At 40.2% G+C, this 72,089-nt stretch overlaps 1 protein-coding gene across 1 annotated transcript; it reads left to right on the top strand.

Annotated features, from left to right (window-relative positions):
- Positions 1 to 47,102: 47,102 nt before the first annotated feature.
- LOC119804938 (wee1-like protein kinase 2) lies at positions 47,103 to 48,705 on the top strand. The gene is given in 4 exon segments (XM_038316716.1): positions 47,103 to 47,168; positions 47,170 to 47,207; positions 47,209 to 47,728; positions 47,731 to 48,705. Coding segments are annotated over 4 exon segments (1,599 nt in total).
- Positions 48,706 to 72,089: the final 23,384 nt, after the last annotated feature.

Raw genomic sequence — 72,089 nt, 5'->3', positions numbered from 1 at the left:
CTGAAAAGCCAGAGTTGAGAGCAAGGCTTCCTGGCTCTGGCTCCAGTAATCAGTGCAACCATCACCCGTTCGCACCCTTAGAAATTCAAGAATGCTTGCTAAAATGTGCAGTTTCTATTGTGCTTTGTGGTGGATGGAACTGAAAGTTGGAATTACCCTGGTAAAAAGCAATTTGTACTATGTAATAGACCCCTTTAAACATTTATACCTTGTGACTATAATTTCACTTTTATGACTCTTCCCTGAAACTATTACCAGAGGTACAAATGATTACTAGAGATTTATGCAAAAAAATGCTTATTATTGTAATATTAGAACAGTGAAATGCTGTCTAACCTGCCCCTCTGCAGGGAACTGGCCTCGTCAGTACAGCAGAAGTCCAGTTAGGTCAGCACAGAGACTTTCACGTTGTGCATTCTCACCCTCTGAGTGAAATAACGAAGACACGTGGACCCTGAAGCAATAAAAGCTTTAACTTAAGCCCACAGCTTGAGAGCTATACAAAATCTATACAGAGGACTCTTGGAAGATGACTCAGTGGTTATGAGCACTTGCTCTACTTACAGAGATCCTGGGTTCAGTTCTCACACCTGCGTGGCGGCTAACAGCTGTAATCCCAGGGCCAGGGACTTCAGTGTCCTCTTCTGGCCTCCACGAGCATCAGACATGCATGTGGAACACATATGTATACTCAGGTAGAACGCTCATACAGAGCAAATAAAAATAAATCTTTAAAAAGCTGGACAGATACATCAGGAAGGTTTATTAAAAAGGAAGTAGATTTTCAGATAGGGAGAATTAATCAGATATCGAGAGTGAAAAGGTTGAATTAGCAATAAAGCTTGAGATTCTAAGAGAAATTACTGCTACCACATAGTGCAGCACTAGTGATGGAGGGGCAGTGTTTGTGAACGCAGAGAGCCCCCGCTCTAATTTTTGTACAGGTCACTGCAGCAGTAACTCATCTGTGATAGTTGATACTGATTGCTGATTTAACTGATGTAGAATCACCTAGGAGACAATGTCTGTGAGAAAATTTCCAGGTTAGTTAAGTTTCTGGGAAGAGCCACACTAAATGTGCGTAGTACCATCCCACAGGTTGGGGTCCTGGACTGAATAAAAAGGAGAAAGCAAGTCGAGCACCGGCACTCATCTCTGCTTCTGGACTGTGGATTTAATGTGAGCAGCTGCTTCGAGCTCTTGTTGCCATGATTGCCCCTACCATGCTGCCCTGTACCCTCAAACTGCGAGCCATAATACTCTTAGGTTGCTTTCGTCGGGTGTTTTGTCATAAGGAGGAGAAATGTAACTAATTCACAGCCCAGCACAGAATGTATCAAGTATGAGCATGTTGCTGGGTAACAGAAGGAGGTAAGGACTGGTCACACTGACTGTCTTAGAATTTTCCCTTCTGCGCATAGAGGCTGACTGAGTCAGAGATCCTTCTCAAAGAGGGCTAACAAGGCTGGACTCGAACTCAGAGATACAGAAACCAACAGAGTACTGCAGGTCAAACTGACATCACAAGGGACTAGAATTTGTAAATGGATCTTACAATTTATGTAACACAGATATTCATATTATACATATTTTTTCTCCATTTCTTTTTTTCTTTTTAAAATTTATTTATTAAAAATTTCCACCTCTTCCCCTCTTCCCATTTCCCTCCCACTCCTCCCACTCCTTCTCCTCCTCCCTCTCCAGTCCTAAGAGCAGTCAGGATTTCCTGCCTTGCAGGAATTTCAAGGTCCTCCCCCCTCCATCCAGGTCTCGGAAAGTGAGCATCCAAACAGACTAGGATCCCACAAGGCCAGTACATGCAGTAGAATTGGGGAGAGCTTGGGGGAATGGGATAATTCATATTATTCATATTTTCATCACTACACACAGACTACAGGACCTGGGATTTAGGGTTTATATCGCCCTCCTTCTTCTCCTCTTCCTACCCTCCTCCTTTTTTCTTCCTCTCCCTCCTTTCTCTCTTTCTTTTTTCTATCTTCAGGGTCTTTCTGTGTGACCCAGACTGGCTTGAATTTATGATCCTCCTGTCATAGGCTTCCAAGTGCTGGGTCACACGGGTGTGTCGTCAGGCCTGGCTCCAGGTTTTAGCTCATACAGCACATTTTGCCCACTCTTTTCTGATCTACTTAATCTTCTGAAACAAACTCCTCCCAACATTCCACCCAGCAGCTCCACAATTCACAGCTCTGGCTCTCTTCTTGGTCTGCAGGACTGCTGGTCATCTTTTGTACATCCTTCTTCTGCCCTTGGCTGCTTGTTAGACTACTCCCTTGGGTGAGGTGTGAGTTCCACCATGCACATCCAGTTTTGTACTTCCTATGGACACATACAAAAAAGATGTCATAGCAATAAAATAAATAATGTATAGAAGGAGTTGTTAGTGGGGTGGATATAGTCTTAAGCAGGGATATAAGATTTTAAAATTCTGCATATAAACATCGTGCTTTTCATAATCGAATGCATTGGTAACATCAAAAGAAGAATAAAAATGACATATGCTAAAACCTTAAAGTAGGTAGTAGGGGTTATGCATGACTTATTTCATTTTTACTTAACTTTTCTATTTTCTATGAAGTTGAAAGCATTATTTCACACTTACAAAAGAGAGCACTAAAATATGCTCCTTTTCTCCCTCCTGGGGCTAACAAGTGTAAAAAGCATGCTGTGCACACATCTATTAAATTTGGGTTGAAAAATAGATGGAATTGGCTTAAATGTTGCTAACGCCATCCATCTGGTTTAGCCGCATTGAATAAAAATCAGTAGGTTTCTTACTTTATCCTTAGCTTAGATTGCCAGTGCTATTATACAACCTCAGAAAGAGAAAATGAGCTACTCTGTATCTGCAAAACTGAGACGATGCTATCCAGATACAGGCGTCCAAAGGGGATACTTGTATAAAACGTGGCAAGGAAATGTTAGAGAAAATGATGTTCTGTTCTTCAGGAGCTCTCAAAAATAGCACATCAACACTAAACAGTATCCCCCTCCAGTTGTAAAAGTACCTTCAGTTCTCATTTATGATATCTGAACCTTGAGTCAAACATTGATCAGTAAGCCAAATGTGATCAAGAGGGTTTTTTTTTTAGATTTTAATATAAGCAAGAATATCCATTTATACTTTAAAGTCAGAATTTATACTATAAGCTTTTCTTTTTATTAAGATGGCAGGAATTTCTTTTGTACTCATATTTCTGCTCTCATTTTCCCTTTAGTCTGGGATCCATCAATCTCGATGTATGAAGTTTTTCATTGTTTCTCTGCATGAAGATAAAAAGATATATCCAGTTTTTCTTCCATCATTACTGGCATGATGATTTTAACTGCATCTGCTTCCTCATTTCTGCCTACACATAGTAGTCACTGGACACTGTAGATACTTGTTGACAATGTAAGAACTGGCCTCAGTGTACCTTACTGCTTGTCTCTTTAAAAAAAAGAAGCAGCGCAGGGGGTACCGAAAATAGCATTGCTGCAGGTGCTCCCAGAGAGCGGGAGATTCATCTGGCAAGAAGACGCTGTTGGAGTTACCAGAACCTGACCCAGACAATGTGCTGCCATGAAAACTACTACATGCAGACTATGGACAAAAGAAAAGTTTAGAATAGACAAAAGCATATGCAACTCAATCTATAGCCACTATTGCTTTATTGAAAAAAAAATGAATTGGCTTAGAATGGACTCAAGTTGCTGGACATCCATGCCTCTTAGCTTTGGGAAATGAAATAGTCCATCATTCCTCACGTGAATGTTCATGAAGAGAAAGCGGCTTGAAAACAGATTGATAGTTTGACAACAAATAAAACTATATCAAGGCCTTACAAAAGAATATAGAGCACACCATACGTTGTATCCCCAAACCTACCGGCTGCACTGCTGTAGATGACATGGGCCATGAAGTGAAGCACGGAAATAACAAGCACACAGTTAAGAAAAAATCCTCCTTCTTAGACACCACCAGAGCCTCCCATGTCAAGTCAGGTTAGAATATTCCTAATAAGACTCAGGAACCGGTCAGATCCTCAGAAGTTCCTAAGGACTACAGATAGTTCCACAAATCTGGGAAGTCAAACATAGTCCAGCCAGGGAGGTTCCCTTAAATCGTAGGCACAGTGCAAAGAGTAGAGGTAGTGGAAGTCAAGAAGACAGTGCATGCAGTTGTCCGGGCTGCCACCTGCACCATCCACTATTGGACCAGTTGCTGCTAGCCCAACTCCACTTCTACCCCCTCCACCACCTTCAGTGGATTATGAATATGAAGAAGTTTTAGTCGTTCAGTATCATGATCCATGTATACGTAGGTGGGGAGCCTGTGAAAACCCTTAAGAATTATACCGAGAAAGTTGTTACAATACACGACTATAAAAGAGTCATAGACGAGCATTTAAGGAGCATAGTAGTAATTTATGCTATAAAGAATGATGGGGCTGGAGTGATGGCTCAGTGGTTAAGAGCACTAGCTGTTCTTCCAGAGGTCCTGGGTTCAATTCCCAGCAACCACATGGTGGCTCACAACCATCTGTAATGAGGTCTGGTGCCCTCGTCTGGCATGCGGGCATACGTGGAGGCAGAATGGTGTATACATAATAAAGAAATCTTTTTAAAAAGGAATGACCATAGCTAATATGAAGGGGTCTGCAAAAGAACGGCTGCTACATCTATTATGCACTGCGTTGATTAATTTTTCTTTGTTTTCCTTTAAAGTTCATTCTTACTATTAGTTGTACCATGGAACTGTTGTAGCTAATGGACTAAATGGGCCAATGTCTTCGGGACATGCTGTTTTATTGGTATATTTGAATGTCTGCTTATAAGCATGAATCTTTGAGACAGCTTGTGATTTGCTAAACAGCAGTTTTTACAAGAAGCTGTACAAAACTGATTATGCTTGTGCACCTACACAGGGATGGCTTTATAACCATCCGAAATATTCTGGGGGTGGAGTGTATTATAGTGAACAAATCATGACTCAGATTGTACATTAGTACTAATGAATGTCAGACTAATGTTGAAATCAATAAGAAAACATAAATCTTGGCACTGGTCATACTTCTTAGAGTCTCATTAAAAATATATTTGTGGATAGGCATGATGGCACATGCCTGTAATCTCAGTGCTTGAGAGGCAGAAGCAGGAGAAACAGAGTTCAAGCCCAGCTTCGGCTGCATAGTGAGTTCAAAATCAGCCTTTACTACATGATACTCTATCTCTAAACAAATAAATATCAAAATCTACTACCAAAATGGTGTTTAAGCATACATAAAAATGTATGCATTGAAGGCCTGGGAAGCTGCTGTGGCTCTGTTGGTATTAACTGCAGAAACATGAGTAGCTGAGTTTGAATCCTCACCCCCACCTTGAAAAGCCAGGTGCAACAGCACGTACCTCCGATCCTAGCACTGGAGAGCACTGGAGAGGCAGAAATAACAGGATTACTGGGACTTGCTGACCAACAAGCCTAGCCTCACTGCTAAGTTCTGAGTACAGTAGCAGACCCTGTATCACAAAATAAGGTGCGTGCCTTCAGTACTGGATGTCCCTAACAAGACAGCAATGCCCGCTGGTCAGTAAAGGGAGTGGAGATTCACCACTCTGGAAACCATTTCAGGGAACAGCATCTGCTTTATCACACGAGAGCAAGCACTTGTATAGTGGAAGCCTATTGACTGGGATTGCTTAGCACACTGCTTCAGATTGGACAGTGAGCGCTCATACCACTAAAGTCTAGGAGATGTGGAGAGTGCAGACTTGTCAGCCGGCCAGCTGTCAGCTGCTCACGCTAATTCAGAATTCAGTGCGCTGACTCCAGGAGTGTGGGGTGCCATGCTTCTTATGTAGAAGCACAGTGTGCCAAGTATGCTGGTCGCCAGGTCATGTTTGCATCTTCTCCGACAGGTGAGTGAAGACACCCGGACTCTAGCTCTCTCTGGCCTGTAGGTACACACACACACATACTCATGCATGTACAAACAAACACGCACACACACAAATACACACATATACATGCATGCATGCACAAAAAATGTGCTTTCAAATACACTGAAATATTCCAAGATGATTCTAATTTACACAGCACTTATCTAGAGTACTCATACCTGCTTGAGTCTCTAAAGTCTCCACATAAAATAAAACACAGGGTTATCCACAATACTGTCATTTGTATCTAAATTTTTAACGAGTGAATTTTTATGGTAATTTTTCCACTTATAAAGATATAAGTGCACCACAGAGCTTTGTCCTTTCCTTCAAGTGATTTATTTAAAAGACACATACACACACAAAACATTCACTGCAGATTCATGGTTCTATTTGCTCTATGTATTAACTTGAAAAAACATTTTAACCTGGTTTCAATCTGTCCCAACAATATGACAATTTTTTTTCAGATTTAAAAACTGAGATGGTTATTTACAAGTCAATCTACTGAATTTCTGTTTTGAAATACCTTTTGAAGCAAAAATTAAACATGCCAAATGAAAGTCATCTTTCTGTAGGTGAATTTTTTTTCAAGGAACAAGGGCTGGAGAGATGGCTGAGTGGTGGAGTATGCTCATTCCTGCAGAGAGCCTAGCTTCGGCTTCTAACATCGACTCTGTGGCTAATAACAATCAGCAGCTCCAATTCCAGGGGCTCTGATGTCCTTTCTGACCTCCTAGCATATTTGGCATGCATATGGTACACATATACACATGCAGTCAAAACACTCATGTGCATAAAATAAAATAAATATTTTAAAAGCTCTCAAGAAATTGCATAATAGCCCTCCAGTTTATGTTGGATTGTTGTACATTGGTTCAGTGAAAGGTAATTATGCATTATCTATTATATATTGTAACATGGGTACAATCTATCGGTAAGTAAGCACCATTTAATCCATTACCTAGTAGTAGCAATAGACGACTTTAAAATAACCGAGGCAGAAGATAAGCCTGTCTCAACTGAAGGGAGGGTTAGAGGATTTGGTCTCATTCTTGTGTATAATTCTACACTGCTTTTAATCCCAGCACTCGGGAGGCAGAGGCTGGGGGATCTCTGTGAGTTCGAGACCAGCCTGGTCTACAAGAGCTAGTTCCAGGACAGGCTCCAAAGCTACAGAGAAACCCTGTCTCGAAAAACCAAAAAAAAAAAAAAAAATTCTACACTGCTTAAGATATTAAAGTAGAGCATACAAATGTGGAGTTCTATATAGTGAGGATTTGTTTGTATTTGTATTTTTATAGTTGTGTGCTGGATATAAAAACTTTCAATAGTGCATTGAATGGAGAAACTAGTGTAAAACGTGTTTCTGAAAATTAAAGATAATTGTTGCCACCAAACCAATATGAATGTTCTATATTCATTTTTATCTTTGGTTATTTCAAAGCACTATGATCAGCTTGATAACTTCTGCTTTTATTTTTAATTTTTTGAGACAAGGGCTCTAACTTAGGCTGGCTTCACATTCTCTGTATAATGGAGTCTGATCCTCCTAAGTACCGGGCTTGCAGGCCTGCTTAATGTGGTGCCATGGATCAAGCCCAGGGTCTCCTAGATGCTAGGCCAGTTCTCTACCAACTAAGCTACAGTCTTAACACCTGTTTTTCTTTTTTGAAATGGAATACTTATCTAATTGTTCTGCTTTGTAATTTATTTATTTTATGTATATGAATACTTGTCTGTGTGCATATATGCGCACCATGTATATTCCTGGTGTCTACAGAGGTCAGAAATGGCCATCAGATTCCCTGAAACTGGAGTTCTGGCTGGTCATGGGTGCTGGGAGACAAATCCGGGTACTCTGAAAAAGCAGTAAGCGCTGTTAACTATCAGCCATCTCCCCAGCCCTCTCTTAAATCATATAGAATCAGTTATCTAAATTTAACCTATGGCCTCATAATACTCTATTCTCCTTTTCTCCCGTAAGAATTGGATGCCGTAAAATACAACCAATGTGGATTTAAGTAAATATGTTGACATTTTCTGACCTTCACTCCTATAATGAAACAAAACAAACCATTTGAATTAAATCTTTTAAATGCATTTATTTATTTATCTATCTATTTATTTGGGGAGGTGCACAGGACAGCACACATGTGGAAGTTAAAGAACAACTTGTGGGCGACAATTCTCTCTAGCGTATAAATGCTAGGGATCAAACTCCGGTCCCCAGGTTTGGCAGCAAGTGATTTAACCAACTGAGCCATCTAACTGGTCCAAATCATTTGAATTTTAATGTTGATTATTGCTTGTGTAGTAACTTTGTGTGCAGGTATTAACAATGTAACTAATACCTCATATGACCATCAGGATATTTGAGAATTTATATACAACTATGATGTCAATTTCAGGTGACTTATTTCCATTATTTAAATTTCTAGAAAACTTTGCCAATAAAAAGTTTTCAGCTAAAAGGAAAAAAAAAGAAAATATAAGAATAACAGGATTTTATAATCAGTATCTCCAGGACTACAGTGCCATTTCCTCTCCTCAAATTTTTATATCTTTTCATTTCTCCATCCCCAATCAGTTTCACTTGTCATAGTTTGTTTCACTGATTGAGAAAAGCAATTTTTTGAGATGGGGTTTTATGTATCCCAGGACGGTCTTGAACTTTCTATGTAGCCAAGAAAGAGCTCTACTTCTTTTGTGCTGGGAATACAGATATGTGACACCACACCCAGTTTCGGCAGTGCTGGGGAATCAAACCAGGGCTTTGTGCATGCCAGACAGGTGATATACCAACTGAGCTTCATTCCAAGCCCCCAAGAAGAGTAATTTAAGAAAAAAATCTCCACCAGATGTTAATGCTAAACTGTAAGCAGATTCGTATCTCTACTGTCTCAAAGCAACACCAGAACAAAATAGTTTCAGGTTAAAATGGTAACCAGCTGCTGCAAACTGAGGATGAGTTTGGGCCTTCAAACCTGTAAGGGTAGGAGGAAAGTCACTCTAGAGGACTCCAGCAAAAGCCACCCCTCAACATTTATAGCTACACGACCACACTCTGCTTTGTAAATTGTTGGGACTTATGCCCTCATGCCCTTCCCATTTATATGCTGACTCATATCTAATTCAAGTTCAGGTACTGAAGTTCTAACTCCCTATAGCTCAGAATAGAGCCATATTTAGAAATAAGATCTTCATGGAGATGATTAAATTAAAATGAAGACTTTAAGGGGGACGTTAATCCATCTAGAAGAAACACTACAAATGGTAACCCTCTGCAAGTCAAGAAGAGACCTTGGAGAAAACCAATCTTGCTGGCACACAGATCTTTGATCTCCAACCTCTGGAACTGACAGACATTTTTTCTGTTGAGGAATATTTCTTTAAGTATGCAAAGATGTGTTGCATTTGTTTAATCATGTAAAGATGTGTTGCATATATTTAATTACGTAAAAATGTATTGCTGCTTTACCTTGCCTGCCGAAGGCTCCTGATTAACTAATGAAAAGCTGAACAGCCAACAGCAAGGGAGAAGGAATAGGTGGGACTTCCAGGCAGGGAGAGTTAAAGTAGAAGGAGGAATTTAGACTGGGGGAGGAGAAAAAGAAAAAGAGATGCCAGGAAGACACCTGGGGCTAAAACGACAGACAGACATGGCAGAAGCAGGGAAACAGGATCTACAGAATCAAAAAAAGGCAAATAGCCCCAAGGTAAAACATAGATGAGGAGAAATATGTTAGATTAACTTATAAGAGCTAGTAAGACAAGCATAAGCTAAAGGCTGAGCATTCATAATTAATAAGAATTTTCCATGTCTTTATTGGGGAGCTGGTTGGTGGCCCAAAGATACATTTTTCTACTGCTTAGGCCTTTCAGCCTGTAGCATTTTGCCATAACACACATTTGTGTGTAACCACAAGACATGAATTTACTTTCTGTCTCTCTGGGAATAGGAAGATTAGGACCCCCATATTAACACCCTTCACTCTTTCTATTTCTGAAACCCTCATGCTTTCTTACTAGTGGGTTGTAAAGTCAGTTGAGGTAATGGATCTTGACCAGAATAGTAGACTAAAATAGCGGTGAATGAAATGAAACAGAATACAAAGAAGAGGATACAGGAAATTAAAAACCATCACTCTTCTGAAATCTTTATTTCCATTATATATGTATATGAACTATGCACATAGATATATGTGTATTGCCTCAAGTTATAAACTGAATTTCATGCTCTTGGGAAAGTAAATGGAAAGCCGGTGACCTGACTGGACTTCAAATTTGGTCTCTGGCCCACTCCCAAATTATTCTGATTTTGGTCCATGAAAGGTTCACCATGCGCTTAACTCCTCCTGAGTGTTCTGCTTCTTTGCCCAAAAGAAAAGAAAAAAATAAAACCTACAGGTTTCACAAACAAAATATAATTGTTCCCAGAATAGATACTATTAAATATGCTTCAAGCAAATAACCTGGTTCATCTTGACCTTCTTTGGGCTGGTGTAAAAGTATTCATTTTCACAGGAAAAAAAAAATTTAAAACTATGTCCGAAAACAAACATGCAAAATTATATCTAAAATTCAACTAGCAATCCAAAATTTAACTAATTTTTTCCTTTTCTAGTACGTCATTAATTGTAAATGTTTTGAATCAAGAAACAAATGCTGTAGAGTTGTGCTGTCCAATATGGTAGCTACTAATTAATTACATGTGGCTACTTCAACTTTGTTAAAGTTAAAAATTCCATTCCATAGTCTCACGAGGTACATGACACTGATAATTACATGTTTTGTACCGTAGAATGTTTTTTATGATTGTACAAAGTTCTATTGGCTAGCATTGGTTGTGAAAATACTGAACAGTAAGTTCCTTTGGAGGAAATGGGTTTCAGTATGTGGTGCATGTAGGTTGCAGCTGTATCTACTTACTTCAAGAAGAGAAAGTAAAGTTGGCATGTCATGAAAGAGGGGTCCTACAGCAATAGGCATAGCAGGTATATAATATGTAATACAATAGTAATTATAAACATTTTTATTGAGCTCACTGTTGTACTGTGCTGAGTACTTTACAGATGCTCTATGTTTACAACCTAATGGAGGATTAATCATTTTTACAGATAGAAAATTTGAGGGCTAAGGACTAAGGAACTTCCTTAGGAACTGATGAAAGAAGTGGCAGCACATGGATTTGAGGCCAGTTTCTAAGTCTCATTTTCCTTCGTCTATAATAATGCTTATCAACTATGGATTCAGAAGATAAAGGGGAGTCAGGAGGTGATTCTTCACCATCATCTGGACTGATTGGAAACCCAAGAAGACTCTTTATTCCCAGGAGACCTTTACTAAAGGTCTTTTAAGCCAACTCCTCAATGTTCTCCCCTACTATATCCTCTATCTTTCCCAGTGTACAATTCTCAGAAAACCATAGATCTGAGGCCAGAGAGATGTCATGCAAAGGCTGTCTGCACAGTTATAGTGAAAGTCTCTAAGAGAGATGTAAACAGGATAGTGGGGAATTATCAAAATCTCTCTGGGCGATTTTCACATGTATCCGCTATTGAAATTTATTGAAGATTTATTTTATTGTGTTTTTTACATATAAGTGTGTATAAGCTACATTTATTTATATTGAATATTTATATTGTATTTATATTGCACACTATATTGTATATTGTTTATTTATGTCTGTGCATAAGCCACATGAGTGTAGTGCCCACTGGGGCCAGAAGAGGGTGTTGGAATATTTTGAACAAGAGTTATAGATGAATGTGGCTCATTGAACATAGGTGCTGGGAACCAAACTCTGTTTCTTTCAAAGAGCAGCAAGTGCTCTTAACCACTCAGCTATCTCTCCAGTACTATATATTCTATTTTACAATTTATGTCATAAAAAATTGGGCAGTAAATTTGGAAGCTAATTACATATTAGTTGTGTGAAAATAAGTGTTTTGATTGTAATTCTCAACTGTATCACTAAACAACCAATTTTAAACAAAAGCACTTGTTGTGGGACAATGGTTTGTACCCTGTCAATTGTATTTTAATAAAACACTGATTGGCCAGCAACCAGACAGGAAGTAGAGGCTGGTCAATGAGAATATGAGAATTCTGGGAAGAAGAAAGTCCTAATTCGCAGTCGTGACCCAGCCACAGAAGAAGCAAGATGTGACTGCCTTGCTGAATAAGGTACCGAGCCACGTGGCTAACTCAGACAAGAATTATGTGCTAATATAAGTTATGAGTTAAAAAGAAGCCTGAGCTACTCAGACAATCAGTTTATGATTAATGTAGACTTCTGTGTGATTCTTCGGGACTTAATGACTGCGGGAACCAGGCAGGACAAAAAACCTCAGACAACAAGCATATATATTCCACACTTTCTTTATCCATTCTTCCATTGAGGGACATCTAGGTTGTTTCAAGGTTCTGGCTATTACAAATAATGATGCTATGAACATAGTTGAACAAATGCTTTGTAGTATGATAGGGCATCTCTTGGGTATATTCCCAGGAGTGGTATTGCTGGATCCTGGGGTAGGTTGATCCCAAATTTTCTGAGAAACTGCCACACTGATTTCCAACAGATGGGCACAGGAGACCACTTCATATGTATAACCCCAATAGCACAGACAATAAGGGCAACATTGAATAAATGGCCAGAAAATGGAAGGATCTCCCTTGCTCTTGGTTTGGGAGGATCAACATAGTAAAAATGGCAATACTACCAAAGGCAATCTATAGATTTAATGCAATCCCCTTAAAGATCCCATCAAAATTCTTCACAGATCTTGAGAGGACAATAATCAACTTTATATGGAAGAACAAGAAACCCAGGATAGCCAAAACAATCTTATACAATAAAGGAACTTCTGGAGGCATTACCATCCCTGACTTCAAACTCTATTACAGAGCTACAGTATTGAAAACAGCTTGGTATTGGCATAAAAATAGAGAAGTCGACCAATGGAATCGAATAGAAGACCCAGATCTTAACCCACAAACCTATGAACACCTGATTTTTGATAAAGGAGCTAAAAGCACACAATGGAAGAAAGAAAGCATCTTCAACAAATGGTGCTGGCATAACTGGATGTCAACCTGTAGAAGAATGAAAGTAGATCCGTGTCTATCACCATGCACAAAACTCAAGTCCAAATGGATTAAAGACTTCAATATCAATCTGAACACACTGAACCTGTTAGAGGAGAAAGTGGGAAGTACTCTACAACATTTGGGCACAGGAGACCGCTTCCTACGTATAGCCCCAGCAGCACAGACATTAAGGGCAACATTGAATAAATGGGACCTCCTGAGGCTGAGCAGCTTCTGTAAAGCAAAGGACACTGTCACTAAGACAAAAAGGCAGCCTACTGACTGGGAAAAGATCTTCACCAAACCTGCAACAGACAAAGGTCTGATCTCCAAAATATATAAAGAACTCAAGAGACTAGACTTTAAAATGTTAATTAACCCAATCAAAAAATGGGGCACTGAACTGAACAGAGAATTCTCAACAGAAGAAGTTCGAATGGCCAAAAGACACTTAAGGGCATGCTCAACCTCCTTAGCAATCAGGGAAATGCAAATCAAAACAACATTGAGATACCATCTTACACCTGTCAGATTGGCTAAAATCAAAAACACCAATGATAGCCTTTGCTGGAGAGGATGTGGAGTAAGGGGTACACTCATCCATTGCTGGTGGGAATGCAAACTTGTGCAACCGCTTTGGAATGCAGTGTGGAGGTTTCTCAGGAAATTTGGGATCAACCTACCCCAGCATCCAGCAATCCCACTGTTGGGAATTTACCCAAGAGATGCTCAATCATATTACAAAAGCATTTGTTCAACTATGTTTATAGCAGGATTATTTGTAATAGCCAGAACCTGAAAACAACCTAGATGCCCTTCAGTGGAAGAATGGATGAAGAAAGTGTGGAATATATACATATTAGAGTACTACTCAGCGGTAAAAAACAATGCCATCTTGAATTTTGCATGCAAATGGATGCAAATAGAAAACACCATCCTGAGTGAGGTAACCCAGGCCCAAAAAGATGAACATGGGATGTACTCACTTATAATTGGTTTCTAGCCATAAATAAAGGACATCGAGCCTATAATTCGTAAAAAAAAAATCCTAGAGAAGATATATAAGAAGGTGAATCCAAAGAAAAACATATAGTTATCCTCCTGGATATTGGAAGTAGACAAGATTGCCGGACAATAAATGAGAACTTGGGGGCGGGGTGGGATGGGGGGATGGGGGATGGGGAGAGAAAAGTGTGAAGTGGAGGATGGGAAGAGCTTGGGAGAATAGGATGGTTGGGATATAGGAAGGGTAGATATGGGAACAAGGAATTATATATCTTAATTAAGGGAGCCATTCTAGGGTTGGCAGAGACTTGACTCTAGAGGGGTTCCCAGGTGTCCAGAAAGATGCCCCCAGCTAGTTCCTTGGGCAGATGAGGAGAGGGTACCAGAAATGTCCAGATCCTATTGCCATACTCATGAATATCTTGCATATCACTATAGAACCTTCACCTGGCATTGGATGGAGAAAATGACAGAACCCCACATAGAAGCACCGGATTGAGCTCCCAAGGTCCTGATGAGGAGCAAAAGGAGGGAGATCATGAGCAAGGAAGTCAGGACCGTGAGGAGTGCGTTTACCCATTGAGACGGTAGGACAGATCTAACGGGAGACCACCAAGTCCAGTTGGAATGGGACTGATGGAACAGGGGACCAAGCTGGACTCTCTGAATGTGGCTGGTGGTGGAGGAGGACTGAGAAACCAAGGACAACAGCGATGAGCATGAACTCTACAGCATGGACTGTGAGCCTTGTCAGTTTGGTTGCTCACCTTCCTGGACTTAGGGGGAGCTGGGAGGACCCTGGACTTAACATAGTGAAGGGAACCCTGATGTCTCTTTGGCTTGGAGAGGGGCGGAGTGGGGGTATGGGTGGAAGGGAGGGGAGGGAGGGGGAGGAGGAGGGAAGGAGATGGAAATTTTTAATAAAAAATGAGAAAGAAAAAAAAACATTGAATAAATGGGACCTCCTAAAACTGAGAAGCTTCTGTAAATCAAAGGACACTATCAATAAGACAAAAAGGCAACCTACTGATTGGGAGAAGATCTTCACCAACCCTGCAACAGACAAAGGTCTGATCTCCAAAATATATAAAGAACTCAAGAAACTAGACTTTAAAATGCTAATTAACCCAATTAAAAAATGGGGTACTGATCTGAACAGAGAATTCTCAACTGAAGAAGTTCAAATGGCCAAAAGACACTTAAGGTCATGCTCAACCTCCTTAGTGATCAGGGAAATGCAAATCAAAACAACTTTGAGATACCATCTTACATCTGTCAGAATGGCTAAAATCAAAAACACCAATGATAGCCTTTGCTGGAGAAGATGCAAACTGGTGGGAATGCAAACTTGTGCAACCACTTTGGAAATAAATCAACTCCTGTCCTACCTATAAAAGACATCTAAAACAAAAATATGCCAAAAGATAAAATTTAAGGAAGACTTAAAAATATATCAATCAAATCCTAGTGCCTGAGTTTGATCCGTGGAACACACATGGTAGACAAAGAGAACTGACCTCTACAGGGGCATGCTATGATATGCACTCCCCTCCCATGCATGCACACACACACATACACACACACACAAATAAATGTAATAAAACTACATCAGTCAAAGTTGGTAAAGGAAAGCATTGCTGACAGAATTTTTGGACACAGAATTTGAAGCCAAAACTCTTTCTAAAAAGAATATTTATCTAACACTGGCATGGGATGGGAGTACTTCACAAGCTTCAAACAATGTAAATCATTTGGGGGAATTTTTATTTTTGAGGAAAGGTCTCATGTATCCTAGCTGGTATCAAAATAGTTGTATTAGTTAGGTTGACCTTGAACTCTTCTTGATCTTCCTGCCTCTACCTTCTAAGTGGTAAAATTATAGATGTATGTAAAACTTTAAAAAGAATTTGAATAGATGAAAGATACATGAACCAATTGACTAAGTAAACTAAGGACTTTGAACTAATGTAATACAAGATCAATATCTTTAATATATTTTATTTTTGTTTGTACAAATCTCTGAGAAAACACTAATACAAAGATAGATAATTCAGAATTCAGGAAACTGGGTCAATGCAACTCAAAGAAATTCAGCAAATAAGGAATGAGATAACTATTTTTCCCTTGCATTAACTGTTTTTTGAAATACCACTGAGAGCATTGGTGGAAAGCCAAGAGCAGTGGCACATGCTTGTCAGTACTTGGAAGGTTGAGGAAAAAACAAATGCTGTGAGTTCAAAGCCAGCCTAGTCTAGTGAGTCCAAGACCAACCTGGATTTATTATGTACCTCTCTCACCCCAACCCCAAAAGCACAGTGGAATGGAGGAAATGAATATGAGCAAAACAGGTTAGTTGCATGTATGAAAGTGGCACACACAAACCCATTATACTCTACAACTAATGAAGATTAATAAGAATAAAGATTAAAAAGCATGCTAGTAGACTATAATAAATTAGCATAATCTTATTAAAAGATAATTCTGGCACTAGGCCTCTAGAGCTTTTAAAATGTTCACTGTTTTAGAAATGCTAACTACACTTCTGGGAATCAAGCCCGCAGAAAGAATCAGAGCTGTCAAACAAAGGTCCATTATTATAGAGCAGTAGTTCTCAACCTATACATTGTGATGCCTATGGCAAACCTCTATCTCCAAAAATATTTACATTACCTTTCATCACAGTATCAAAATTATAATTATGAAGCATCAACAAAAATAATTTTATGGTTAGGGATCATAAGAACATGAGGAAATGTATTAAAGGGTTACAACATTAGAAAGGTTGAGAACCACTGCTATAGAGGGAATTTGGAGAGAACTGGAATAGGAAATTGTAAGCAGAGATTGCTCATTTGTTTCCTGGCCACCAAGACCCAAATAATCACATAGAAACTATATTAATTGCAACACTGTTTGGCCAATGGCTCAAGCATATTTCTAGCTAGCTCTTATGTCTTAAATTAACCCATTTCTATTAATCTGTAAATAGCCACAACACCATGGTGTTACCTCATTTTTCTACATGTCTTGTTTACTCAGCGGTTGGCTGGCATCTTTCTCCTTTGGTAACTACATGGCATCTCTCTGACTACTCTATATAGCCCTTCTAGTCTAGAAGATATATTCTGCCCTGTCATACACCAAAGAAGCTTTATTCATTAACCAATAAAAGCAACACATATACAGAAGGACATCCCATATCATCTCTTCTTTACTGCCTAATTTAAAAAAGGTTTTAACTTTAACATAGTAAAATTACATATAACAAAACAGGTATCAAGCAAGAATTACAGTTACAATATTTAGTCCATTTACATTTGGGAAATTAAGGAAAATACTCTATCATCTATCTTATCTTTGTGAGTCTAAAGTTTTATATCTAATTTATCTCTTATTATAACTAAAGAAAACTATAACTATCTGTCTTCAACTCTTCAAAGACCTCAGAAGGATACAACAGTACCCAAGTAAACAGGAAGTGCATTGTAAGCAACTTCCAAAGTTCTAGAATTGACAGAGACATCTGGCTGTTTAAACAGTCATCCAAAGTTCTTTTGTAAGGTTGGGGCATCAATTCTCAGCCTATAGGCCCATAATATCTGGCAGATTTTTCCATGAAGCAGAAAATTTGAAGATCTGTTCTGCCTTGTAATGGTAAAGTTCATCAGTTGCTTTCTTCTGTGTCCTGTAGAATGTTTAGCAGTTTCTTCTGTGAAGCAGGAATACTGAAGAATCATCCCATCTTTGGGAAATTTCAGCAGTCACTTTTCTGTGACTCCTACATGTCCATTTCATACAGCATACCATCAAGCAGTCCAGGAAGAGCAGTTTTTGTCCAAATTGCTAGCCTTGTCACATTGAAGGCAAATTCCATAACGAGTTTCTTCAATGCCCATCAACCTCTCTGAAGTAATTGGTGCTGTCAGAAGCAGACATGCCCCGCTGTCGAGAAAAGTCTAAGTTCTTAAAACCTTTAAATGTCATATTTGGTAGGTTTTTGAAGTATTGGAGATTATATATCTAACTAAAATATATCTCTGTATATCTAGAAAACATAACTAATATGACTACAAGTTTGACTATTATAAATGGCTATTAATCTGTAATGTTTAACTATAAATTACATTTTGAAATGAGCTGCACAAACACAATTCTTTAAACAAGAGCAGAAATATATATACACAGTGTAATGAATCAATCTTAAATTTGTTTCAATAGACCAATATCTATGCCAATGCAAAGTATTCATCTTTATATCATATTTCCCTTATTTTTTTAGAAATTGACTGTGACTATTAAACATTTATAATCAACCCCTTTTTAAAATAAAAATAGTCATTTTGAGAATTTAGGTATTGTTCTTTGGATGAAGTATTTTTAGGGTTCATGAAGACCTTTTGGGGAGGGTTCTTGTTCCATTAAACCACATTAGCCTAGAAGGAATCCATAGAATCTCTTTTCTTAAGTAACAGATCCTTAGACTCAAATCTTGAAGTTCAAGATACCTTTAAAAAACAACGTTCACCCATTGAGATGGTGGGACAGATCTAACGGGAGACCACCAAGTCCAGTTGGAATGGGACTGATGGAACAGGGGACCAAACCAGACTCTCTGAATGTGGCTGACGGTGGAGGAGGACTGAGAAACCAAAGACAACGGCGATGAGCTTGAACTCTACAGCATGGACGGGCTCACTGTAAGCCTTGTCAGTTTGGTTGCTCACCTTCCTGGACTTAGGGGGAGTTGGGAGGACCTTGAACTTAACATAGTGAAGGGAACCCTGATGGCTCTTTGGCTTGGAGAGGGAGGGAGTGGGGGTATGGGTGGAAGGGAGGGGAGGGAAGGGGAAGGAGAAGGGGAGGAGATGGAAATTTTTAATAAAAAAATGAGAAAAAATATATATGTTGGTTTATCTTGGTAGCCCCGAGAATCAATATCTCTCTGCAGTCAGAAAATTAAAAAAATAATAGTATACATAATCCAGACGCTGTGTATTTTCCATCTTTACATGAAGTTTTACTCTATTACTTTTTAATATCTAATTATCTTTACTCATTTAATCTATGACTTTCTGTACTCTTTCTTCTCTCTATACGACCATGTACATTTATCCAACACTGTGACCCATTCAGAGGTCTTTTTTGTCTGAATCTGCCTTTATTGCATATCTGTAATCATTTTCTCACCAGGAGCACCATTGTTTTTTAATGCTAAACAGGAGTGGCTAGGACCAACTCCACAGCCCTGCCTGTTGTCTCTGCCCCATTGAACATGGTAGAGGTATGTTCACTGCCCTTTTGAGCCATGTTTACCACCCCAGCTCCAGAGACGCAGAAGGTCTGTGTCACCATAAAGCAGCTTGTAACATTCTGCTCACAAACCCCATTTAAATGTAGAATCTCCTGAAAGAACTAGAGTTTGTGCTGCCAACATGAACCAGGAAGCCACCTCTTAAAGAAACCATGAAGTTTTTGCTGCTTATGCTGAGTCAGGAAGTTTTTTTCTTAAAGAAGTCACACCTCTGCTTGCCTCTAGCAAACAGAGCCTATCTGAAATAAAATGTGACTACCAAGAAACTGTGCTTGGCTTCCATTTTTGTGGGTCAAGAAGCCCTCTTTTGACCTTGGACTTCCCATAGTGTAGGGAACCCTGACTGCTCTTTAGCCTGGAGAGGGAGGGAGTGGGGGTGTGGGTGGAGGGGAGGGGAAGGAGGTGAGAGGAGGGGAGGAGATGGAAATTTTTAAGAAAAAGAAAAAAAAAAGATTCCCAACCAATAGAATGGTTTTCCATTCTACTGAGTTTTTTTTTTTTTTTTTACTATTACCAGGATATTTGTATGGATTTTAAGTATATTTATTATTATTTTATTAAATTAGTTATTTTCAACAAGGAAAAAAAGAAGCCCTCTTTTCTAAAAGCTTTTTTAGGTCTTATGTAGATACATGCCCCACATTGGTCACCAGTTTGTTGGTATACAAAAGAGTTCCACAATAGCAAGGAATGGAGTACAATAAAGGTTTATTGGGGGATAAACTCACAGAAAGGGTAGTGATCTATAGTCCTCTGTGTGCACTGGGAACTGGAACAAAATCCAGCAGCCAAGAGGCCCATACACACTTTTCATCTACATTTATAGCACATGAAACAATGCCCAAAGTGGGCCAGTATCTTAAAGTCTATTGGTTGAAGGAGTTCCCATTGCATAAAATGATGTTGGAAATTTTTAAAAAATCACAGCATATCCATAAATCTGAATATTATGTATCATTAAAATTATATTTGAGAGGTTGTTATTAAAAATAAAGAAATTATATATGACATTATATTAAGTTATAAAACAAAACATTTTGCCAAATTCTATAAACTAAATAGTTATAGAATCTTTGAGTGATAGGGTTATCAGGTTTGTTGTTATCTCTTTTGTGTTTCCTGCTCCTGAATAATTTTCTACTCTGCTTTTTGTCTATCTTCTACATTGGGCACAAGTTACTCTTGTAATCAGAAAGACTTCTTTGCCATGCCAGCGCAGCCTGGATGCAGAGACTGGTGGGGGGTGCTGGGATTGAGACAAGGAGGCTTCTTTTCAGGTGGAATAACAACAACCTTTATTTGCCCTGAGCCTTTTATACTTCTACTGCTTCTGTGGAAACCCGCCGGCCAGAAAGAACACAAACATTCTTGTCAATTACAGACCACAAGGAAGTTCTGCTGTTGGTGGGGGGAGTGAGGGCAGCTAGATCACAACAACTTCCCCTGTTTTATTTTATAAAATAAATGATGCCTATCTTGTTACTTTGGGTAGAATACCTTGCCTGTCGTGGGGAATAGCCCTCTAATATTCCTTGTCTTAGGTAGCATCCTGCCCCCAAAGTATTGCCCATCCATGGCTACCCAGACACATAGCCCTAAACCAAGTATCCTCAGGACTGACAGTGTCAATGAGCCAGACCAGTGCTGCAGCCATCTAGCATGCACTAACTGGGTGGCAAAATTAACAAAAGCAGTATTCCAAACCCCTCCATATGATGGTTGAGTTCCCTAACAGTAGCAGAAGCATGCAATACAGTGCCATGAGTAACATACATAACATGATAAAAGCTGGAACATGTTAGCCGTTGAAAAGTCCAAAGATAGTCCACTTGCTCCTGAACCAGAACCACTTGTTGGTTCAAGATCAATATGTCAAATTGAATATGTCCATTAAGATCATTTTGAATGTCCAAAGAATTGCTGACTCTTTCAGCCAGCTGGTTGACAGTCTCAGCCATATGTACAGTCTGGGAGAGAGCTACTCTAGCAGTAGTATCTGTGGTGGCAAAGCTCTGCTCCAGCTACCTTCTGGCCCCAGGCGCACTTTCTCTGGGTTCAAACTGCTGGGAACCATTGAAGGGCCCCCACTTTAACAATCTTTTGGGGAATTTGGGCATCATCAACCTGTCTGGCTAATTCCTGATGAGTGGGGATGCTGCATTCTTGGGGGATATTTTACATAAACATTTCAGGGGGTCTTGGTGATTCAAACCACATAAATTTGCAATGAATCCACAGGTTTTCATCCTCTGTGGAGACAAAAGCAGAACCTCTTTTCCAAAGCATCAAATCCTTAGGCCCATATTTTAAAGTCAAAATACCTTTCTTAGCAGTTCCCAGAATCAATTGTCTTTCTCCAGTCCATAACACATAAGACAACACAACCAACACAATAACATACATCTGTACATATTCTATCTTTTTGAGGCCCTCAATTCACCCTTCTGCTTCCTCTTTATTACTTCCCTACTGGCCAATCTTTCAGAGGGCATCATCCCTCAGAGCATCTCTGGGGATGAAGAAACATATACTCCTTTTAATCTTACTTGGCCTGTTCCCAGTCTGGAACATTTAAACTCCCTCCTGCACAAAATCTTCAGCTGTCATCCTTGTTACTTCTGTGCCTTGTTGCTTTAAGAGTTTCAGTTACTTTTTGAGGCCTTTCAATTCACCCTCCCGCCTCTTCTTTATACTTGCTAGTCTTTTGGAGGGTGTCCCTCAGAGTATCTCAAGGGATGAAAAAAAAGCACATTACTTTCCCCGATATGCTCCTCGATTTAGCCGGCAGATGGAGCAACCCCGTTCATGAATTCCCCACTTGCCAGATCTCGGTGGGACCTCCACTTTGTCATGCTGCTGGAGCAGCCTGTATGCTGAGACTGGCGGGGGGTGCCAGGATTGAGACAAGGAGGCTTCTTTTCAGGTGGAAGAACAGCAACCTTTTATACCTCTACTGTTTCTGTGAAAACCCACTGACCAGAAAGAACACAAACATTCTTGTCAATTAAAGACCACAAGGAAGTTCCGCTATCCATCTGGGGGGTGAGGGCAGCTAGATCACAACACTTCTTGAATGGAAATATGTCACTGCATTATCTTTAAGCCTTTGTCTAAGGTCTTACTTAAACAGGATTTGTGACTGTACAAAGTACTCTGGTAATGTTGGGGAAGAGCTAACTTGTTGAAAAGATTTAGTAGAGAAGAAGGCTTGTGAGGGCCTGGCCTCCTGGGATAACTGGCCTACCTATGATATCACCAGGCTTTGATGACCAGAGAAAGGGTGTCCTGTCCTGTGGTCACATGTAGGTCACCCACATCAAGGTGAGGGAAACGTTACTTCCCTTCTAAGGTGACACATAGTTGGAGAAAAGTGAATGCTCCAAATTATTAGAGTGTGGTTAAAGAGTAACACTTCAGTAAACTAGTTTCTGTGATGTCTTCCCCATCATTTCTTTCTTCTCCCTTCCTCATCTTCTTCCTCCCCCTCCTACTTGGCTTCCTCCCTTCTCCCCCACCTTTCCTGGTTCTCTCCCTTCTTCCTTACTTAAATTTAGTTTTAAAACAATATTTACAATTATTTTTTGTGTGTAAGCATGTGTACATACCATGGGTCACATATGGAGGTAAGAAGACAACTTGCAAGAGTCAATTCTCTCCTTCCAACTTGTGAGTTCCAGAATATGATCTCAGGTCATCAGGCTTGACAGCAAGCCTTGCTCAGCCTTGACTCACTGAGGTATCTCATTGGCTCCCTTCATTTTTTTGAATCAGGGTCTCATACCTATAAAATAACTCAGAATCCAACCCCAGCCTCAGCCCTACCCTAGTGCTGGGATTACAGGTGTACACCACAATGCCCAGTAACAATGATTTTTTTCTTACTTTATGCATTAATAAAGATTAGAAGTAGGGACTCTTCACATTGCAAGCCCTCAGAGATACACACATTCACACACACACACACACACACACACACACACACACACACGATTAAAAATAAAATCTAAGCAAGAATACACAGTGATATTAAAAACAATAGTAATGACAGAGCTAAAGATTTAGCTTAAGGATAGACAGCAAGTTTAGCATGCGTGAGGTCCTGGGTCTGTTACTGGCCACAATCGCAAACATATACATGTATTAGATCATGCCACTTCAAAACTGGATTTGGGGTATGGGGGGATTTTACAAGCTGCTTGTCCTGAAAAACTGGTTAGAAACTAAAGACCCAGGACACCACTTAGCAGAATAGCACCCTGGGGCAGAGAGATGAGGTAGCTTGTGGCCATAGGCTACTACTGACAGGATTCTGGTTACTCTCAGCTCCAAGTTTTGTCTTCAACCCACATTAGTGGCTCCAAGGGCTCATAGGGGGCCTTTGTCTCAGTCACACCTGTAATCCATACCTGTCACTCACACCGACACCCTTGGTAAAGAAGCCACCTTACACAACTAAGAAAAGGATGACATCAATATACTGTCCAAGGCACCAAGACAAGATGGAGACCCAATGCCTCAAGAAAGAACAATGTGCCTTTAAAACTTTTAATAGAAGCCCAAAACTAGAGAACGCAAGTAAGTTTTTCATCTCAATCAGGTGTATTCTACAACGGCTATGAATTATTTTGTCATTCTGACTTTACCAAGTACCCAACCACCCCCTCCTAAGTCTTTTGGTCCTGTGAAGCAAATCTCTGTTGTCAAGTCATTGTTGTTTTGTGAGAGAAGGATTTTTCTTGTGTAGTCACAATGCTTATTTTCATAATTAACAAAAAATTACAAATATATCTATTGTTCAGTCCACATTTAAATTTCTAGAGAACTGGGAAAATTTAGGGCTACAATCCCAGTGGTGGGGTGCTTTTGATTTCATCAGAGAAGACTGATTTGGAATAAACTAAAGAAATGTTACTGGAGTTTTAGAGGTCAAAGCAGCCTGTGGCAGCCCTAAGATCCTAGGCTTGATTTTTGTCTTCAATATGCCAATCTGAGTGACAAGCAATAGGGAAAAGCAGAGATTTAGTCACTATGGTTATGTCAAAAGGAGGAACAAGTCAAAGTGTTCCTTGACTCCCCAAGTCTGTCTGTGGTACTAAAATGAGGTTTAGTTTTATAGAAGGCAAAGGGATTGCATATTTGAATCGTCCTGGTCAGTGTGTTGTCCCAACTCTTATTAAAGTAGCATTGTCTCTGCTCCAGTCCTGCAGAGTGCTCCGAGAAACTGTCAACACTGTGTGAAGTCTCTGCCAGGGAGGTGAGGACTACAGCCTTTCCTGTTCCCCAGCACAAGGTTCCTAGGGACCGTTTCTTTCTTTGGAGCCTATTGTTTATATAGCTTGATGGCATAAGACTCTCTCTTTCAAATATCTTTTCTCATGCCATGATGGTTATGGAAAAAGAGATTGTCCTCAGACCCTCAGAGAACATCCAGGTGGCCCAGGCTATAATAGAATCCTATTAAGCTACAAAGGCAAAATTTCCCCCTTATACTTTGATCAGTCCAATAAAAAAAGAAAAGGAAATCTTATTCTGGTTTATTCTGTGCTTCTAATCAGGATGTTGGCTGTACTGGAAGGACATTTTCTGCCCACCGCAAAGGGCTCACGTTGGTCTTCCTGTTAGACAATCTGAATAAAAGACTCCTCATCCATTCTAAAGAGGAACATTATCACAGTGTCCACTTGTTGTCCTTCGTATCAAAGGCTCCGGAAAAACAATGATGAGGTTTTGTAGATTTGTACACGGGCCAGGAATTGTCCATTAACTTTGTAAATGATCTGGTCACAGTCTGTTGAATTTGGAAGAACTGCCAAGGATGAAACAGCTTTTCCTGCTCAACTGGAACTAAGGGAAAGTGGTTTGGGACATAGAGTGACAAGTCCGGGAACGATAAAAAAAAAAAAAAAACTCCACTATTCCAACAGATTGCTTAGAAAAGCCTTTGCTTTCATCTGGTCAAGCATTTCCTTGCTAGAAAATGGGACTTTCTAGTTATAACTTCCATTTTCCAACTTCCACTATAGCCTAGACATTATCCTTGGAACAAGCTACCTCTTAGTTCATTTAATACTGAGAACTCTATGGAGTAAGTATGATTATTGGTATCACTTTCATAAAAGAAGAAATTAAATTTTTTGGTTTTTTCATGTGTTTTAAAGTTTATTTTTTATTTTTTGGTAATATTTTCTTCATTATTTATTTCTTTTTAAATTTTTTATATTTTTTTCATTCAAAAAAATTACACTTCCTCCCCTCCTCCCATTCCCCTCCAGCTCTCCCACTCACCCTCCTCTCTCCCCCTCCCTACTTGAGAGAGGGCAGGAAACCCTGCCCTGTGGGAAGTCAAAGGCCCTCCCTCCTCCAGCCAGGCCTAGGAAACTTTGCATCCAAATAGACGAAGGTCCCAAAAAGCCAGTACCTGTAGTAGAAACAAGTCCCACTGCCATTATCATTGGCTTCTCAGTCAGCCCCCATTGTCAGCCACATTCAGAGAGTTCAGTTTGATCGCATGCTCATTCAGTCCCCGTCCAGATGGATTTGGTGAGCTCCCATTAGATCAGCTCCACCATCTCAGTGGGTAGACCAACCCCTCGCAGTCTAGACTTCCTTGCTCATCGTATCCCTCCTTCTGCTCTTCAACTGGACTTTGGGAGCTCAGTCCGTTGCTCTGATGAGGGTCTCTGTCTCTATCTCCATCTATCGCCGTACAGATATTCATCATTATGGCTATAGGATTGAGCCATTTCAGGCTCCCTCTCCTCAGCTGCCCAAGGCACTAGCTGGGGACAGCCCCATGGACACCTGGGATCCCCTCTAGACCCAAGTCTCTTGCCAACCCTAAAATGGCTCCCTTAATGTAAATATCTTCTTCCCTGCTCTTATATCCGCCCTTCCTACATCTCCACCCTCCCACTCCCCCAAGCTCTCTCCAGTCTTTCCTTTCTCCCTTCTCTCTCCCCCTCTCCCCTTCCCCCACTCCCACCCTACCCCCACTTCCATGCTCCCAACTTTGGCCCCACAATCTTGTTTGCTTCCAATTTCCAGGAGGAACTATACATGTTTTTTCTTTGGTTTTACCCTGTTATTTGGCTTCTCTAGGCTTGCGAACTATAGGCTTAATGTCCTTTGCTTATGGTTAGAGTCCACTAATGAGTTAGTACATACCATATTCATCTTCTTGGATCTGGGTTATCTCACTCAGGATAGTGTTTTCTATTTCCATCCATTTGCATGCAAAATTCAAAATGTCATTGTTTTTTTTTACCACTGAGTAGTACTCTGTGTATATATTCCACACTTTCTTTATCCATTCTTTCATTGAGGGGCATCTAGGTTGTTTCCAGGTTCTCACTATTACAAATAATGCTGCTATGAACATAGTTGAACAAATGTTTTTGTAGTATGATTGGGCATCTCTTGGGTATATTCCCAAGAGTGGTATTGCTGGGTCTTGAGGTAGATTGATCCCGAATTTCCTGAGAAACCGCCACACTGATTTCAAAAGTGGTTGCACAAGTTTGCATTCCCACCAGCAATAGATGAGTGTACCCCTTACTCCACATCCCTCCAGCATTGACTATCATTGGTGTTCTTGATTTTAGCCATTCTGACAGGTGTAAGATGGTATCTCAAAGTTGTTTTGATTTGCATTTCCCTGATCGCTAAGGAGGTTGAACATGACCTTAAGTGTCTTTTGGCCATTTGAAATTCGTCTGATGAGAATTCTCTTTCCAGTTCAGTATGCCAGTTTTTAATTGGGTTAGTTAGAATTTTCATGTCCAGTTTCTTGAGTTCTTTATATATTTTGGAGATCAGACCTGTTGGAGATCTGTTGCGGGTTTAGTGAAGATCTTCTCCCATTCAGTAGGATGCCTTTTTGTCTTAATGACACTGTCCTTGATTTTATAGAAGCTTCTCAGATTCAGGAGGTCCCATTTATTCACTGTTGCTCTTGTTGTCTGTGCTAATGGGATTATACATAGGAGGTGGTCTCCTGTGCTCATGTGTTGCAGTCTACTTCCCACATTCTCTTCTATCAGGTTCAGTGTGTTCAGATTGATATTGAGGTCTTTAATCCATTTGGACATGAGTTTTGTGCATGGTGATAGATACGGATCTATTTTCATTCTTCTACAGGTTAACATCCAGTTATGCCAGCACCATTTGTTGAAGATGCTTTCTTTCTTCCATTGTATACCTTTAGCTCCCTTGTCAAAAATCAGGTGTTCATTGGTTTGTTGGTTAATCTCTGAGTCTTTGATTCTATTCCATTGGTCAACATCTCTGTTTTTATGCCAGTACCAAGCTGTTTTCAGTACTGTAGCTCTGTAATAGAGTTTGAAGTCGGGATGGTAATGCCTCCGGAAATCCTTTATTGTATAGGATTGTATTGGCTATCCTGGTTATTTTGTTTTTCCATATAAAGTTGATTATTGTTCTCTCAAGGTCTATGAAGAATTTTGTTGGGATTTTGATAGGGATTGCGTTGAATTTATAGATTGCCTTTGGTAGAACTGCCATTTTTCTATGTTGATCCTCCCAATCTAAGAGCATGGGAGATCCTTCCATTTTCTGGTGTCCTCTTCAATTTCTTTCTTCAAAGTCTTAAAGTTCTTGTCAAACATATCTTTCACTTCCTTGGTTAGTGTAACCCCAAGATACTTTATGCTATTTGTGGCTATCATGAAAGGTGAAGTTTCTCTGAGTTCCCTCTCTGCTTTGCTATCCTTTGTGTATAGAAGGGCTACTGATTGTTTTGAGTTGATCTTGTATCCTGCCACATCACTGAAGGTATTTATCAGCTGTAGGAGTTCTTTGGAAGAGTTTTTGGGGTCACTGATGTACACAACCATATCTTCTGCAAATAACAAAAGTTTGACTTTTTCCCTTCTAATTCGAATCCCCTTGATCTCCTTATGTTGTCTTATTGCTATTGCTAGAACTTCAAGCACTATGTTGAAGAGATATGGTGAGAGAGGACAGCCTTGTCTTATTCCTGATTTTAGTGGAATGGCTTTGAGTTTCTCTCCATTTAACTTGATATTAGCTGTTAGTTTGCTGTATATTGCTTTTATTATATTTAGATATGATCCTTGTATCCCTAACCTCTCCAAGACCTTTATCATAAAGGGTGTTGAATTTTGTCAAATGCTTTTTCAGCATCTAATGAAATGATCATATGCTTTTTTCTTTCAGTTTATTTATATGATGGATTACATTGATAGATTTTCATATGTTGAACCAGCCCTGCATCTCTGGGATGAAGCTTACTTGATCGTAATGGATTATTTTTTTGATGTGTTCTTGAATTCGGTTTGCCAGTATTTTATTGAGAATTTTTGCATCGATGTTCATGAGTGAGATTCTGTAATTCTCTATCTTGGTTGAGTCTTTGTGTGGTTTTGGTATCAGGGTAACTGTAGCTTTATAAAAAGAGTTTGGCAATGACTCTTCTGTTTCTATTATGTGAAACACCTTAAGGAGTATAGGTATTAGCTCTTCTTGGAATATCTGGTCAAATTCTGCATTAAAACCATCGGGTCCTGGGCTTTTTTTGGTTGGGAAGTTTTTTATGACAGCTTCTATTTCCTCATGACTTATAGGTCTATTTAAATTGTTCACCTGGTCTTGATTTAATTTTGGTATATTGTATTTATCTAAAAATAAGTCCATTTCTTTTACATTTTCCAACTTTGTGGCATATAGGCCTTTGTAGAAAGACCTAATGATTCTCTGAATTTCCTTGGTGTCTGTTGTTATGTCTCCCTTTTCATTTCTGATCTTGTTAATTTGCGTGTTCTCTCTCTGCCTTTTGATTAGTTTGGATAAGGGCTTGTCAATCTTGTTGATTTTTCTCAAAGAACCAGCTCTTTGTTTCATTGATTCTTTGGATTGTTTTCTGTGTTTCTATTTTGTTGATTTCAGCCCTCAATTTGATTATTTCCAGTCTTCTACTCCTCCTGGGTGAGTCTGCTTCTTTTTTTCTAGAGCTTTCAGGTGTGCTTTTAAGTATCTAATGTGAGCTTTCTCCATTCTTTTAATGTGGGCATTTAGTGCTATGAACTTTCCTCTTAGCACTGCTTAATGAAAATAGATCCATATCTATCACCATGCACAAAACTCAAGTCCAAATGGATTAAAGACCTCAATATCAATCTGAACACACTGAACATGATAGAAGAGAAAGTGGGAAGTACTCTACAACATATGGGCACAGGAGACTGCTTCCTATGTATAACCCCAGCAGCACAGACATTAAGGGCAACATTGAATAAATGGGACCTCCTGAAACTGAGAAGCTTCTGTAAAGCAAAGGACACTGTCACTAAGACAAAAAGGCAGCCTACTGACTGGGAGAAGATCTTCACCAAACCCGCAACAGACAAAGGTCTGATCTCCAAAATATATAAAGAACTCAAGAAACTAGACTTTAAAATGTTAATTAACCCAATCAAAAAATGGGGCACTGAACTGAAAAGAGAATTCTCAACAGAAGAAGTTCAAATGACCAAAAGACACTTAAGGTCATGCTCAATCTCCTTAGCAATCAGGGAAATGCAAATCAAAACAACTTTGAGATACCATCTTACACCTGTCAGAATGGCTAAAATCAAAAACACCAATGATAGCCTATGCTGGAGAGGATGTGGAGTAATGGGAACACTCATCTATTGCTGGTGGGAATGCAAACTTGTGCAACCACTTTTGAAATCAGTGTGGCGGTTTCTCAGGAAATTGGGAATCAATATACCTCAGGATCCAGCAATACCACTCTTGGGAATATACTCAAGAGATGCCCAATCATTCTGCAAAATCATTTGTTCAACTATGTTCATAACAGCATTATTTGTAATAGCCAGAACCTGGAAACAACCTGAATGCCCCTCAATGAAGGAATGGATAAAGAAAGTGTGGAATATATACACATTAGAGTACTACTCAGCAGTAAAAATAATGACATTTTTAATTTGCATGCAAATGGATGGAAATAGAAAACACTATCCTGAGTGAGGTAACCCAGACCCCAAAAGATGAACATGGGATGTACTCACTCATAATTGGTTTCTAGCCATATAAAGGACATTGAGCCTATAATTCATGATCCTAAAGAAGCTAAATAAGAAGGTGAACCCAAAGAAAAACGTATAGTTATCCTCCTGGATATTGGAAGTAGACAAGATTGCCAGGCAAAAATTGGGAACTTGGGGGTGGGGTGAGGTGGGGGTAAGGGGAAATGGGGAGAGAAAAGTGTGAAGGGGAGGAGGGGGAGAGCTCGGGGGAATGGGATGGTTGGGATAAAGGAAGGGTGGATATGGGAGCAGGGAAGTATATATCTTAATTAAGGTAGCCATTTTAGGGTTGGCAAGAGACTTGACTCTAGAGGAATTCCCAGGTGTCCAGGGAGATGTCCCCAGCTAGTTCCTTGGGCAGCTGAGGAGAGGGAGCCTGAAATGGCCCGATCCTATAGCCATAATGATGAATATCTTGCATATCACCATAGAACCTTCATCTGGCGATGGATGGAGACAGAGACAGAGCCCCACATTGGAGCACTGGACTGAGCTCCCAAGGTCCAAATGAGGAACAGAAGGAGGGAAACATGAGCAAGGAAGTCAGGACCACAAGGGGTGCACCCACCCACTCAGATGGTGGGGCTGATCTAATGGGAGCTCACCAAGGCCAGCTGGACTGGGACTGAAAAAACATGGGATAAAACCAGACTCCATGAATATGGCGGTCAATGAGGGCTGCTAAGAATCCAAGGACAATGGCACTGTTTTTTGATGCTACTGCATGTACTGGCTTTGAAGGGGCCTAATCTGTTTGGATGCTCACCTTCCTAGACCTGGATGGAGGGGGGAGGACCTTGGACATCCCACAGGGCAGGGAACCCTTACTGCTCTTTGGACTGGAGAGGGAGGGGAAAGGGAGCAAGGGGAGGGGGAGGGAAATAGGAGGCAGAAATTTTAAATAATAATAATAATAATAATAATAATAATAAAGAATAAATTAAAATGCACAGAAGGTAAGGCATAACTCAGTAGTAATACAGCAGGGGCAGGAATTGCCAGAAGTAGGAGCTGAGCTCCTAGCACCTGTGGAACTTGCCCGTCTTTCCAAGTGAAACCAGGCGTTCCACAATGCTGAGCATCACCTGATGTCCATCAGCAGTTCTGAACAATATTTCAAGGCAGTTCTGAACAATCAAAGTCAGAATGTGTAACAGTGCTATGGAAAGCTATATTAGAAGCTAAGTTTCTAATAGCAAAAATTCATTATGAGCTTATCTTTATTTAAAAGGTTGATATTTAACTCAGCAGGGATTTTCTTCTTTTTTGGTGGGAAGAAGGAGCTTATAAACAACAGAAATATATGTCTTATCTTTCTAGGGCACTGATCATGTCATCAGTGTACTTGTGTGGATTGTGCGTTGCCCCCTTTAGCATTGCTCCAGATCGAGTGCCTTACTTGTCATACTCTAGTCTTGTGGATAACTGAGTTAACAAGCTCATGCACCAGCACTGAGGTTTTCACATATGAGATAATGAAGAAGCAGATTCAGAGAAGTACGAAGCTATACTTGAAGCCACATATCGCAGTGGTGTTAATTCTTGGGGCATAGACTTCATACTTTGTCATTCTCCAAACATATGGTGCTAGAAACAAACATATGCTTTAGCTAAGAAAAAGAAATGGCACAGATAAATGAAGCAGGGAAGCCGAAGGTGGGAGCCAGTGGTGTAGGGGTTATTCCAACCAATGACTTTTCAGCTGCCTAGGTAAGATAATGATGATAATGATAATGGTTAAAGGGTGTGACTGAACTGCCACTATTTTAAATTAGTGTATTTAATTTATTGAACAGACATTTATGAAGTAGCTACCTTGGAGTTTTTACCTTTTATCTTACTTTTTATTATTTATTTTAAATTTAATTATTTCTTTTATTTTTGAGACTATACTATAATTTCATCATTTCCCCCTTCCCTTTCTCCCTCAAAACCCTCCCATATATTCCTTCTTTCTCTCTTTCAAATTCATGACCTCTGTTTTTCTTGCTACATGCATATATATATGTACAAGTATATGTATTCCTGAATACATAAATATAACCTACTGAGTCTGTATAATGTTACTTGTAGGTATATGTTTTTTTAGGGCTATTTGGTATTAGGTAATTAATTGGTGTGTTCTGGGGAAGATCATTTCTCCTACTCTCAGTATTCCTTAGTTGTCTGTAGTTCTTTGAGTAGGGTTAAGGGTGCCTGTAGTTCTTTATGTAGGGTTGAAGTCTTGTGGGCTTTTCCCTGTCCATGTTAATATATATATATATATATATATATATATATATATATATATATATAGTTGTTGTCATTGTGGATATAATGTTGTTTAGGCAATCGTGTTGCTGAAACATTAAGGGCGTGGCTTCTGACATTAGAGATGTATGTATCTCCGTCATGTGGGTATGTGCATGAGAGTGAAGATCCCCTGGAGCTAGAGATACAGTTGTTTGTGAGCTGCCTGACAAGCATGCTAGAAAATGAGCTCTGGTCCTCTGCAAAAGCAATACCTGCTCTCAACCACTGAACCATCTCTCCAGTCCCCTCTTTTTATAGAACTGTTAATGATCTGTAAAATGACCTTCAAGACATTGGTAATCAATTATGTATTACATTAGCTATTGGATAAAGCAACTGAAATGACCATGTATGTTATTTAAAAGAAGGCATAGTTGCTATTTTCAATAAATAGTGGAAAAGACAAAGTAATACACATTAGGGCTGGAGAGATGGCTCAGTGGTTAAGAGCATTGCCTGCGCTTCCAAAGGTCCTGAGTTCAATTCCCAGCAACCACATGGTGGCTCACAACCATCTGTAATGAGGTCTGGTGCCCTCTCCTGGCCTTCAGACATACACACAGACAGAATATTGTATACATAATAAATAAATAAATATTAAAAAAAGTAATACACATTAAATCGACCAACTTCAAAGTTGTAAGAGAGACAGTATTTCTTGGAAATTCTTTGTGTTCGTCTGACTCATCGGAAACTGGTTCTATTATTTTAAGAATGTTGATAATTATGTTACATTCACTTATGCAAAACTCTGAAAACCATTCAGAGAACATATCCTGCTAACAATGACTTGTTCATAAAGCTGGTGGTCACTATACACATAAATGTATTAGTGCTATGCTCTGCATGCCATAACCCTCGCATTCAGATGCTGAAATTCTAACTCCCAAGGTTATGGTATTTGGAAGTGGAGCCTTTGAGAAGTGATTGGGTCCTGATCACAGAGTCATGGTTGAGAATATGCCCTTATAAGAGAGCGCCCCAGTGAGACCTCACCCCATTTGAGGAATCAGAGAGATGGCATCGTCTATAAACCAGGGGGCAGATCCCACGAGATGCTGCATCTTTCAGCACATTGACCTTGGATTTCCAAGCCTTTTTAATGATGAGAAATAAATTTTGTTATAATCTACTCAGTCCGTGGTGCCTTGCTATAGTAACCTAAAAAGGCTAAGACAATCAAGTTGTATATTATGTGTTAAAAATAGAGAGATGCAGAGTCAGGACCTTACTTTCAGGTAGGTGGGTGTTGAAGAAGGCATTCAAATAGCTGCTTGGAAAGATCAGAGTAAGTTTCTCATGGAGACCAGTATTGTTTGGAAAGCTCACTAGATAGCCCTTTCCTATTCAAGAGTTGAATTACTAATAAACTATGACCAGAAAGTTGGCAATTAGAGACCAAAATATTATTGTTATCAGAGACTGAGGCTTATATTTGTCCACAAGTGGGATGCCCAATGATGAACTCTTCAATTAGATTAAATAGCCCTTTCAGCATCCATAGGCCAGGGAAGAGTTTGCCCACTGTGGGGGAAGAGCTTGCCTCTGTAGCAGTGGAAGGGGATGGTGACTCTGGGGGAAATTTGTATTCAGAAATGATAGATTAGACAATGCATGGTTGTATAATATCTATGTTGTAGGAACTGTGATATAAATGTATGTGCACATATAAATGGTCTTTAACTCCTGGATGTAGATGTTCAACATCCAAAATACCTACTCAGAAATCCCAGAGTTTGTTTCTATATCTACTACAGTGGATTGGTTCCAGGACCCTCTGTCAATACCAAAATATGCAGACATGAATCCCTTTACATAAAATGGTATATTATTTTCATAGCATCTATACACATACTCCCAAAGTCTTTAAATATTTAAATGCCTTGCAAATGCTCAGGAAAAAGCTATGATACTGTTTTGTTTAGAGAATAACGACAAGAGAAAGTATCCACAAATGTTCAGGACAGATGCGATTTTTTTTTCCTAGCAGTCACTTGTTTGATTATTTCTAACCAAGGTACATAGTTCTAGTCACTTGGAAGGTTTTACATTGAATGATTAAAATGGCCAAAATTTTCTTTAATGTTTGACTAAAGACAACTTATTAAGATATTTCCTCTTGTAACATATATGACTCAGGATGTTGACAATTTGGGAATTTTTTAGATTGCAGTAACTGGTTATTAACTTCTTAGATGCAATTTAAAAATATTTTGAGCCAGTATAGTTGAATTTGCAGATTTAGAACCTGTGAGTACAGAAATCCATCTGTATACTATGGCTGGAAAGATTTTTACCAGACCACTCACCTCTGCACAAATGAGCTATACAAATCTGGCAATCTGAGCAGTCTAACACATTTGAATCAGGGTCCTAGGTCTAGATTCTCACTGGTCCCAGGGCTGCCATATCATGAAGAACAGTGCTGGATATTAACCATAAAATTGGCCAATCCAGCCACCAGAATTTTATCCATTTCGGATCACATTGACTTTGGAGTGAAGTTTTCTTGTAAGGAACTTGTTAAAATACACAAGAACAGAAAGTGAAATTACCACAAGTACAAGTCAAGAACATGTTTCATGACTGTGTTTATGTCTACTTGCAGATAGATACACGCTTAGTAGGAGTTAGTCTGCAACTGGCTTTTTATCCTAATAGAACACGTAGGTAAGTTTGGGGAATAGTAATATACTTATTTCTTCCTATGTTTCAGTGGTAGAGGTTACCAAGTGGATGTAAACATCCTATCCACCGAGGAACAGGCACAATGACTTGGGTCAGCTTATAACCTCCTTTCTAAACTCAGGAGTCAGGAAAGTTATTCTTCCCTGACCACAGTGGTGGAGATATCAGGTGTGTCACACCTACAGGTGTCCATTTCTGTGGACAGGAAAACAAAGAGCATGGAATAAGAGTCCCTTCCTTGTATGGCAGCGGTGGTGCACACTTTTAATCCCAGCACTCAGGAGGCAGAGACAGGTGTATCTCTGTGAGTTCAAGGCCAGCCTGGTCTACAGAGTGAGTTCCAGGATAAGTTCCAAAGCTATAAAGAAACCTTGTCTCAAAAAACAGAGAGAGAGAGAGAGAGAGAGAGAGAGAGAGAGAGAGAGAGAGAGTCCTTTGCTAACTATGTGCAAGCAGGTCTTCCAGAAAAGAGGAACTGCATACGTGAAATCATTGATACCTGATAAACATGTCCAGGAAATTATAAACCATCCAATATTCCTGAAATACAAAGGGAAACAGGAGAAATAGAGGGATAAGGGCAGCAAAGATCTATCATAGAGCCATACGATGTAAGAACTATGGAGAAATACTAAACAGAATGTAAGCTACGAATTCTTATATCCTAAATATCTCCTTGTTGACAGAACGGAAGAGGGCAGTGGGAATGGAGGCAGAGGACCAAGAAAGGAGGGGAATAGAGCCTCTGCCAATGATGACAAAGTACTTTAAATTAAAATAGAGGTGAAGATGGGGAAAGGATGAATAATAATTTAAGAGAACTAGGGGGCTGGATATATGGCTGAATTAGTAAAGCGCTTGTTGCACAAGTGTGAGGACCTGAGTTCAGATTCCCAGCACCCATGTATATCCGTAACCCCAGTACTAGAGCATGACAAGCAAATCCCTGGAGCCTGCTGGCTAGCAAATCTATACAATCAATGACTTCTGGGCTCAATGAGAGACAGCGTTTCAAAAACTAAAGTAGAAAATAGTAAATAAAGGTATGAGACATGACATCATTTCCATGTTCAAGTACACAAGTAGGCACATGCCAGAGAAAAGCATTCAATCTACAAATATTTAGTGAGCCATTAGTATATAATAAAGAAATTAAGCTTACTCACTGTAAATGGTATGTTGTATTTCCAAAGGTGATTGGCACAAACAAATTTCCAAATCCTTCTTTCTGTGCTATATACATAGGGCTTAGGAACCAGGAGGGTTATAATATGTTAATTGGTTGAGTAGATGATCAACTTTCATTTGAGTAGTGCTTCGAACGTGGTAGTCCCTCAGTAAATACCTGCTGAAATAACGATGAAATAAATGTAGAAGAAGTCTAATAACCCCGTGTATTATTCATTCTTTATAGTAAGTTATCCCCCAAATTGGCATCATAAAGCAGTGCAGAGTCCTTAGTGAGTGGAGAACCAGGAACAGTTTAGTTGGGTGGTTCTGGCCCAGGGTACCTTGTGAGGCTGACATCAAGGTGTTAGCTGAAATTCCAGGTGTCTGAGAGCATGGGCAGTTTGAGAATCCCCTTTCCAAGCTTATTCAGACACTGTTGGCTGGACTCCTCAGTGGGAGCCTCTTTCTAGGGCTGTTTACAGCTGGCAGCTGGCTGGCCCAATACTGATAGAAGGATTATGGTAAGAAGTGTGAGGACGCTCTTCTTTGTTTTGCATAGAGTCCCTGTATCTCAGGGAGTTCTTGAACTACTACATAGCCAAGGCTGGTCTTGAAAGAATTCTACTTCCTCCATCGCCTAAGAGTTGGGATTAAAAATCTGGGAGAAGCGGAGGGAGGGAAAACTGTGATCAGAATATATTCTATGAAAAAAAATTTCTCAATTAAAAGAAAGTATGTTTTCCACACCTGACTCTGTGTATTTTGAAGCAAAAGACTGTTCCTCAACTAGAATGAACTTAGGTTTGTTTTTCTCAACTGTATCTCCACCACCCAAGAAAATAACAAGATACCAGGTCTGGTTTGGGAAAAAAAGAAGCAATAGGTTCATATAGCCCATTTTATTTAAACCTTTGTTCTGAGCAAAGTCTAACTATAATCTGGAGATTTTCCCTTGAAAGTGGTCAATGTTTTCCAAGATTTGCTTCAGAGAGGGAAGGAAAGGAGGCATTTTCTTGGTTTTAAACATTTTCTCTTTCACTTAAAAAATTTAAGTAAGAAAATTCAAATGTTATGCCTACCATTAAATTTGCTAAATAGTGATTTGTTCCAACTGCTGAGCTTCGACGACCATTTGATGAGTCAGATATGTGTCTATTTTCAAACTTTAATTTGTAAAGCCTCAGAATAAGCGATTAGACAATCATAGATGTCCACAAGGAAAAATAGAGATAACAAGGTCAGCTTTTACAAGGCATTTGAAATCAAACGATCCCAGTAGGGAAATTAAAATTGTCCACTTCTGTATCAAATATGATGCAAAAGAAATTTCCAAAACTTACACTGTGGGTGTGAGCATTTTTACATAGCTTTTCTCCCCAAATGCTTCTTTAGGGCAGCTGCCAAGCCTGGCCCAGATGTTTTGCATCAGTCTTCCCTCATGGCATCTTTGCCTCAGCTGGCTAGCCTTCTGGGTCTGCTCTAGCTGAGTTTTTCTAAACGCCATACGTCCAAGACCAAAGGCATATCTTAGTCCTTCGAATTTTATCCCACCTTGGCAAGCTCTGGCTGGCTGGTAACCGTAGCTGTAAAAATCGCTTTTAAAGAATTTTGTGTAATGATCAGATTACCATTTGTCCTTTGAAGTCTTTCTTACATTGGCGCTTTGGATCTCACTCAACAAACCTCAGATTCATTTTGTGTTCAACTGCTGGGCTGTGTGACCAAGTGGGCTATTAAATTTTTGCTTTGAGGCTAGGTTAGTGGAAAGGAGAAAGCTTATCCCACCCATACATCTTTGGAGAAAGATACTTCTATCAGGCAGCCCTTTCTTCCTTACCCAGCAATTATCTCTACTGAGTATTTAAATAATGAGGCATGATGGCACAAACCAGGGTGTCTAAAATCCTAATGCGCACATGAATTCCCAGAACATTTCCTTTGATGAGACGGATTCTGCACTTTTAATGAGTTTCCACATGATGTTGGCCTGCAAGGTCCTTAAAGTTGATTTACTATGACAGAAACACAGTTATTCTTTTCAAGTGAGCTTTTCTAGGTTTCAGACACAATAGCTTCTCAACTCACAGTCTTCTTTTTGTCTGTCTGCCCGTCTCAGGAAAATTCTCAAATTTCTCTTTGAATAAATCAGTTTAAATCAAGTAAATAGCATCTGAGGCACTTTAGATCGATGAGCCCATTGCTCGCTTTTAATGACTTATAGTAGGTAGTGGAAATTGGATGGGCATTTTTAGCAGCTGCCTTTTCTCTTTAAAATGTCAGCACATTAGCTGTGGTTTATTTACTTGATTTGAAATGACCAGCACTGCTCAGGAAACACTCTCTGAGCTACTAGAAGATAATTAATCACACTGAATTAGTGATTGGTTTGTAAAAGGCTTCGTAATGCCTGGACATTCTCAAGGACGTTCATCATTGATTTGATAAATTTCTCGTTGTTATTTGTCTCCGTCTCGTTGAATTCATGTCTTGCTGGTTCCAAAACTCTCCCCAAATTCCCTGGCCCACATCGAAATTGCAAGTAGCAACATGGAAGTACCATGGTTTTGAACGATTGTTTCACCATCTTTGAGAAGCAAACTGGTGAAGAGAGCCTGGGAGTGGGGCATCAGCAGGCAGAAGGCTAGCTAACATCAGGCTAGAATCATCTCCTTTTTATTGGAGAGCTCTGCTCACCAATCTAGAGGACTGGTCATAGCAGAACACCCTCTATGCTGTTCTTTGTCGGATCTTCTTGCCACTTGATAATGTGGGGTTTCAGAGAGGGGAGATCAAGAGACCCGTACGAATCTTCTCCCTTTCCCCCCTCTTCCTCCCTCCCTCCCTCCCTCCCTCCCTCCCCCCCTCTCTCTGTCCCCTCTCTCTCTCATGCACATGCATGCATGCGTGTGTGTGTGTGCAGATGCATGCACACGTGTGCATGCATGTGTGCTCACACCACGTGCTTGCTATCAAGGGAGAGCATATGTGCGTTTGTGTATGGAAATCAGAGGACAACTTCACATGCCATCTACTTTGATTTTTGTGATGGAGTCTCTTGTTGGCCTGCAACTTGCTGATTAGACTAGGCTGGCTGGTCCCTGAAACCCTGGGATCCACCGTCTTTGCTTCCCCATCCCTGTGTTTACATGCATTCCACCATGCCCAGCTTTTGAACATGGGTTCTGGGGGTTAAATTCCATTTCTCATGCTTACACGGCAAGCACTTTACCAACCAAGCCACAGCCCCAGCCCTTGAATGTCTCTTGGGTTGAGTGCACTTGCCAGGATTTTTTCAGAGTCAATCCCCACAAGAGAACTAATGCAATTTCACAATGTCTGCCTATGCTGCTCTAGTGTCAGTATGCCTTGACAGTGCTAAGGTCTTGGCTCTTTCTCTGTTACTCTAATAAGTTAGGAAGATGTATAGGTGACTGTGGGTTATAATTTCATGGCTGACAATTTCTATTATTTTTATGAGAAAGAAGTTACTACTACCTTATGGAGTTTGAGTGTTCATCCTTTCCAGTGACCATATTGAACCTCAGCCTTCACTATGGTGGCATTATAGGCTAAGCCTTTGAAGAAATGACAAAGTCAAGAGCATGTTAACTTCCTTAATGGATTCATTCCCTAGAACAGAGGTTTTGAAGAATTTGAGTGTTTTGATTTTGTGTCCTTTTCCCGTGTAAGATCATATTTGTCCTCTTTGGAGGATGCAGCAACAAGCGGCCATCTTGGAAACACAGAGAGACCAGGCCCATATTAGACCCCGAACTTTCTGGCATGCATCTTGATCTTGGATTCTTAGCGTCAAGAACTGTGAAAAAACATATCCACTATTTGTACATAACTCAGTATGGATTCTTGTTATAGTAGCACAAATGGTTCAAGACCACACATTTTAGCCATGTTGCCCTGGACTGAGAAGTCCCAGGCACTACTCTATGCCTGGAACAGCTTAATTACTAGCTATTTGATCGTAAGGCAACTTCCGTCACTTTCTCTCAGTGTCCTCATCTGAAAAAAAGTGTGTGTGAATTTTTGTGTGTGTGTGTGCGCGCACGTGTGTATCTGTGTGCATGCGTGTGTGTGTTTGGTTTGTTTGGGGGTTTGTGCATGCACGTGTGTGTGTGTGTGTGTGTATCTGTGTGCATGCGTGTGTGTGTTTGGTTTGTTTGGGGGTTTGTGTGTGTGTGTGTGTGCGTGCACATGAGTGTGTGTGTGTATCTGTGTGCATGTGTGTGGGGGTTTGGTTTGGTTTGTTTGGGGTTTGTGTGTGTGTGTGTGTGTGTGTTTGTTTCTAAAGAGAGAGAATGGGTATGCATGAGTTGGGAGCTGGGGAGGATCTGGGAGGAGTTAGGGAAAGGGGAAAGAATGATCAGAATATATTGCATGAATTTTTTCAAAAAAATACTACTGACAGCACAAAAGCAAACAACAAATAGGATCATAAATGCTATCTCCCCTATAGGGAATCCCTTACTTGGCATACAGGAAGTGGTAAAGAAAATTTCTCATTATTTTAACACCACCCACAACAAGTGCTAAATGTTCAGTGTGGACCACTTCAATGCAATCTCCTACTGGAGTAGCTAATTTCAATTGTCAGCTGGATTTAGAATCACTTAGGAGATGCACTCATGAGCTCGTCTGTGAGGGTGTCTCCAGAGAGCCTTCACTGAGTGTAGTGAGGAGCTGCAGGCTGCTTCCTGCCACCTGGCTCCTGGCCGCCCAGCTAGCTTTACCCGAAATAATTACACACAAACTGTATTCATTTAAACACTGCATGGCCCATTAGTTCCAGCCTCTTATTGTCTAATTCTCACATCTTGATTAACCCATTTCTAATAATCTATGTAGCACCACGAAGTGGTGTCTTACCGGGAAAAAATCAGCATGTCTGACCTGGTGGCTGGTTTCATGGTGACTGTCTCACTGAGGAGAGGCATGACATCTGCCTGAGCCATCTGCCTCACTTCCTTCTTCCCAGCATTCTGTTCTGTCTACTCCACCCACCTAAATCCTGCCCTATCAAAAAGCCAAGGCAGTTTCTTTATTGACCAATGAGAGTCCTCCATCAACTGAGGAGGAAAGACCCCCCCAACTGTGGGTGCTACCGTCCCATGGGCTAGGGTGATGAGTGGTATTCACCTCCCTCTGCTTCCTAACTGTCGCTACTGCTCCAGCTCCTGCACCACGATGGACCATGCCCTCAAGCTGTGAGCCACAGTACACCCCTCATCCTGTCAAGTCACTTTTGTCAAACATTTGTCACAGCAATGACAAAAGGAGCTATTATACCTACTACCAGGGTTTGCCTATGCCATTCAAAACAGCTGGTCAATTACCTGCATTTAGTCAAACACATGGTTTAGTGCCGTGACAAGGAGGCCACATCTGCCTGTGATACCAGAGGACTGCAGATGGAATTGCCCCACCTACCCCCCTATGTATGTTCTGGTGAGAGCATCTACAAGGAAGACACTTCAAAAATTGTATCCCAATACCTGAACTGGAAAAAAAGAATATATAAGAATATGAAAGAATCATAATTCCTGAAACATGAATATACTACAATCCTGACTTTTATGCAGTTTGGGTTTTCTCAAAACCGTATATCATACAAGTCAATATTCAAGCATGTATCAGACCTGCTGCTCTGAATTAGCGCACTAACACTCCAGAGATGATAGAGGATAAATTCTGCCCTAAAGATTTGCAAGTCCATATTGGTGGATCAAATAGCCACAATTCATTCACTAGGAAGACAGAGGGGTTCCAGTACAGACTTGGAATCATGGGGGTTCGACCAACAGGAAATGTCAACTGATCCATCTCTATTTGTAAAGAACTCTGCTTTGATTCTACAATAGTGGAGGAAGTGTGCAAGCGTTCATGCATGTGAACAAGTGTACAGATTTGCTCTCTAGTCGAGTCTAAACCAAATATTTTTCCTTTTCTTATTTATTCTTTCAGCAAGTAATGAGAACATATTATGCATACCAGGGATTAAGCCCTGTTTACGAGTCAAAATTGGCATTACTCAAGTCGGAGTCCTTCATGCAGTAACTACCCTTCATGAAAGTGAATTATATCAAGGTAAAAAAAATCATTCTACAATTAGAGAAAATATCCACGTCAGCCAATTTTAAATGGCTGCTTTAGTTTTATAAACACATTGAGAGACGGGTGGAGAAATGCAAAGCTTAAGTATGCACCAGTGGCTTTTGTATTGGTTTTCTACATTTCTCCCAGCTTTCAATGCCACCCTTCCATTTAATACATTTATTGCAAGAGATAGTGCTCTTTATTATTCTATACACATAAATGTATGAGAATGAACTTCCAAGGTGCATGGCTCTTAGAAATGGTTTTCTGTATCTTTCTCGGGAGAAGTAGAATTTGACATCTGTCGTGGGTGTTACTTCAGTGGAACTCATGTTGTTATTACAGTAAGTATTAAGAGCTACCAAAAAATGAAATCAAAATACAATTAGATTTTCACACACTCAAATGCTGCCATTAGAATCTGTTTGTGAACTAGACAGTGGTGGCATGTGCCTTTAATTCCAGCACTCGGGAGGCAGAAGCAGGTAGATCTCTGAGTTTGAGGCCAGTCTGGTCTACAGAACAAGTTGTGCTACAGAGAAACCTTGTCTCAAAAAAAAAATCTGTTTGTGAACCAAGAAATAAATGTTGGCTTCAACCCCAGGGCTTTCCCGTGAGCTCCCTGGAAACTGGAAGATGAGGTAAGGGAAATAGTTCAGAAAAATTTGAAATTGAAACAAATGACATTTCAGCCCTGTTAGTCAAGAAAGAACTTGCTATTTTTGCGAACAAATCTGCTTTTCCCTTGAAATGATTTTGGAGATAATCTTATTTTTTCTTGCTACTTAAAGAAATTTACTTGTCATTAAAAATAAGAACGAAAACATTCTAAGTCTCAGCCCCCAAATGCCTCAATGCATAGACGGTGTCATTACCTTTCCTGCTGTCCCGCATATTGCCTTCAACTGTCACAGTGTCGAAAATTCTCTCTGTGGACTTTTTTTCTAGACTTTTCCCTCACCGAGCAACAGTTGCCACCATTTAAAAATAGCCCAACCTTGTTAATTGGATAAAGAGTGAGACAATGGCAAGGATTTTTTTTCAATTGTCCTGGTTGTGTTCCTAATTTGAGAAACAGATGTCTCCTCCACACCTTTCTATATCTGCGTGTTTAGTTATTTAAGTCAGAAGTTTTCAACTTCTTCCATAATTGAACACAGGATAACATGGATCTTAACTGTAATTAACAGGAAATGAAGTACAGTGGGCAAAGGAGGAGGCCATCTCTTTATTGGCTCCTGGAGGTTGGTTCCTATCTCTATTTCAAGGGTCAAAAACCATCCTTAAAAAAAACCTTATACAGAGACCATTTATTGAAGACAGAGCACTTTTTATTATCCCCTGCACCTAAAAATATCAAAATTCCCTAAAGCACTAAATGAAAAAGGAAAAATAATTCTAATTTAGATGGTTAAGCTACCTTCATTCTGGACAGTTCATGCACCTAAAAACACCATAAAAATGCCATTTATCAAGTCAGTAATGGTGGCACATGCCTGTGCTTCCAGCACTTGAGATGTAGAAGCAGGAGGATTAAGAACTAAATAAAGTTCAGTCTTGGCTATATAGTGAGTTTGAGATCAACCTAGACCACATGAGACCCTGTCTCCAAAGGCTAGGCAGTCAACCAACCAACCAGACAAGTCCAGGCCACTTATCAAATCTCTACATCAGGAAAAAGAAAACGTACCAAATTTACTAAAAATTTCAATGTTGTAGTACCTGGGTTGTATATTTTAAATATTTTATTTTTTAAAAGTCCATCAGTAATAGTAAGAAGAATAGGCTTCTGGTTGTATTTATCAGTGAGTGATAGATATTTCATAATCTTCCATTATGGAAGCTTCACGTTTTCCATAACTAAAATTTGAAAGCAAAGATGTATAGAATGTCTGTCTGTGTTTGATGTACGAAAAGCTCGATGTGAGTAAAAAGTGGAGCTTCTAAGGTATCTATTTAACATATCAAAGTGGATACTGGCTGCTAGGTTCTCCCTACATCCCTCAGTCCCTAACTGTTACTGGGTCCTCCTGGCTGTCACACCCCACCCTCTAACCTGAACTCTCCAGCTCAGGGACTGGGCTGCCCTTCCCTGTATACGACAACCATTTTTGGTTACTTACTTTTTCTGTGTCTTTGGATCTCCTAGCTGTTGCACCTGGTTCCTCTTTCTCCCCGTCTCCCATTCCTTCCTCCTCTTCCCACAAGGCCCAGCTTCGTCTAGTCAGAACCACTCAGGACTCTCTCAGATGTCCCTGCCTCTGGCTATACTCTCCCATATATCTACAATAAACTTTTTCCTCCACTATATAAAAATGAGTTTATTAGATCCTAGAGATTCTGACTTAGCAAGTCTGAAATCTGCCTAGGAATCTGCATTTTCTTGTCCTAGGTTATTCTGGTGTGGGTGGGGCTAGAGACCATTTCTGGAGAAGTGGCTCTAGAGTTTAATGAGATATGTAACCGTGTGATCTAACTACTGTCTAGTTCCTCTCCAGTCACACCGCTGCCACTATGTCTTTTTCAACTAAGATCAAAGGAATGACTTGATAGCTTGATAGCTTCAAATACATTCAAAATTATCCTCGGTTGTGACAGTTGTTGTTGTTCAAATCCTTTCATCTTTTCATGAAAACCTGCCTTCAATTAATGACTGTGCAAGACCGTGTTTCCTTTGACGAGAACATTCTTTTAAGATAGTGTGGGGCTACCTATTCATCCAGCTTTGAAATCCAAAGTAAACTGCAGGAACATACCTTCCATCTTGGGGCTTTGGAGGAAGGCACACAGGAGGATCCTGGGGACCCACTAGGCTGCCAGCCTAGCCAGTTGGTGAGTTCCAGGGATACCCTGTCTCAAAAAACTCAAGTGGAGAAATGATTAAAGAAGACAGATGATGGTAACCTCTGACCTCTGGTCTCTCTGTATATGCTCACACACACGTGCACCCCCTACACACTAACAAGCACACAAATAGGCATGCACACAGAGAGAATTCAAAGGTTTCATGCCTACCATCATTATAGATCAGAATGGTGACGAGATCATTTGGGATGAATAGTCAGGCACATTATCTATACATCACTAAGAGTTGCTGGAGAGACAAAGGAAAGGGTTGGACATGGATAAATATCGAGCTATTTGGGCAATCATTGTATACTATAGTCTGCTTTGATGAACACCACTACCCATTGCTGCTGCTTATCTTTCAAAATACGTTTAGATGTGTGTGTATAGGCAAGATTTGAGACACCTTCTAGTGAATTATAGACTGCCTTTGAGTAGTTTGTTTCTTTCATCACCAGCACTTTGAAGCTCAAAGAAGAAAGGAGGGTGCTGTGCCAGAGAATGCTTTTGCTTCCAGGGCATGAGCACTGGACCATCTCTACAAAGGAGGCTGGACCAACTCTCATAAATGAGGTACAAGGAAGAACTACTATGGAATCTCTTTCCTTCCTTCTTTCTTCCCCCTCCTCTCTTCTTTGTTAGGGTCTCACAGAAAAGAAGGGAAGTGTGGCATAATATATTACATGCTAATAATTATTCCTTGAGTTCTTACAGCCATGTCATTAGTGGATATATTATTCTTCTCTGTCATACCGGCTTTGAGATTAACCACATAAATTCAGAGCTGAGATTCTACAGTGAAAATGTCTGTCAAACCCTTCTATATTCTTGTCATCTAATATGAGAAGAACATGCCTTGGTAGCTGCTGATTCTAACGTGAGACAGAAGTCCCACATGCCTTAATATGATGTGAACGAAACCTATGGCAGAGAAGTCATAGACAATTCATCAACTTATGAGTAATAAAATCAATGCTTGGGAAAGCCACTAAGATTTAGGGGATTTCTTGTTATGCAGCAGCTTCATAACATTAGCTGACTAATACATGAGGGTAGCTGCCCCTTACTCAGGGCTCACTTCTTGCCAATACCATTTATACTAGCTCCTTTATGCTACAATATTTCCTTCTGTAAAAGATCTTAATATTGTCATTTTCATGAAGTATCATCTCTGAGAGGGTAAAAACCAGAGCTAGTAAGTGGCTGGGCCAAAAATTCAAATTTATAAATGCTCGTGTTCACATATGGCAATTATTCCATGGCTTTTGCCTAACTTCCTGCACTTTACATTCAAGATTACAGCAGCAGCAAGCCCATATAAAAACAACCTCACTATTTTCTAGAGGCATTTACAGTCCAGTTACTCATTGGGGCACTTAGTCCTATTTAGATCTACTCTAGATTGAGTCATAGCCTGTCCATGAGATTTGCAAGGGTAAAGTCCTCATTTTGGAAAGTGTTGTACTTTAGAAACCACAGAAAACCTTAAAATAGTCTGTAATGGTTTGTCGTTATAGGTATAAGAGAAAATGTACCAGATAAACATAAGTTGAGTAGGCGCTGTAAGGCTCTTCATTGAGATGACTGACAGAGGGGTTGACCAGAGACTGAATAAGGAACTAAACTTCGCCATCTGTGAAGAAGATTTTTGAGAATGGAGGTCAGATGACAGCACAAGGCATCGGAGAGGTCCCAGAGCCCAGCGTCTGTGAGGGATGAGGATGAGGAGATGGAGGATCCCAAGTCTCCCCCCAGAGATGAACGTTATCCTTCTCAGAAGAGAGACACGGAAAGTTCAGGTCCCATCCTTTGGGTTCCAGTTTCAGCCCTTCCCAAATGTTCAGAGACGCCAAGACCATCCAGGAAGAGCAAGCTGCCAGTTGCTGACAACCTCTCCCTGCTCAAAACTTCACTGAATTCGCCCGAGATGATTTCGAAAGGAAAACTCTCTGCCCACAGCTCTAAACGTCTGAGACTCACACCTTCTCCCTTCATGGATGAGAAGGCCTCTTTGTCTCTGGCTAATATCAACCCATTCACTCCAGAGTCCTATAGAAAATTGGTCCTTCAATCAAATGACAAGAAGAAAACCAGAGGCTACCATGAAGAAACTGGAGAAGGGGAAAACAAATCAGAACTGGGGCTGCCTACTAAGAGAAGGATTCTACGAGAAACTCATATGGCTTCCCGCTATGAAAAGGAATAAAAAAATTGGAGGTAGAAAAAATTGGGGTTGGGGAATTTGGTACAGTCTACAAGTGCATTAAGAGGCTGGATGGATGTCTTTATGCAATAAAGCGTTCTTCAAAACCATTCTCAGGATTATCAAATGGTTTAGAGTTGCATGAAGTTCATGCTCATGCAGTGCTTGGCCATCACCCCCATGTGGTACACTACTATTTTTCATGGACAGAAGACGATCACGTGGTCATTCAGAAGGAATACTGTAACGGTGGGAGCTTGCAAGCCATGATAACTGAAAACGCCAAGTCTGGTAGCCACTTCCATGAGGCCAAACTCAAAGACCTCCTTCTACAAGTTTCCTTGGGACTTAAGTATGTCCACAGTTTCAGCATGGTGCACCTGGACATCAAACCCAGTAACATCTTCATCTGGAATAAGATGCAGAGTGACTCTCCTGTAGGTCCAGAAGCTGAGAGTGAGGCTGACTGGTTTCTCTCCGCCAGTGTGATTTATAAAATTGGTGACCTGGGCCACGTGACATCAATCAGCAAACCGAAAGTGGAAGGAGTTATTCACTTCCTTGCTAAGGAGCTCTTGCAAGAGAATTATCAACACCTTCCCCAGGCAGACATATTTTCCTTGGGGTTAACAATTGCAATGGCTGCAGGAGCAGAGTCATTACCCAGTAATGGTGACATGTGGCATCATATCTGCAAGGGGAACTTTCCAGACATTGTCCAGGAGCTCTCAGATGACTTTTATGGTCTACTCAAAAACATGATCAACCCTGATCCAGAGCAGAGACCTTCTGCAGCAGCTCTGGCCAGAAGTCAAATTCTCCGGCCCTTCCCGAAAAAGACAGATGAACTCCAGAAGCAACTGAACTTGGAGAAGTCCAAGGTAGCCATACTAGAAAGGGAGCTGAAAAAAAGCTCAGCAAACCCAGACAGCTCAGAGAGACATCTGCAATGGTGGGTCTCAGAGAGACAGCCACCATGATGATCCTGTGATCTCTGAGGCCCACGAAGACTCAAGAAGCACAGAAGACCTGATGAGAGGAGTGAGTGAGGAGTCCTCAAGATTATAATTCCCGTGGGGAATTATAACCACCCACTTCTCACTAGCCAGCCTTTAGCCACAAGCCTTCAGAAAACATACTGGATGTAAGAATGAACCAGCTTTGATGCACAAAGACTTCCAAAGCCATCTGGTGGAGCATCCATAGGCAAGGCCACAAACTTCTAGGGTTTCTTAGCAATGATCTACATCTTCCCTACTGTTGTATTTCTACTGCCATTTACTCAGGACTTCCGGTGAAGAATGAGAAACATGCCCTATAATTAAAAGAGGAACAGAAACACACTATTTTAGCCTATCAGTCAAGAAGCTGCCATAACTTATTCTTTGCTGCAGATCCAGGGAACTTCCTGTGTACATAGAAAGGAATAAAATGTGGCTTTAAGTACCAGCTCACAAAAGAAAGCTGACTATACTTCAGCAGTACTTCGCAGATTGTATTTACTTCTCCAACTGCCAGACCCTTTGATCAGGGAGTTTGCCTAATATATTTTCTGGATGGAAGCAGTCTCTTATCTGATTTTGTATTAGTCAATAAAATGCTATCATATGAAACAATTAAAAGTAAGACTATAAAGTGGACATTTCTGAGCTGCTTACTAACTTCTGAAACAAAATCAGCAGAGGTCTAGGGAAGTTGGATGTACTTGCTCACCATGTGTTCTAGCCCTCCTGTGGCTGTTCCCCATGTCCTGGTCTCCTGTGGCTGACTCCTATTACTTTTGAGTTTTTGAATATCATCACCAGGTTCTCTTGATTTTGTTTAACCAGAGCCTCTTTGTTTTCTGTACTTTTAATATATTTTAATCCAAGTCTTCCCCCTATGTACATTTAGAGAAACAGAACATTTGTAAATAAAGACTTTTATCTTGAAACAAAAATATAAGTTGAATATAAGTTGAGTCGGTGTTTGGAGATTTCCTTGATCCAAGTCAACCATTGCCACAGAGACTAGTCGATGAGGATCTCACTGCTCTCCCCTCACTGAGAAGGTACCACCAATACTAAAGCTGTCACACTCGGAAGGAATGGTATCTTTTAACCCTGCACACTAGATCATGTGAGGAGTTCAAGAGAAAGAAACACCAAGGCCTAGTGGTCAAACTAACTGAATAGAAATTTCAGGTTAGCGCTGGGCATCTGTAGTTTCGAATGTCCCCAAGTTAGCCAGTTATGGTGGTAGTTCATGCCTTCAATCCTAAGAGGCAGAGTCAGGTGGATCTCTGAGTTCAAAGTCAGCCTGGTCTACAGAGTGAGTTCCAGGACTACCAGGGCTATGTAGAGAAGCTCTGTCTTGAAAAAGAAAGAAGAAAAGTCCCCAGGTAGCTCTAACAAGTAACAAGGTTGAGTTGCACTAAACTAGCAATGGAGCATGTTTCCTCTTTGTGTCTTCTTGTACAATGACTCTGCTATCATCATTCCTTCTTTGCCAAATCCCTTTCTTCCATTGGCTTCTTTGCTGAATTTACATTTATGTTATGAAATCCAAATTTATGTCAGTTCCTCACAGAATGTTTGCCAAGGACTAAAACTGTAAAAGTCCAAGTCATTTATAAGGTACCTCTTAAATTAGCATATAAAAGAAGCACTCGCTTCACTAAGAAAAACAATAATTAAAAATTAAACTGTGCTTTTATACATAATCCTTACCTCCAAGTATTTTGGAGTCCTGGAACTCTAGTTTATTTCACACATTCAAATGTGTAATAATTAGCTTTGATTTACATAACTAGACATCTGGCAGTGGAATTTGTCCCAGATAGCAAGCCTTGTGGCAGCTACCTGATTGTCTCCTTGGGTGGTGTGGGAAGCTCGATTTCTTTCATGGCATTGTGCTCCATTCCCACTTAATCAACAGTATTGGTAGAAAACAATCTGAAGACAACCGAATAAAAATAACATCTAACATTTACAAAATGCTTTCTATGTGCCTAACACCATTCTCAATGCATCATTTCATTTAATTCTTAAGTCAGTGATTGGTTTCTCACTTACAGTTTCAAAAGAGCCCTAAGGCACAGAGCATTTAAGTGATATGCACAAGGTTAAATACCTGTTACACAGTAAAGTTGGAAATGAGCCCAGATAGGTTAGTTCCACGCTGTGAGAATTCCTTCAGCAAATAGCCTTTAAGATACCAGCCCACTTGGGCATGGTCTCCTTTACTGTAAATGCAGCCATAAAGCTTGCAAGTGCGCTCTTTTCCAGCTGCTGGATTCGGTTCCTGTTCCCCGCTTATGCAGAGGATTGTGATCTGTGAGCCTACCCCTAAATAAATAACCCTTTATTTTACTCAATTTTGAGCAAGTGTGGGATTTCTTTTTAGCATCCATCTTCGGTTCCAGAATCTATACTTTAAGCCATAGAATATACCACATCCCTAAGTAGGGAGGGTACCTGTTCAGGTGAGATTTATGAGATAATGTGCAACTACCAACACTCTCATTATTGTTCATGAGAATGTAAATTAGTACAGCCAATATTATTAGGCAATATCTAGTAAAGCTGAACACGTCTATTGGTGACCTAGTAATTCCTGGGCATCTACCCACCAAGAGTGGATACACATGTTGATGAAAAAAAATGTGAACTTGAAGGTTTATGGTAGCATTACTCATAATAGCACCAAGCTAAAAATTACCCAAATGTTTATCCACAGGAAAAATGAATAAATCAATCCTATTATATTTATATCACTATGTAGCAGTGAGGATTATTATAACTATGAAGAGCAAAAGGTGTAGTTCTCAAACATAACACTGACTAAAGGAGGTGGAAAGAAGAGTGTCTTCTGTAGAAGTTCTTGATATTCACTTATAAGTAGAAGCTTCCCCTCTGCTTCAATTAATCATGTCTGCCTATCTGTCATATATAAATATGATCAATATGAAGTAATAAATCCTTATGTGTACCCAGTAGTGTATTATTTATTATTCTGCTTCCTTATGTTGATGTTCAAATTGTTCCAGATTTGATCCACAGATGCCCTTTCAAAGTAGCAATTGACAGACCTCCTTAATTTTTCTTTTTGAGAACATCCTTGCTTTGCAATCTAACAAAATGCCTTTAGCTCATCTTGTGGAAATATTATTAGATACCAAAATTACAAAGTTGCATACATTAATTTGATTGGGGTGTCTTTGCTTATTGACTCCATTCCTAGAAAGAATATGTGTGTGTGTGTGTGTGTACATGTGTATACATATATACATATATGTAATTTATACATTTTGGTATATATATATATATACATATATATATATCAAGGTAGATAGGCACAAAAACATGTGTATGTAAGTAGGATTTAGGGAAACAACTTCAAATAAATAACACAAATTTTAGAAAAATAATCCCTGTAGCAAAATTTTCAGTATTCCTGGTGTTTTCCCAATTTTTTAATTTATTTTTTATTTTTCTCTGCTCCCCTCCCTTCCTATCCCCTCCCCTTCTACCTTCCCCCATGGTCCCCATGCTCCCAATTTACTCAGGAGATCTTGCCTTTTTCTACTTCCTGTGTATATCTCTCTTAGGGTCCTCATTATTGTCTAGGTTCTCTGGGATTGTGAATTGTAGGCTGGTTTTCTTTATGTCTAAAAGCCATTTATGAGTGAGTAGATATGATATTTGTCTTTCTGGGTCTGAGTTACCTTACTCAGTATGATGTTTTCTAGCTCCATCCATTTGCCTGCAAATCTCAAGATGTCATTATTTTTTCTGCTGTGTAGTACTCCATTGTGTAAAATGTACCACATTTTCCTAAGCCATTCTTTGGTGGAGGAACATTTAGGTTGTTTTTCAGGTTCTATAATGACAAACAATGCTGCTATGAACATAGTTGAGTGTAGTGATTGGGAGCTATGGGCTGCATTCCTGCCCAGCTCCCAGCCGCCTGGCTAGCTTATGTCCCGAAATAACAACACACAAATTGTATTCATTTGAACACTGCCTGGCCCATTAGTTTCAGCCTCTTATTGACTAATTCTCATATCTTACTTAACCCATTTCTAATAATCTGTGTAGCACCACTAGGTGGTGTCTTACCAGGAAGGATTCAGCATGTCTGACCTGGTGGCTGGCTTCATGGCGACTGTCTCAGGTTGGAGAATCATGGCGACTGCCCAGAGAGGAGAGGCTTGACAATTGACTAACTTCCTTTCTTCCCAGCATTCTGTTCTGTCTACTCCACCCACCTAAGGGCTGGCCTATCAAATGGGCCAAGGCAGTTTATTAACCAATGAAATCAATTCAAACAGAAGACCCTCCCACATCAGTTGAGCACATGTCTTTTTGGTATGACTGAGCATTTTTCAGGTATATACCCAAAAGTGGTATTGCTGAGTCTTGAGGAAGGTTGTTTCCTAATTTTCTGAAAAATCACCATACTGATATCCAAAGGGGCTGTACCAGCTTGCATTCCCACCAGCAATGCAGGAGTGTTACCTTTACCCCACAACCTCTCCAGCATAAGTTGTCATTAGTGTTTTTGATCTTGGCCATTCTTACAGGTGTAAGATGGAATCTCAGAGTTGTTTTGCTTTGCATTTCTCTGATGACTAAGGATGTTGAACATTTCCTTAAGTGTCTTTCAGTCATTTCTGATTCCTCTGTTGAGGGTTCTCTGTTTAGGTCTGTACCCCATTTTCTTTACTGGATTATTTGTTATTTTGATGACCAATTTCTTTATATATTTTGGAGATCAGCCCTCTTTCTGATATGGGATTGGTGAAGATCTTTTTCCATTTAGGTGGCTGCCATTTTGTCTTGTTGACTATGTCTTGCTTTACAGAAGCTTTTCAGTTTCAAGAGTTTTCATTTATTGTTTCTCTCAGTGTCTATGTTGCTGGAGTTATATTTAGGAAGTGGTCTCATGTGCCAATGCATTCAAGAGTACTTCCCACTTTCTCTTCTAAAAGGTTCAGTGTAGTTGGCTTTATGTTGAGGTCTTTGATCCATTTGGATTTGAATTTTGTCCATGGTGATAGATATGGATCTATTTTTATTCTTCTATATTTTTATATCTAGTCATGCCAGCATTATTTATTGAAGATGCTTTTTTTCTATTTGATTTTTTTGCTTCTTTGTCAAAAATCAGGTGTTCATAGGAGTATGGATTGATATTTGGGTCTTTAATTCAGTTCCACTGGTCTTCCTGCCTGTTCTTATGTCAATACCAGGCTATTTTCAGTACTGTAGCTCTGTAGTAGAGTTTGAAGTCAGGGATTGTGATGCCTCCAGAAGTTCCTTTACTGTACTGGATTGTTTTCGGCTATCTTGGGTTTTTTGTTTTTCCATATGAAGTTGAGTACTGTTCTTTCTAGGTCTGTGAAGAATTTTGCTGGGATTTTGATGGGCATTGCATTGATCTGTAGATTGCTTTTTAGAAGATTGCCATTTTTTACTATGTTAATTCTACCTACCCAAGAGCCTGGGAGATCTTTCCATTCTCTGGTGTCCTCTTCAATTTTTTTCTTCAAAGATTTAACAACTTTCTAATTTTCTATTCAAATAGCAACCTGACTTAATAAGTGAAAGTGATAGTCAACAGCAGGCAGATGAGTTGGCTCAACATGTTTATGGCTGCCCAACTCTAGGCAGAGGCAAGTCTGGGGCCAGTTGTGTGCCATTTGGATGAATGTATGCTTAGTAAGATGTGGCAGAACAAAGCATTTTGGCTCTCTAGTCTTTATGCTCTCAAACAGCCATTCACAGGGGGGCATGAAGAGCACCCAGGAGCTGAAGATGGTGTTGTTTCATCTGAAGTTTCAAAGAAGAAATTGAGGCAACTTAGCCAGCGGTCTGCTGCAGGAAAGAGTCAACTGAAGGAGGCAGTACTTACCTTCTGTAAGAAATCTCTCTCCTGGGCACCACCAGAATCAACTATTAACCAAAGCAGAGATGACAGGGTAAGAGGGACAAAGGATGATGAGAAGCCATGAACTGTCATAAAGGCAATGCTTTGCCAGGGAAAGCTACTCTCATGTGTGTAAGAAGCATGTCCACAAAAATAGTGTGTTACCTTTGATAATTTCAGCTGACTTTTTTCAAAGGAAGTGATGTTTGAATCTAGATCAAAAATCATAACCAAAATTTATTTGTTTTAGACAAAATGTGGCTCCCCACTTTGACCTGGCAGCATTGCCAAATTGAAACCATGAAGTCAAAGTTACTTTCCTTACCTTCCTCAATGCATACCACTAAAGTGTGATAATTAAATATGAAAAAACTTTGGAAAATACTTTCTTTTTAAATTTTGCTGATTAAAATCATGGGGAAATTATGTTTAAAGGGCCTGTGTTGGTTGATTCGATTCATTCATTATTTTTCTTTTCTTTTCTCTCCACCATCTGTGGTATAATTATATTCATATGCTGGTTGTGTGTACATGGGTGAAAGTAGATGTGTATATATAGAGGTGTGGAGACCAGAGGTCACCATAGGTCTTCCTCAGTTTCATTCCACCTTATTTTTTGAAACGGGCTCTTTGAGAGCAAAGAACCTAGTACTCATCCATTCAGCTAGGCTGGCTAGCCAATGGGCACTGGAGGTTTACCTGTCTCTCAACTGCCATATATATATATATATATATATATATATATATATATATATATATATATATAACCATTGCTGAGGTTATAGACATGCATCATCACACTCACCTTGTACATGAGCGCTGGGGGCCTGATCTCAGGTCCTCCTGTTTGTACAGCAGGTCCTTGACCAACTGCACCATCGCCCCAGCCCCTCTCATCTCTTTATTTTTTTCTCTTTTTTCTTCCTTTCTACTGCTGGGAAGGAACCAAGGCTCCATTTCATGATGCTAAGCACATGCTCTACCAGTGAGCTACATACAGTTCATACCTTTTTTTCTGAATTTGATTACAGGTCTTATTTCTAGTTGGATTTTAAATTGAGAGCTATTTTCAGAATCAGATTTATTATTCCCTCATTCCTTCCATCACCTCTCCCATCTACTTTTCTCTCTTTTTACTTATAAGCTTACCACTGAAGATTTTCTTTCCCACAGGGGCTCAGTGGGACTGAAGCTAAGGATGCTAACATGACTTCAGTGGTAGAAAATTTTTCAAAGAATTCCTTGTAGATGGGGCTGGATATTTAAATATTGTACCACAAATTTGAAAAAGAAAGAAAGGAAGGAAAGAAGGAAGGAAGGAAGGAAGGAAGGAAGGAAGGAAGGAAGGAAGGAAGGAAGAAAAAGGCCCTTAACTCTAAAACCACAAACAAGACAAAAAAATAAACGTGAGATAAGGACTTGGTGGGAGGAAGGGAGTTGGTGTGCGTGGGAAGAAATGTATTACATCTTGTATGCAAATGATTGTCAAAGCATAAAATTAAGAAAAAGAGAAAAATTTAATTCCACCTAGACTGCAGCATAAAGATATTGGCTACCTCTTCATCTCAGTGGCTCAGTGTCCTTAAATTAAATATGGGAACAATCATCAATTTTGGTACTCTTTTCAGTGCCCTATGACACCAGAACTGCTGTTCCCAACTTCCCCCATCTCTGCACTTTGACTCTGCTGAGTAGTTGTGGAGAAAGCATGAAGGACCACCACGAAGCAAAATGTCAAAGCTGGCACCTTTTAAACAAGGAGTTGGTTTGTTGGCAGAATCGTTGGGCCATGGATACTTGCAGGACTGCTTTTCTGGAGTTTATTTTTGATAATTTTCATTTAGAGGCAAAAAGAGAAGATACCTGGAGATAAGGGGATTAGAGACTGCTGTCTGCCCTGTGTCTGCTCTGATGAAGGTTCTGAAACACTGAGAAGATGGTCAGTGCCTAAGGCTGAAGGAGTTCCATTCAAGCACTCTCTGACACCAACAGGGTATCTTATCATATAGCATCGGTCCCATGAGGCCTTAAATGATCAGTAGTGGAAGGTGGTAGTTCATGTAGCAAGTACATGTAATGGTCTATCAATTTCCTTCTTACTCTGATTAAATACCTGACAAAAAGCAATTTAAAAGGAGAGGGATTTATTTGGACTTCTAGTTGGAGGGATCCAGTCTATCATGGTGTAGAGAACAGGAGTAGTCAGAAAGAAGTAGGCTCCAATGCCAGTGAAGGGGTGGGATTGCTAGCCATCTGAAGGCAAGCAGGCAAGAAGCAAAAGCTTCCTTCTTCCATGTACTTATATAGACTTCCGGAAGAAGGTGTGGCTTCCTACCTCAAGACGCAGATCAAAAGTGTGTCTTCCTATCTCAAAGATCCAGACTAGAGTGGATTCAAAGCAAATAGAAAATCTCTCACAGGTATATCCTCCATTTCTGGATTGCAGTTCATTTCCAATATAGTCAAGTTGACAACCAAGAATAGCCATCATGGGAGCTGAATATCATAGTAACCCATACTCAAAATAACTCAAATACTCATCAACAGGCAAACGTATGAACAAATTTCAGCATATTTTCATTGTGGAATATTTTATACAATGAAAATAAATAGATAATTTACATTAATTATAGCAAAATTCAAATATCTAATCTTGAGTTTGAAAAGTCAGGCCCTAACCTGTATACTGCATAATTTCATATATGAAGTTATACTTGTAGAATAAGTGATTGATCTAACATGATGGAAATCAGGCTAACAGATGCTTCAGGCTAGGGGAGGGTGTGACTGGGCAGGATGATGCGGAGCTATGTGTGGTTATAGCAATATTCCATGTGGTTGATTGTTTCTTATGCTGTTGTCTGTGTTATTCACAGAGCTGTACATTTAAGAGTTATACATTTTAACATAACCAAAGACAAAAATTTCTACAGCTAAAATATTCTTTTCCTCCATTTTGGGTCCCAAAGTGTAGATGATGCACTGGAAAACAAGTGATGATTAAGCTTTGTTGACAGAAGCCAGTGAGATTGTGGAGTAATTTGTTATTGCAGTATGGTCCGGATTCACTGCCCATTGGACTCATTCCCCCATTAGAACATCCAGTGATCTGAGAAAATCTTTGGCAAAAAAAGCTGCTTGATACTATCTATTCCAGTATTTTTCAAACTCTTGAGTGTTGACTAGTCTTCCTACAGAACACATCAGAATAGCATGAAAGTTTTCCCTCAAAATACAATCTGCATAATCTTTTACATCCTTTTCTTTTTCAACCCCCTCCCTCTCTTTGTGATGCTGGGTATTGAATCTAGGTCTTACTAGGCAAGTGTTCTAATATTAAGCTATATCCAACTGTCCTTTGTAGAATGACTTCCAAATCTTGGCAGTTTAAGACAGAGATGTCACCACACTAATAATTATGACCAAATTACAAGAACTATTAGCCAATTTCCACTAACCTAGTCCATTCCATCATTTGCTTGGGGTCTTATAGACAAGTATCTTCCAGGTATTCAAAAAAATACTTGCTGTCCTTTATATTAACGTTCCTAGATTCCTGATGGTCTCCAGGTAGGAACCTGCTATGATGTGCGCATGTTATGCCCACTATATGCTCATGTGTTTGAACATTTGACCCTCAACTGTTGGTGCTATTTTGAAAGGTTCTAGAACCTTTAAGACATGGAGCCTCATTGGAGAAAGTGAGTCACTGGGGAAGAGCCTTGAGGCTTGATAGCTTAGCCTCATGTCCTGTCTTCGGTATTCTAGCACATACAGAAGACAAACTGAGACACCCAGCCTTGTGGGACTGAGCAACTACTAGATTCTTGGACTTTCCATTTACAGCTAGCCATTGTTGGATTAACTGGAGAGAGGGAGAGAGAGAGAGAGAGAGAGAGAGAGAGAGAGGAAAGAGAGAGAAGGAGAAAGAGTTTGATTCATTCCATAAGCTCTGCAATTCTAGAGAACCCTAACAATAGGACGTTTTTCAGATGCTTATTCTTTTTTTTTTCTTTTGTGACAGTCTTAGAATAGTCCCCATCTAAAACTCTCTTTGCCTTTGGGCAAAGAAGAGATAAACACATAGCTGGCAGTTGGTGTTTTTCTTCAGAAGTAGCCGACATTATTTCTGTCTACATTCTACTGGCTAAAGTAATTTGCATAGTAGCTTCCTAGTTAGATAGAGTAGGGAAATACAACACCCCAGGGAGAAGGGCCACTGCAATGTTTAACAAAGAGGAATAATACAATTGATTCCAGTCCTCAGAAGAATGTTTGAGTGGAAGAGCTAGTGGGAAGAATATAAGAGTTACAGGATTGGGAGGTTTGTTCTGAAACCCTGTCATCTGGATATGACACAGCTGTTGCAAGGAGGAACACACAGCTGTGGTTACATGCGCAGATCTTCATAACATGGGCCCCAACAACACCCTGTCATTAAGGAGGAGGAGCTGTTGAGGCCCCAGCCATTTCGGAGGAGCTAGAGGCAGTTAATGGTTACTGAAAGTGGAAAGGGAATCATTTTCTTGAGTGCTGTATCTCCAGGTAAGTGGCTCATGATCCAGTAAATAATTCTACACCCATGCTCAGGCAATCAACACCATGACCAGGGCAACTCTTATAAAGGAAAATATTTAGCTGAGGGGGCTCACTTACAGTTCAGAGGTTCAGTCCATTATCATCATGGTGACATGCAGACAGACATGGTGCTAAAGCAGGAGCCGAGAGTCCTACATCCCGAAGGCAACAGGAAAATGGTCTGAAAGTCACACTGAGGGAGGCTTGAGACCTCAAGGCCTGCGCCCACAGTGACACACTTCTTCCAATAAGGTCACACCTACTTGAAAAAGACCACACCTCCTAATAGTGCCACTCCCTAGGAGCTTATGGGGGCCAATTACATTCAAACTACCGCGAGCACTCAGAAATCTCCTCACATGGCTCTATTCTCGGATTGTGTTCTGGCAAGAAATGACAGGCTAAACATAAGAATTCATGGGTCTATACTGATCAGAAGACAGATATATATATATATATATATATATATATATATATACACATATATATATATGATGGATGCACAGATAGATAAGTCGAGTAGAGGAGAAAGCTTCTACTTATTGTAGACTATCAAGAGCTAGGAGGTCAGTGTGAATTTGGCATTGGGGAGAAATCATCATCTTCTACCCCTTATGGTGAAGATTAACTCAAGCAAGAATGATCAGTAAATTCTAAATCTACAATGACATTTTGATGAAAAGTGGGATATTTGTATGAACCTGAAGTATGTCCATCAATACTGTATACATGCCAGACGGTGGGATTCAGTGATGCTATTCTAGCAGAAGTTGGGTAGTATAAATTAATCTCATTTCTGAGGGACAGATGCATACCAAAGACCTCCAGATATCATACTGTAAAGATTTATTTGAAATTGTGTGTATATGTGTGTATCCGTACATTTGAGTGCAGGTGCCACCAGAGGCCATAGTGCCAGATCCACTGGAGCTGAAGTTACAAACAGTTATGAACCACTTGATGTGGGGGGTGGGAACTAAACTCTAGTCCTCTAGAAGAGCAGCAAGCGCTCTTAACAACCAAGCCATATCTCCAGTCTCCTAGATGTGGAGATACTTTAAGAAAAGTATACTTTTCTTAAAATACTCCTAGATACTTTAAGAAAAGCATTATACTGTCTGCATTGTTTTTCTGGCAAAGAATATATGACCAGAATCTAATCAGGAGGATACAAGACAAATTCCATATGAAACAATTTTCATAACAATGAGCAAAGCATATGGGGATATTATTTTTCAAAATTATTAGTGTTGCTGGCACTTGGCAGAGGCAGGTGGATCTCTGAGTTCAAGGCCAGCAGATTCCAGGATAGCCAGAACTGTTACACAGAGAAACCCTGTCTCAAAAACCCCAAAGGAAACATTAATGTTATGGAATACAAATGGGGGGGCTGGAAACAGTCCAGATTAATGAAAACTAAAGTAACACGAAATCTAGTACAAATACTTGGCTCTAGACTGGATGCTCTCCTAGAGGAAAAATGATCATTTTGAGCATTATTGAGGCCAACTGACAATATTGACATACCAATAGTAGTTAAAGCATTGATATTAAGTCCACTCAAGTTGGACATTGGCCTGTGGTTACATAAGAGAATAGCTCCAATAGGTAGAAATGCCCATGATATGTATTTATGCAACTTATTCTTAAAAAGACTTGGCCCGGGAGATGGGTCGATTGGTAAAGTGCTTACTGCACATGGATGAAGACCGGAAATGAGATCCCTAGCATCCACATAAAAATTCAGGCACAGCAATATATACCAGCTGTGGTGGTTTGAAAGAAAAGAGCCCCCACTATAGTGGGACTATTAGGGAGTATGGCTTTGTTGGATTAGGTGTCAGTCTTGTTGGAGGAAGTGTGCCACTGTGGATGTGGGCTTTGAGTTCTCATATGCTCAAGACACACGCAGGAAGACAGTCCACTTCCTGTTGCCCGTGTATTAAGATGGAGCCAACACCATGTCTGCCTGCACACCACCATGAGGATAATGGACTGAACCTCCGAAGTGTAAGCTGCCACCCCAATTCAATGTTTTCCTTTATAAGAGCTGCTGTGTTCACAGTCTCTTCACAGCAACAGAAACTGTAACTAAAACACCTATAATCTGAGTACTAGGGAGTGGAGACAAGAAGATCTCTGAGATTTGTGAGCCAGACAATTTATTTCCAGGTTCAGTGAGATTCCATCTCAAAAAATAAAGTGAAGATATTGAGGAAGACACAGAACATTGACCTTTGGTGTGCGCGCGCGCGCGCGCGTGTGTGTGTGTGCGTGTGCGTGTGCGTGTGCGTGTGTGTGTGTGTGTGTGTGTGTGCGTGTGTGTGTGCTAACAGTAGGTGAAAGTGCACAAAGGGAAGACTAGTATTCTTGCTTTTGCAACTCTAAAAGTATTTCTAAATAAAACGATTTTTAAAGCATATTAATGTTAAGCTTTGATGGCAAGGTTCTTTGTTCTAGCCATGCTTAATTTTGCAGCTCAAGTTAAAATGAAAGGGTCTGATCCTTCTCAGAGGGGTGGTGAGGTTTGTCTGCCTCAAAAAAGAGGGGTGGTAATTCGAGAAAGTAACGTGAGACCAGTATTTCCAGCCATTCAGCCTGCTTTGTGAACCAGTCCTTACGTGGAAAGGGCCATAGTGTTCAGAGGAATTTGGTGTGGAAAGGGCTGCTCCTGAAAGCATTGATCAGGGTGGATGATCAGAAGGGAGTTTCCCAGGAGAAGGGGTCCCAATGGAAAGGATCACCAGCTCTGAAACCAGCCCTTTCTACAGTGCAACAAGGCTTGTACTAGTCAAGTCACCTTCTGAAATGCAGCCTGAGAACCTCAGTTGGCCCTGCTGACATGTTCACATTGGGCTTGGGTATCTAGGGCCTTCAGTTAAATCAGTTAGAGAGAAAACAGCAAGTGAAGTAATCCCTGCTCATATGAGGGCACCGATCGTCTAGTGTGTGACACGTGGGGCTGTCCTCATAATTCTTGTTAGGCACAAATAGCAAATTCCAGAAAAAAGGCATTGCAGGCTCTGCAAATAACAATCATGACTTGGCGCGAGGAGAATTATTTACATTCATGTTGGAGTTTCCCATTTGTGCCTTTCCTCCAGTCCTGTTTCCTCTTTAGGTGGTGGAAATATTTCTGTGTGATGAGTGAGTCTTAGCTTTGTTTTACGAATAAAGAAACGGAGGCTTGGAGTCCTGAAGTGGCTATGCCTGGATCACACGTGAAAAGAAAGAAGTGCCATGCAAGGGGATAACTGCCAGAGTTTTATGACCTATAGTTGCATATGTAAGTGAAAGAAGACTCGTAGTACTCAGGGAGTGTTTGGGAAAAAAAAAAACAGCTTTCATGGGAATTGGGCAAAATATTACCAAGCATCTCATGGACTATAGAGATGGCTCACTAGGTAAGAGCATTGGCTGCTCTTCTAGGAGATGTGAGTTCAATTTCTAGCACTGGCATGGCAGCTCACACCTGTCTGTAACTCCAGTCCCAGAAATCTGGCACCCTCACACCAATGCACATAAAATGAAGTTAAATAAGCTATAAAATGCCTTAAATCATGGCAAAGAGGATGGTCAGGTTAAGAACCTTCAGGGAAGTGTTTCTCAACCTTCCTAATGCTGCAACCCTTTAATACAGTTCCTCATGTTGTGCTGACCCCCAGCCATTACTGTTATGAATTGTAATGTAAATATCTGCTTTCCAATGGTCGTAGGTGATGCCTGTAAAGGGGGTCATTCGACCCCTCCAAGGGGGGTGTGACCCACAGGTTGAGAGCCCCGTTCCAGGGCCTTCCTGTTGAGACTGGGTTGATTGCAGAGTTTTCTGGATGTACATAGATGGAGAGACAGAAGAAAAGGCAGTAGCTATCTGGCTCCTAGCATCACCCCTGCCTCTGAATACTGGAAATCAATGGCTGTGCTGGAGGCTTTGTACTGTCAATGCTTTCTATAAACCAGTGCAGTCAAAATCCGCAGATCCTCATTTCAAAGACATGTAGAAAGGGGCAATTAGGATCTACATGATCTACATCAGCAGATCTCAATCAGGGTGAGGGGTCAAGGCAAGACCTGTGCCTCCCAGAGTCTTCGATGGAACATTGTCACAAGTGTTCCTATTTTAGGCTGACGGCACCATGGGGGCTTCTGCAGGCAACGTAGTAGGCATGGCCCTCTAGCTCGCCTTATGCTAGGTAACAGAAACTTCATATCTATGAAGGTTAATCATATACACGGGGACTGTGGGTGGTGGGAAGGGGGTCGACTTCCACACCGGGCTTAGGATACTGCACGCCGGTGTAGTGGTTAAGTGAAAGGAAGCTGGGAAGTGAAGAGCCATGTACATCCCATCCCAGAATGGATTCTCAAGTGCCTGTGGGAGGTCAGTGTGACATTAAATAAAAACTAAAACCACTGCTAGGAAGAGAAAAGGGGTGGCGTCAAATGAAATCGTTCGTATTTTCCTATAAATTTATTTATTTTTATTTTGTGTGTATATGTCTGTACACACTCGTGTCTTTGTGCACACATGGATGTCTGAATGTGGAAGCGGGAGGTCAAAGTCTGATATCTGTTAGCTTCCTTAATTATTCTCCACCTTGTATATTTAGATGAGGTCTCTCGCTGAACTTGGAGCTCATGGCCTGACTAGACTGGCCGCCCAGTGGACTCTAGGGATCTTTCTACCTCTGCCCCCTTAGCACTCAGATTACTGCATAGCCTCCATGCCTGGCTTTCCCCATGGCTTCTGAAGATCTGCACTCAGGTCCTCGTGCTTGTACAACAAGTACTTTCCCCACAGAGCCATCGCCCCAGTCCTTTTTCTGTTTTTCGACCAGGGAGCTTTGTTTTTTTTTTTTTTTTTTTTTTGTTTTTTTTTTTTTTTTATTTTTCGAGACAGGGTTTCTCTGTGGCTTTGGAGCCTGTCCTGGAACTAGCTCTTATAGACCAGGCTGCCTCGAACTCAGAGATCCGCCTGCCTCTGCCTCCCGAGTGCTGGGATTAAAGGCGTGCGCCACCACCGCCCGGCTGAACATGGAGCTTTGAAACGTTTAGTCCGGCTAATTATTTAACCAATCCCAGCTACAGAAAACATCTACAATAGTTAGAAATAAGGTAAATATTCACTATCTTGCCAATGGCTGTCTTAGAGAGGGAGGCAACTTCCTCTTTTCTGCATACATAACCAAAACATTTAAAGCCACCCTCTCTCTACATATTTTGCTCGTGTGCTCTGCAGGCCCCTGTAACATCTGGGAGGAAGGATTTGGAGATTTGCTTTCTACTGTTTCTGATCTTAAAATTTAAAAATCTAAATCTCATGGTTTGGCATGTAACTCATCTGGGCTTCTTTCCAGCTCCCAACAACATGCCTATCTTAAGTAGGCAGTGTGTTTTGCTTGTCTGCCTCTCTGAAGCAGTGAAAACACACTTTTCCCTAGCATTCAGGCTAACTAGCTATCTAATAATGAATGAGAACACACACTTTGGTAGACGGATTGAAGCAAAACTCAATGAGGTCAGGCAGGAAGAGGAGGGGAAAGAGAGCCTTGTGGTTTGAGAGGGTTAGAAGTCCAATTTTTTTTCTCAGTCCAAATTTTTAAGAGTAAAATAAACTCCAAATGAACTCCAGCCTCAAGATTTGCGAGGAGCTCAGGAGAGAACTGTTGGGTTAGCTCAGCTGTGCTGAACCTTTTCTTCGGCTACTCCCATCAGCAGCTGAGCTCATCAATCCTGGAAGGCAGCCCTCGTATATCTCATTAGGCTGTTTGAAACTGTTGGTGTCAGAACCCACCACTCTTACTTTTTCACAGAGGATTAATGGATTGGAAGTCCACGGTAACAGCATTAGGATCTACGGTCCAAGAAAAGAAGCTGGTTCTGGACAGTTGCCTGGTTGTATCCAACACCCTCCAATGTCACCAGTGCTGGCCCATCAGTGTGCATTATGGGGGAGACAACAAAAAAACCACCAGTCATGCATTGGAGTGCTTGCTAAGTTTAGAGACATCCATTAGTGGATTCTTGTCTTTAGTGAAATGGAAGTTTGTTATTTAGAAACTCTCTTGAATTATTAATTGCTGTAGAAATGAGAAGTGCTTGAGTTTGAAGCCAGATCATCTTTGGCCTGCAAAACTCATTCTGCTGGTTGTAAGGGAAGGGAAGGCTCCATCGTCTACCTTTCTGGAAGAGAATTAGCCAGCTCTTAAGTACCTTTGCAAGGTGGTAAATAAACCACGCTTTCAGTGAGGTTGGTTTAGTTAGGTCTACAGCTCTGCATGTAGTGTAAAAAGACCATAAATCCTCTTTCTGGGAGGCGTGCCTTTGGTTGGTACCTTTAACTCCAATAGCAACCGCTTCCATTTCCTCTGTGCTTGCTTCAAGCAATGAATCACATAAACCAATCTCCGTGCATTCCTTTATCTTCATGAACATCTCATGAGCTAAAGATCATTATCTGCTTTTCACAGATCAAGAGACTACCATCTAGATTCTCAGGGGTTAAGTAACTTCTCTCAAGTTTCAAAGCCATTTAAGGCTAGAGAGTTTTTTTTAATTATTAATCTTACTGGTATTTTTCTTGTATAGTGTTATCAATTTGTGAGTTTATGGATTGTATGTCTGTCTTTCTTGTGCTTTTTATTTTTTAAAATTCTAGTTTACTTGCCTGTTTTCAGAAGAGAGAAGGACTTGGATGGATGGGGAAGTGGGGAGGATCTGGAAGGAAATGGGGGAGGGGAAACTATGATACAATATACTGAATGAAAAAATTTTCGATTAAAATGAAAGACTAAGCCCCATAGTCTTGCCTACAGGCCACTACAGGGAGTATTTTCTCAATCAAGGTTACTTCTTTTCATATGGCTCTAAGCTTGTGTCGAGTTAAGAAAAAATTTGCCAGCCCAGTAGGTATTCGTTTTCAACTTACAAAGTTCACCTATGTTTCATTTCTTTAGGCTATTTTTTGTGCATATTTAAGCTATACAATATTTTAACAAAGTTAAATAATTTCTGAAACAAACCAATTAATATCCTTTTTAAAAGCCAGAGATTTGGCTTTACAACATCTACAGACTCCTAAATCCAGGCTCTAGGACTTAAAAGATAAACGGGGAAGCCAGATAAAAATTCAGTTATAAATTCACTCTCAAGTGGTAAAATATGGACAATCTCAAAACCCTGAAGACCACACTCGTTCAGGAGACATGAATACATGAATATGGGGGGCTGAGATACTTTTATACCTAAGTACAGACACAACAACTTTTGGTCATTGATGACAAGCAGTCAGCAGACCAGAATCCTTCATGCATAGATCCACGTTTTAAAAAGTAGGCTAGGGTAGGTAGCAACTGGAAAAATGCTCCTTGTAACTGGTCTACAAAGGTAATGACATCTCCAGTGGAAATCAGAAGTATGGAACCATTGAATTCAGAGTTCTACTTGTGACTATACAACTATGAATGTCTAAACTCTGCAAAGTATGTAACAGATTTTTAAAAACCTTATCTTGGTGACGATTCTCCCTCACCATGAAAAGCTATCTTCAGTAGCACCCCAATGATTAGCCTGTCTTGAGCTCTTACATGGTCAGACCTGCTTGGGCTATGAGCTCCTTCCTGGGTGGAAGACTCCAGTTAGCCTGTCAAAGCACTAGAGCAAAAAACACGGTGCCTAGCTTCCCTGCACAATTACACTGTCAACTTGCTCTCCCATATGGAGGTCAATGTTTGGACTTGTCTCTGCAGTTAGACTTGCCCTCCCATCTCCTGTTGATTGTGGAGATCACATTTTGATTGTCCTGTAGGCCTGGTAACACCACTAAAGTTCGATTTACATACTAAATCTTGATTTTTGCACTGGGGACATTATTTTTCTTGCTATGTGGCCGGCAGATGGATCACTGAGTCTATCTGAGCTGGACCTGGCCTGGCCTAGACTTTGCTCATGCAGAACCATCAGCCTCCTCTTCTCTTCCTTCACTGCCTGTTGCTTGTTCAGTATCTCTCTTCTTTTTTATATAAGTTCCTTGTTCACCACTATCCTCAGCATCTTGCATGATGCATGGTGGTAATTAAATACTTGTAGAGTGAATAATACTTATTACATGTCTGGAAAGATTTCGTGCATATAAAACTCATTCCACTGTTTTCCCCATAGTTATATTTCCCTCACTTCAATGTATGACCCTTTAGGAAAGACATTGTGCTCATCTCCTGTACAATGTTTGGCACAAAGTGCATATTGACACCATGGAAGACACGTATGGCTTTATTATTATTATTATTATTATTATTATTATTATTATTATTATTTTGTTTGCCAGTTTGTTTTTAAAGCAGTGTTGTTGTTGTCGTTTTAACCAAAGGAAGTAAAACTAGAACATCTGAAATGTTTAGCCTTTTTTTATGGGCTACACAGGCTGCTGCTTCTGAATAAGGAAAACTCTGGAAAGTGACCATTAAAAGTGAATGACAAGGAGTGGCACAAGTCAAATTTCCAGAGTTCTGCTTTGGGAATGTCTGAATAGAGTTCTTGAGGTCTTCGCTCACACTTGCTGGAATCAGCAGCAGCAGCAGATTTCTGACCACAGGTCACTTTCCCAATATGAATCTAATTCTTCAATGTCTGAAGTTTTTTATAGCACTTCGTGCATTCTTCAGCTGGCTCAGCCCGGAACAGGTGCTCAGGCTGGGTGAGGGGTTCACCTTGGAGAGACGGCTTTCAGTTCTCAGCACTAATTGCTGGAAAGCAGAGCTGACCCTTTTCATCAATATATTCAGATGATAACTATTTATTGTAGATGTGATCTTAGGTGGTTTGAATGGATACATTGCTTGAAAGCTGATTTCCATTTTGAAGGCTCCCTTATTATTAAGGAACAAAAAGGTCTTGCCCAATCAGTATGTTAGTCCCATCCTCTTAGATATTATGGCACTTAGTCATTCTGCATTTGCAGATCTCTGCAGACCCTTTCATTAGCCTGCTGGTTGCCATTTTGGATCTGATCCAGGACTATAGTTTTAATTGTTAAAGTCATATTTCTTAGTCTACACATTAGCATGAAGGTTCATGTTTCTCAAGTAGGAAAGGACATAGGTCCCATATTTGAAAATTCTCACATTTAACTGAGCTGCATTAGAAACAAGTTATTGAATTGTTTTTTTTTTTCACTAAAATTCTACTACTGAAAAGTTTCCTTTGTTTTCTTCCTTTTCTTGGGGTATTTTTTTACAATAATCTTCGGTTTGAGTCAGACTTACTTTGGAAAATGTAAAATGAAGAACCTTTTCAGCAGCCATCTGTAAAATGTAAAGCATGGGACTTCAAAAGATGCCAGGCTGCCCCCTATTTCATTTTCTATTTATATACAATTTATAGGCCCCACTGATATAGAAACTTCTTACTAGAGCAACTTCCTTCCTAGTAAAGTAACACACACTGTGCCTCAAAATAGGTCAGATATATTCAAAATATGTTAAAAATGTAGCACTTTAAGTGGGTTGCTCAATTAAACACCAATTTGTTTCTCTTTTTTGTAACATGGTTTTATAGAATATTCAAATACTGTTTATTCTGTTGAAGTCAGGCACTCCCTTTTTGTTCCCAAAGAATAATATCTCAGAGACTATGATAGTAGTATTTTTTAGTCAATATTTTGAGACAGTAATAGGTTAAAACTTGAAAGATCAAGAGCCATGTTTTGGAGGATGTTGGGAACCTGCATTTTCTCTTTCTCTTGAGGAAGAAAGTTTTGAAAAGGTGTCAGTGTATTAGATCAGAAATAGTAGTTTTTCTTTTTTAAAAAAATCTGAGCATCTTTAAAATTCCACATTATTTAACTTTCCTCTCTCTCTCTCTCCCCCCCCTTGTGTGTGTGTAATTATACACTGCTACATTAACAAATTATCTCTAAACACAAGACAGTTCTTAACACCATCACTTTCTTTTGCTTACCATTGAGTTGGTTGGAAATGCAGGGAAGGTTCAGTTAAATAGTCATCCCTGGGATGACAACACTCAAGCATCTTCTGTGGCTACTCCAGCCATGAGAATCTTAACTGGGTTTGACATCCATGATGACTTGCTCACAGGTTTCGTAGTCCATCTTGGTCATCATCCAGGAGTTCAGCTGGGGCTATCCACTGAATAACCAACACTAGGTTTTTCCGTGTGACCTAGGCTTCTCACAGCAATTGACTTGGCCCCAAGAGGGAGGCATTCAGAGAACAAATATTCAAACAGACCTTGACCAAAGCTGCAAAGCTTCTTCTGATATAGTCATCATTTCAACCTCACACTATTACTTCTAAGTATGGCCGGACCACATTCAAGGTGGTAGAAGGGGATAATTACCAACTGACAAGAAGAAAACCAAAGAAATTGTGTTTAACCTTTTTAAAACAACACCAACACTGGGTGGTGGCTGTGCACGTCTTTAATCCCAGCACTTGGGAGGCAGAGACAAAGTGAATCTCTGAGTTCAAGGTCAGCCTTGTACATAGAGCAAGTTCCAGGATGGCCAGGGCTACTCAAAGAAACCCTATCTTGAAAAACCAAAACCAAAAACAAACAAACAAACAAAACCACTACAGTAACAAGGTTAACAATGAATGAGTGAGTGAATTAATTATATGTAACTAAGCATACCTGGAACATAGGTTCTAAAAATCTCTGTGTCTTACTAAGAAATGCTGAGAGCAGGAGAACATGTCTTCACCAGGGAAGAGCACACCAATTGATTATCCAATACTAAATGGTCAGCCTTGAACCATTATATAGACTGAGCAGGTTATAGTTAGGAATATATGTATGTATATACATATATGCATATGATAACAATGGAAAAGAGGCTGTGAACTTGAAAGACAGCAAGAAGGGGTACATAGGAAGACTTGGAGGAAAAGGAAGGAGTCAGTGCTGTAATTATATTATAATCTCCATAAATAATTATGAATTTATGTTCAGGAAGATAATAGCCTATAGTTTTCTTGGTTTAAATGTTCTTGTCTGATTGTATTAATACTGATGATATAAAACAAATTAAAAGTTGCTTATCCCTCTTCTGGATTCTGAAGGAGATTGTGTATCAATAACTTTTCCAATGGGGGAAAAACCTGTTACTTTTTTTTAAAAAAAAATGGCATTGCTTCTAAAGTTTTATTGAATCCAAAATTAAAGGTTGGGTATGTAGCTCAGTTGGTAGAGTGCTTGCCGAGGGTGAGATCTAAGCCCTGTAGAAACTGAGTGTGGGCAGAATATGCCTGCAATCCCAGCACTTTCGAGGTAGAGGCATAGGATTAGAAAGAAATGCAAGGGCCATCTTGACTGCATAAGAAATTTAACATCAGTTTGGAATACATGAGATCCTTTCTCAAAAACTAATCTGATTTTATCGAGAGAGAGAGAGAGAGAGAGAGAGAGAGAGAGAGAGAGAGAGAGAGAGAGAGAGAGGCTCTCTACTAATTCCCTGGCATAAGGTAAAGGAAAGAAAGAATAGAATTGGAGATAGCGCTGGCACGTGCCCACCTGGCAGGGATCCCCGTCTCCATATTGCACACGTTACCTATTTCCATGCTTGAAATGCTTCCCAAAGAAGGGTTTCCTTGTATTAGGCCTTATGGGATTTGATATAGGAGGTGATTGTTGAAGAATGTCTTATTCTTTTGATATAATGAAAAAAGAGAGTCAAAATGAAGAGAAATTGAGAATTTTAGGTTGTGGGAAAGAGAGAAGGTATCAGAAAGTTTCTGGTTTCTATGACTCAAAACAAGGGCCTCTTTGCCTCCAAGAGTCTGACATAAAGCAGGCTAGAAGTGGAAGGGGAAAGTGATGGGGTAGTTGCACTGGGGAGCCCACAACAGCGCATGCTCCAGCTCCAGGGCACCCGAGATTCCCCTCAAGCCTCCGAGGAAAACATCGCACATGTGGCATGTACACACACACACACACACACACACACACACACACACACACATTTTTAAAAGATTCTAAAATGAATTTAATGTTTCAAAATGCATTGATAGGCTATAAAGTTTATCCTGACCTACCAGGAACATTCCTAACCAGAAAAGAAATACAGACCACTTAAATTGTATGTATCAGGGTATGCGCTGACTCCTTGACCCTCATAAACTTCTCTCTCTCTCTCTCTCTCTCTCTCTCTCTCTCTCTCTCTCTCTCTCTCGTGAATCATAGTCATGGCAGCCCTTCTTCAAACTACAGCTACTGTACCAGTCTAGTAATGAGAGCAGAGCCACAGCCTGGAAGGACCTTGGGTCTCTAAATAACCACACAGGGACTCGTCCAAGCAGGAATAGCAGCATTACACTATGATGTGACTGGAAAATCAGCCTGCTGAAGATTTCAGGCTTATTTCTTAGGAAATCAATACTAGTGCTAACAAATACAGGCTTGCTTAATTCTGCCTCTTCACCAGCCACACAGACATTTCCCTATGGACAATGAACACATTACACGCGCTATTCCCTATGCGTGAAGAAAGCCAGGAAGATGAGAAATGCCAAACCATCTCTTAGGAAAGGTGCACATATGCTGTTGTAGTCTCTTATGGTTTAGCAGCGCTTTCTTAACCTCTGCTCTCACCCCACATTAACACACAGCCTACCCTGCCCCCAGGGTCACAGGCCTTTTTCTTTAGGGTATCCATCTGGGACACCACACAGTCAGAGATGTGCAGTTAAGAAAGTGAATCTGGAACTGGTGGCCCAAAAGTGAGCTGACGGAGTGGCTAGTGGAGACTAGTAAAAGGAGGAAAGGATTTCAGCAGATCTGGAGAGCCAGGTCCTGGGGAGGGGAGGGCAGATGTAGTAAGGACCATGCAGGGGACCGCACATACTGGAGTATGCTTGTGGAA

Source organism: Arvicola amphibius, chromosome X, assembly GCF_903992535.2.
Source record: "Arvicola amphibius chromosome X, mArvAmp1.2, whole genome shotgun sequence".
Lineage (NCBI taxonomy): Eukaryota > Metazoa > Chordata > Mammalia > Rodentia > Cricetidae > Arvicola > Arvicola amphibius.
The sequence above is the reverse complement of the archived record's forward strand: the minus strand, read 5'-3'. Positions and strand labels throughout refer to the sequence as shown.